Source organism: Amblyomma americanum, chromosome 3, assembly GCF_052857255.1.
Source record: "Amblyomma americanum isolate KBUSLIRL-KWMA chromosome 3, ASM5285725v1, whole genome shotgun sequence".
Taxonomy (NCBI): Eukaryota; Metazoa; Arthropoda; class Arachnida; order Ixodida; family Ixodidae; genus Amblyomma; species Amblyomma americanum.
This window is the reverse complement of record NC_135499.1, coordinates 71354028-71423441: the sequence shown is the minus strand read 5'-3', so window position 1 is coordinate 71423441 and position 69414 is coordinate 71354028. Positions and strand designations below refer to the sequence as shown.

At 47.8% G+C, this 69414-nt stretch overlaps 1 protein-coding gene across 1 annotated transcript; it reads left to right on the top strand.

The window, feature by feature from the left end:
* Positions 1–12719: 12719 nt before the first annotated feature.
* LOC144123818 (neprilysin-3-like) lies at positions 12720–55020 on the top strand. The gene is made up of 6 exons (XM_077656559.1): positions 12720–12727; positions 13659–13788; positions 30110–30296; positions 46310–46595; positions 51464–51863; positions 53761–55020. The coding sequence occupies exons 1-6, from the start codon at positions 12720–12722 to the stop codon at positions 54820–54822; spliced, it is 2073 nt and encodes a 690-aa protein (XP_077512685.1). The 3' UTR covers positions 54823–55020.
* The last annotated feature ends 14394 nt before the right edge of the window (positions 55021–69414 follow it).

Below are 69414 nucleotides of genomic sequence, written 5' to 3'. Positions count from 1 at the left end.
ACCGCTGAAACCTGGAAATCGCCAGCACGCTGAAATTCGGGACGGGATGTGTCACTGACCCGTCAAGAGCCGACCTTGCTAAGTAATCAGCCACCTCATTTGAATGAATACCTGCATGGCCAGAGACCCGACAAAACGGACCACCTTCAAAGTGCATGGGACAAAAAATCGCAGGATACGGCTCAAAAAATCTTCTTGTGAAGTGTCAAGGGAGACTAACACTGACGAGGAAGCACGGCGCTTCTGCGTAGGGCACGAAATTTCGACATCTGTTTTGCAGATGTCACTGCGACACTCACTGCTAGGAACAGAGATGTTAGGTGGGACCTGGGGAGCATCAGAAGGTGATGTAGAGCGGCTAGCACTAGCTGCAGAAGCTGAAACAGATGCAGACGTTGCTGCCAGGACGGGTGTTGATGGTGACGCAGACTGAACTGCAACAAACTGAGCCAACGCCTCAGAGAAAGTGTTTAGCATTCGCTCAACCACATTATTAAGAGCTTTTCCGACTGTTGTCACAATTGAGGCAGTCAAGTTGGACTCAATGTCCACAACAGGAGCGCGCACACGACTAGCATATGAATCTTTTTTCCTGTTAAGAACCGCGTAAGCATCGGCTCTTGAGCACCGCTTCTCTTTCATAATGTCCATCAAGCTACGCTCTTCACTACGTTTTGCGCAGTTGGCATCATCAGCTGAGTGACTGTTGCTGCAGAGGCAACAATGAGGCTGCTTTGAGGTGCAGTAATCAGCAGAATGACCTTTTCCACATAAACGGCAGCGGGTCTCCGACTTGCATGCTTTGCCACTATTCCCGAACCGCCAACTGTTGGTGCATTGAAGAGGGCGGGGTTCTAGAGGGTCCACACGGTATACAATAGGCCAGATGTTTAGTTCAGCAGGGCAGGAAGAGCCAGCAAAAGTTGTTATTACAGACTCAGTAGCAACACGCGAGCCGTTGACCTCTCTACTGCAGCGGTAGACTGAAAGGACCTTAACGCCTGCATCCTGAAATTCCTGTAGAATTTCTTGCGGGGATGATGCTGGGTCGACACCTCTTACGATACCCTTGACACATGCAAGCTGTTCGGGAATGAATGCTTTCACCGGCAGCGAGCTGAAATTTTTGCACTTAAGCAAGTCTGCAACACAAGCGATGTCCGAGGACTTGCACACAATTCCTCGACGGCCAAATGGACGCACCTCAGAGACCTGCAGGTATTGGGCAGTCAATGATCTTAGCTCCTGTTGAATTAGTTTGGGGGTTTTCATTTTGATCACACCCTCACCGATTGGGACGATAGCCACGGGAACCGCATCAATGCCATTTTTGTGAAAGGACTCAAGTGGCAGGCTTTGGGCTGGCAAGCTGGCAAACCAAGCTGCCGACCCTCCACCTGGGGAGGTCAACGACATCTCTCAGCAAAACGCACTCTCAGGCTCACATGAACTACGTCTTAAACTACGCCTTGGCCAAAACCCCCCAAAGTAGAACGGGCTTACCAAGGATGAACAAGCCGGTACCACGAGAAGATGCAGAAAACAGCAGCGGCCAGCAAGAACACGTCAGCACGTCCGTCTTCTTCTCGGTCCGTCCACCGCGTTCTCAGCCTTCCTCCTTGCCGCGTGCTTGGACCCAGATGTCGCAGATTCTTCTTCTTCTTCTTCTTCTCCTCAAGTAATATGGCACATACCCACGTGGGGGGGATTGGCCAAGGTATAGAGTAGAATGCCAAGGAAGCATTTGCGCGGGGAAGGAAACGTCAGAAGACTGAATCAAGATAAAAAAAATGGAAAAATAAAATGAATTCAAGAGGTATGAGTCATCCGGAATAGAATCAATGTAGCCTTTTTTGGACATGCGAAAGAATTTTGTATATAGCTAACAAGATAATCGATTAGTTGCACTTATGTAATCGTGAAGGTAGCCGCATACACTGCTTAACGGGAATCCCTAGGCACTCGCACCGAACGATAGAAGAACTGTAAGAGACAGAGGCAGTCCTAGTCTCGAAAGAGGAACCTCCAGATATTGCTTTCTCTGAACCGCGAACCGCCGGCAAGAGAGGAGAAAATGATCGATTGATTCAACTTGTCCACATGATACACAAAGGCTTGTCGCAGCGAACCCGCACCTGCATAAGTACAAGTTTAAGTGAGGGATTCTACATCGCAGGAGCGTCAGGGACACTTCACAAAGCCTTGACTTACACCACCGGATATTCCATGGGTACTTTAGGTGTTGAAAGTCCACGGTATTGAGCAACGGATCACTCAAAGTGGCTGAAATATGTTCGAACCGCTGGAAACGTGAAGCTGCTAACAGAATGAGGTGAGGGACGGGATATATTACAGGTGCGCTGAGAGCTGACCTTGCCAGAAAATCAGCCACCTCGTTAAAATAGACGCCTGAATGCCCAGGTACCCAGACCAAACGGATCTCGCGCACTGTGCTCGGAACAAAAAACCTAAGTGAACGAGTGAAGAAAGATTTTTTCGAATTTTGGAGAGAGACAATAACTGAAAGGCAGTCTGCATGTGACATGTCTGGGAATTTTGAGAAGAGCCAAACCAATGGCCAAAAACTCTGCGAAGAATATAGGAGTATAATCAGGGATACGAACGGAGTAGCTCCAAGCTAGATCCTGCGAATATATGCCAATCGCCGCCTTCTCACAGCCGCCGGAGGCATCAGTGGAGAGAACAGTATGATGTAGAAAATTCTGTAGGTGTTCAGAAAGAAGACCATTTAGGGTATGTGCGGGCATATGCTTCGCATGGGACGGGAAAATAAAGTCATAATAGAAGACGGGATCAGCCTGCGTGTCAGCAACTCGTTGCAAGGAGATCAGATCAACCTGAAGCGGAGCTAACAGATTCTGCGTGAACCTAACTTGCGGAAGCTGATAACGTGGCCAGTGATTAGTCAAAAAAAAGGTGTGGTTGGGATACAAAAATTGGAATACTAACGCCTGGGGCCGGGTCAAAAGACTTGAGGAAAGTACGCACTGTTAGAAGTTGGAAGCGGGAATAGAGGTTGGGGATACGGGCTTCCAGATAAAGGACAGCGTTGGAAGCTGATTTTGGGAGCCCGAGGCATAGCCGTAGGGCACGCCTTTCCAGTAAGGCTAATGGCTGCAGCTTGTAGTTCGCGCTACCAGAGAACAAGGGGCAACCAAATTCCAGAATCGGTCTCATATAAGCCTTATAGAGCAACAGTAGCGTGTCACGACGCATGCCAAACTTTTTATTGCCAACTGGAGTCAAACGGCCCAGTGCACGTTCCCCTTTAATAACATTATTCTTAATATGGTGTCGCCAGTCCAAATTTTGGTCATAAGTAACACCTAGGTATTTAACCGACTCCACCTGCGGAATTAGAGTGGAGCGGTAGGCTAGCGAGATGTACATAGGAGCGTCGGGTGGAAATACCAGCACGTCACATTTGCTCACAATAAGTGATAAATTGAGTTGGTCCAACCAGACTTCAAGAGCATTCAGATATGCCTGCAAATACCCGTAGAGCACATGAATATCCTTTGCTGATGCGAAAAAAGCTATATCATCTGCGTATACATAAACTGTAACGTTAGGATGAATGGGGATGTCCCGAACTAATATGTTGAAAAGCAGCGGAGAAAGAACAGAGCCTTGCGGCACACCTCTTGATTGACCATAGGTATTAGAACAAAAAGATCCGTCTGTACAGAAGAAAAATCTTTTTTAGAAATTCACAAATCCAGGCGTAGAGGTAATGCGGTGGTTGTTGTTGAACAAGATTGTTAATGAGGACTGTGTGCTCCACGCTGTCATAGGCCTTCGCAACGTCAAGCGTCACCAAGGCCGAAACTTCTCTCTGGCGCATTGAGAGTCGTATTCGGCTCTCGAGATCCACATGCGCGGACCATATGGAACAACCGCGACGAAAGCCAATCTGTGCGGGGCTGAGGCCGTTAATATGATGAACATGCTTTGTGAGGCGACTGTGTACTACTCTTTCTATTAGCTTAACTAAATTTGAGGTTAAAGCAATCGGCCGAATATTGTTTAATTGAAATCCATTGTCTGGATTTTTTAAAAGTGAAATTATTTTCGCAATTTTCCAACTGTGAGGAATCCAAGAGGTTTCCAATGACGCATTTACAATATCTAGAAGGTGAGTTGGAAAGTCGTGCGCTAAAATCTTTAACATGCCCACAGTAATCCCGTCAGATCCCGGAGCAGCAGAGTGCATCCAGGAAACTATTTGCAGGAGCTCCGACACGTCGACCTCAGGATAGTGCGAGCTGGGGGTGAGAGTGTGCAAAGGTTCTGCTTTCTGTACCTGGAAACGTAAGGCCAGCCCCTGCGCGATGCGTTCAAGGTTTTGCTTAGCCTCCTGCGGAGACATTAACATTGACCTTATGCGATTGGAGGCCGGAGAGCTGTTATTCTGCGCCATGAATCTATAGAGAGCCTTCTTATTCTGGGGTTTTGAGAGATACGTGTTTAAATTTTGATTATAATCCTCCTTTGCCTTTTTAACAGTTCTTTTGAAACATGCAGAGAACTTAAAATTTGTCCAATTAGTTGGGCTCTTATTATAGGAAAGGCTTTTCCAGGCTGCTTTTCTACGACAATAAGCTTTCTCACACTCCTCCGTCCACCAAGGAGACGGCTGTCTGGCAGGAGCAGTAGTGCACACCGAGAATACAGAGCTCTCAGCAGCATCTTGCAGAAAGGTAATTGTCCGCTGAGCTCTTTGTGCTCGACCTGAGCTAACTATGGAGGGGAGTGAGGCAGATATCAATTTTTGTACATAATGTGGTTTACAAATTTCATGGTTGCACCACCTTTTCTGATAGGCGAGGATATAATATAAATGGTTATTGGAAAGTGGTCACTAGTAGTACCTGAGTCTTCAGTTGATGTCGCAGGTTCTTCTTCTTCCTCTAAAAAAATGGCACATACTCACGTAGGGTGATTAGCCCAGGTGTTGTGGCATAAACAAGGCAATTTCTGTAGGAGGTTATGGCCAAATAATAGATTTGAAGAAAATAGCGCCAGAGCACGCAAACCACGAAAAGACAAGGACGAGACACAAAGCGCTAACTCACAACGCTATTTTCTTCAAATCAAGTATGCACCAACTCGCCCAAACAGAAGTGTTAATGCAGACCAAATAATAGCCCTAAGCATGAATTTTGAAAAATGTGTAAGTGGTAAACGACAGAATAATAATTGATGTAAAATAACACAGAATATTTTGGTGAAAAAAGAAGAGCTGGAAGAATTTTGAAAGGGTTAGCAAATCAATCTGCCAGTTGCAATTATGTGTTCATGAAGAATCCCACAAATTGAAGCCACTGCAAATCGTGTGGTGCTCGCACCGAACGATAATAACAGTGGCAGAGATAACGAGAGGCCTAATCTGGAGAGACCAGATAAATCGTTCTCTGAAGTACGAACTTTGGACAGTAGAGGAGAAATTGGTCTACAGATTAAACTTTCCCGCATGTGTCACATAGGTTTGTCGGTGTCGACCAACTTCTTAATAGATATAAATTTAAACTGGGACTCTTGCACCGCAGCTACGTCACTGATACCTCACACAGCCTGGTTTTACACGAACGGAAGTTCTAATTACATGCTAAGTGCTTATAATCAATTGTATTTGGTAAGGAATCACGCAACCTGCCTGATATGTGTTGGAACCGGGGAAACATGGAAATCGCCAGCAGACAGAAATTCGGGACGGGATGTGTCACTGACCCGTCAAGGGCCGACCTTGCTAAGTAATAAGCCAGCTCGTTTGAATGAATACCTGCATGGCCAGTGACCAGACAAAACGCACCTCCTTCATATTGCATGGAAGAAAACTCTCATAATACGGTTCAAAAATTGTTTTGTGAAGTTTGAAGGGAGGCTTAAAACTGACAAACAATAAGCGAGGATGATAACATATAACACTTGATTTGAAATTATGTGCAGGGCCAATCTAAGAACCGAAACACTGCAAAGAATAGAGGAATATAATGAGCGATGCGGAAAGAATACCTCCAGGCCAAATCCTGCGAAAAGATGCGAACTGCACCTTTTTGGCAGCTGATAAAAGACGTCGGCAGAAAGCAGTACTGTATGAGGGGGGTATTCCTCTATGTGATCAGAAAGACGACCGTTCAAAATGTTTGTGGGCATGTGTATCGCATGAGAGGGAAAGATGTGGTCAAAATTGAATTCCACAGCTGACGGCGTGCCATCAACCCGCTGCAAAGAACTGAGATCAACACCAATTTGTGTTAAAAGGTTTGTGATTTGTGGCATTTGATACCTCGGCCAATGATGAGAAAAGAATAAGGCCAGATGAGACACAAAAATAGGACTACTGACATCAGTCACCGGGTCCACCAACATGAGGAAAGTTCGCACCGTGAGTATTTCAAGGCGGGAATTTAGATCAGAAATGCTAGCTTCCAGATAAAGCAGGGCGTTTGAAGCTGATTTTGGGAGACCAGGGCCGAGACACAGAGCGCGCTTTTCCAGTAGGATTAAGGGTTGAATCTTGCAGTTTGCACTACCAGAGAACAGAATGGAACGAAATTCAAGTATAAGTCTTACATAGGCTTTGTAACAATAATGTGTGACGGCAGATCCGGAACTCTTTATCGGCGATTCGTGTCAGCCGACCTAGAGCGCGTTCTCCTTTAAACACATTTTCTTTATATGAAGACTCCAATCTAATGTCAGATGGTAAGTAACACCTATATATTTAACGAATTGCACTTGTGGAATCTGGTAAGAGCGATGAACTAATTAACTGTGAAAAGGCGTGTCTGGAAGAAATACCAAAACGCCGCATTTGTCAACATTCAGGGTTAAATTAGCACCGTGCACCGATACTCCAAGAGCATCCAAATATCTCTGCAGAATTTGCTAAAGGGAATCGATATCCCTGACCGAGGAGAAAGAAACTGTGCCATCTGCATACACTAAAAGTTTTATATCGGGAGGCATGGGGATGTCACTGAGCAAAATATTAAAATGCAGCTGTGATTGCACCGATCCTTGCTGCACACCTCTTGTCTAATATTTTGTATTAGAACATTGGGTTCTCTCTGCGATGTAAAACTACCTGTCCGTCAGAAATTCAGATATCCACGCATAAATGTAGGATGGAGGATGTAACTGAGCAAGTCTGTTAAGTAAAATAGTATGTTCTGCACTGTCATAGGCCTTTGCTACATCAGGAGACACCAAAGCTGAAACTTCCCTTCTGCGTATTGGGGGCCGGGTTCTACTTTCTCGGTCCACATGCGCGGACAATCCACGACGAAAGCCAGTCTAGGCTGAGCTGACATCATTAATGTCACCAACATGTTTTGCGAAGCAACTATGCATTGTTCTTTCTATTAATTTGATTAAATTTGAAGTTAGCGCTATTGGTCAAATATTATCTAAGGCATACGCTTTCCCTGCATCTTTCATCAATAAAATAGTTTTCGCTATCTTTCAAATGCCTGGAATCCAAGCAATACCAACGAAGCTTTGACAGTATCTAATAGGTGGCTAGTAAAATCCTGGGCTAAAATTTTAATCATACCAACTGTGACACCGTCTTGTCCTGGAGCTGCAGGATGCAACATTGCCAGGAGTGAGAGGAGCTCAGATGCGTCAACCTCGGGATATTCCGCAGAGGCTGTGATTGTGCACAAAAGGACGTTTCTCTGCCTCTGGAAGCGTAACGCCAATCCCTGAGAAATACGCCCCATGGTTTCCTGAGCCTTATGTGGTGGTAACATTGTTGAAGTAGTGAGGGGACGTACTGGAGAATTCTTGTGGCGTCCCATGAATCTATACTGGCTTCTGGATACGATGATTTGGAAGAGATTTGTTTAAATTTTGCCTATACTCCTGCTTGGATTTTTAATTGTTCTTTTTCCTCACTTCGTCCCTTTTCCGCCATCCATCGCAGAACTGCATTATGTGCTTTGTGATCTTGCTGTTGCGCCAGTGGGGAGGCATTTTGAGCAAAACTGGATGCAAAAAATAAAAATATTTCAGCCAATGTGTATATGTACAGAGAGATGCAATGGAAAAAAAAGCCCGCTGCGATCAAAATATCGCACTAGTGCTCATGATCACGTTTACCCAAGAACAATGCTTCCACGCGGAGCATAGTCACGAGGATAGTCGCCTCTGCAACGAGACAGAAGAAGAAGCGACTGTTCTGTGCTGCGCTTGGTTCCATCGACTCCAGTCAAACTACACTGATTTGAACTACTATACGTCAAGGCTTCGGCTCCTACTCATTCCTGCTCAGGTGAGGCACTGGAGCTCTCTCACGGAGCCCACCACGTCTCATTTCGCCATTAGTTTATTCCACACGATTCGTCCGTCGCATATCCTGGCGTGACCCTTCTCCAGCCCCCTTCATATGTACAGGCAATAGACCCTAAATGGAGCTCAAATCTTTCTTTATTCATCGGCAACAGCTATAAAAAATGCCAGCGAGTCAGAACGCCACCGAAAGGTTATTTTCTTTCGCGCCTGCGTACAATCGCCATGGCTTATTACGCGACAGCGTATACAGCTCGTTCGCTCAAAACGCCATCGACGTCGCAGCATAGTTGTAGCTGTCGGCACCACTTGTCAAAAATATTCCTTAGCTTAAGTGCGGTGCAGGTGTCTATCGAGATATGCGATACAGCCGTCATTTCCTTTCCTTAAAACGAATTTTCATTTCATTTTCCTTCTCTCGAACTCGACCGCGGCGGCTGCGTGTTTATGGAGGCAAAACGCTAAGGCGCCCGTGAGCTGTGCGATATCAGTGCACGTTAAAGGTCCCCAGGTGGTCCAAATTATTCCAGTAGCCCTCCAGTACGGCACCTCTCTCTTACCTTCTTCTTTCACTCCCTCCTTTATCCCTTAGTTTACGGTGCGGTTCAGGTATCCAACGATATATGAGGCAGATACTGCGCCATCTCCTTTCCTCAAAAACCTCAAAAATTTCCTCAAAATTATTATTATTATTATCATTCTCTTACGGTGCTCTACGGGTGCCCACCGAGATATATGAGACCGGAGTCATCTCCTTTCCTTAAATTGTCCAACAGGCAAGGCGTCGCGCCGAATAATAATAATTAATAATTGGTTTTCGGGGAAAGGAAATTGCGCAGTATCTGTCTCATATATCGTTGGACACCTGAACTGCGCCGTAAGGGAAGGGATAAAGGAGGGAGTGAAAGAAGAAAGAAAAAAGAGGTGCCGTAGTGGAGGGCTCCGGAATAATTTCGACCACCTGGGGATCTTTAACGTGCACTAACTTCGCACAGCACACGGGCGCCTTAGCGTTTTTCCTCCATAAAAACGCAGCCGCCGCGGTCGGGTTCGAACCCGGGAACACCGGATCAGTAGTCGAGCGCCCTAACCACTGAGCCACCGCGGCGGGTCGCGCCGAACGGGCGATGGCGTTCCGTGGACTTCTTGGCAACGCTGCAACACGTTGTCGCATCCCACTCTTAAAGACGAAGCTTAAGCGTCCTCGAATTTTCTTTAGCGTGTCAAGCTCGAATGCCAATTCAGGCCGGCTTACACGATGACAAGCTCTCTAGCTTACTTTGGTTTCGCCTTGACTGTACGCATCATTGTCACTCGGAATTCCAAAAGAATTTCAGCTCAGAAATACATTTGCCTGCTTCGTAAGTGAAAGAATTGGAGGGGACATTAAAACTCCGCATTAAGGCTATGGCCTGAGAGCGTAATGAGCGTATTTGTAGTGAGTGTATGAGGACACCCTCTACATTCATAGATCCCTGGGAGTCTTCATACCCTCATTGCGCAGTGGTACAGCGGTTAAGCGCTGCGCCACTGCCTTGCGATGGCAGGTGCCCCCAGCGGTAGGCATTCTGCGGCCAAGACTGCCCTTCCCGAGCGATCAATCATCATTTTAACTGCCAATGTTGCCAGTTTTCTCACTATCCGGTGGGCAGCTTGTGATGACGGCGCAAGGTCTCGTGACCTAGGTGGCCCACTTGCTTCCTAGGTTGGTCCCTGGGGACTAACTGCGAGGGACATGTCCGTGATTTTCCACTCACAACACCGACAGCTCCAACACCGGATATTCTGGTGAACGGGGCCTTTAACGGTTTGCGTTAAAATTGTGTAAATATGGAGGGACAAAGCCTTTCACACCGCCCGCACCCCCCTACGCGGATGCAGCGTTCCCGCTCGCTAACCGCGGAAGGGTTCGTGCTGGAGTGAAACAGAGGGAGGGGGCGACAATGCGTGAACACTCATATGCTACGTATTACACTTGCAATTAATACACAGAGCGGGCCAGCTAGCTGCAAAACATCAACGACGCATTGCTCGGAAATTAAAGGCTACGTAAGAGGGACTTCCAGCTTTCCGACTGGGGCAGGAGTGCGACTTCGGAGGTATCGGCGGCGAACGTTTGTATGCGCCGACAATGGCGGCCGGGTTTCCCCGTGCGCGCCGCATTCTTGGGGCAAAGCCATTCCCTAGCATTTGCTTGGGAAGGCGACCAGAGCGCGCGTTTGCTGCGCTCGCTTCGCTGCCTGGAACTAGACATCCAGACGCAAGGTACAACGAATCCCCGTGTGCCCGTCGCGAAAGGAGACGAGAGCGTGCGGTTACAACTTCTCGTGACGCTGGCCGGGTACCGAAGAGACTCTCTCCGGTCCCGCAGAATTCCGCGTAACCTACGAGGTGGCGCTCCCGTCGCCGTTCCTATTCCCCCATGAGGGAGACTTCTCTCCTCGACTCCTCGCCCAGCCGGTGTTGTCTCGACGCACACCAATGGAGATGGCTGGCCGCGTCGAAATCGAGGGGGGAAAAGGTTTCCACAAAATATACTACAAAAGATTGCGTAAGGTGATCACAGGACGCGCACATGAAACCCATACGGCACAAAGGCGACCGTGTTCGCTAACTTGCCACTTCTGTGTTTCACTAGCTTTCTTTAGTGGTTTTTTTTATTAAAATAATAGTAAAAAGGAGAGAAAAGATTTTTGCTAGCCCCGGCATCTGCCATCGATACTGAAGCACCTGAGCTTGGGCAGCGGAAATAAAGGATAGCAGGCAGAATGGCGAAATGAAATGAAAGAGTTGAGGGGACAGGAAGAGAGGATAGTGGGAGAAGTAATATGTGCAAACTATTTACACAATATGAAATCTGTCCAGGTTGTGCGCGTGATTAGTTCATTTTAGAGGAATCAAATCACACACGCGCACAGCACTGCGTTGGCTGCAACTGGAGTGTGGCGTCCAGTTGTTAATTGTTCAAGGTAGAACTCGCGGAGCGTTCGGTCACTGCGTGTAACTGCCTGACGAAGAACAGACGGGATGTCAAGCCCGAGTGTCGAGCCCGCAGCGCCGCGAAGCCTTAGGCCCAGCGTTTGAAGGAGCAGAGAGCTTAAAAACGCGTCCGCTCGCTTCGAGCGCCCGCCGTAGAATCCCACTAGCTTAACGAGAAAATTGAAAATTGGTGTTTAGGGAAAGGAAATGGCGCAGTATCTGTCTCGCATCTCGGCTGACACCTGAACCGCGCCATAAGGAAATGGATAAAGGAGGGAGTGAAAGAAGAAAGAAAGAAAGGTGCCGTACTGTAGGGCTCCCGAATAATTTCGACGAGTTGAGGATCTTTAACATGCTCTGACATCGCACAGCACACGGGCGCTTTAGCGTTTCGCCTCCATCGAAACGCGGCCGCCGCGGTCAGGTTCGATACCGGGAACTCCAGATCAGTAGCCGAGCGTACTTAACCACTGAGCCACCGCGGCGGGATGTTAAAGGCAAGGTGAAATTGTTTTTGACATCTCGAGATTATTCAATAACTTCAGTGTACGAAGCTTCCCGGGAAAGCATGCAAATTAGTTTTTCCTTACGTTATAAAATGGTTACGTAATCACTTGATTAAGACTGCGACGATGTTCAGATTTTTGCTCGGAGCTTTGGACCAGTGCGCGTAAACTATTGGTGACGTCATTCTTACCGAAATTTGAGATGAGCGCTGCCTTCGCATACAAACTGCCGTGCATCATCCGATGCCGCCTATGTTTCTTGAGGTTCTGCTTCGATAGCATTCGTTTGGTTCCTTGAAACCACCGTTTCTCCGCCAGAAATTTAGCGCCGCTGAACGTGACGTCATCACTGTGGCCTCTGCCTGTCGCCCCGCACTGCAGAGAAGCAGAGAACACCCATAATCCTTTATTCGGAGATTACATCACGAGTTCTAATGCTAGCAAAAAAACGATTTCGCACACATTACCAGCAATTTTCACACATTCGGCTCCACCAAAATATTCGAATTTCATAACCTCTTCAGTTCACCTTTCACTTCAAGAAATGCATCTACTTGTATTGAAACAAGCATTAGGCGCCTTTCGTTGCCCTCAGCTACCGTCTCACTGCCTGGCAGGACCGGCGCAGAGTACGTCATGCTAAGCAGTGGTACAGACGACGAGGTCGCCCCATTGGTTGAAGCCCCCGAGCTACCCCAGGCGCCCGGTTTAGTTGCTGCGACCGAGGTCACAGCGGCAGCCCCCTCCCAGCCACAAACTGGACCGACGGCCACCGGCGTTCCGCGAAGGCGGCTCAAGGCGAAGCACAGGCAGAGGAATCCCGTAGCCTTTTTGCGCCAGCCTGTGTGGAGCAAGTACGCCCTCAAGGTGTCCGTCGCTACCGTGTGCACGCTGGCCTGCTGCTGGGCTGCTCCCACTATGATTAGGTACGCCAGCCAATCTTCTCTTTTGGCCCCGAAGATTTTGTATGTGGTATGCGTCAAATTAAACGCCGAGCAAAAAGTGGGAAATAATGTTGAACGGCTTACTTTTGTAGTAAGTAAAATTATATATTGTGTCCCAGGCAGACTTGCAAGTCAAACAATTGAGTTAAATTTGCCTTATGCGATGTCGTTTACTCTTGAATAAAACTATCATACATAAGATGCGCGATAATTGTGCTGATCTTGCTGATTCCGGCTTTAGTAATATTTTGCGTCTTCGATATTTCTTTTACTACACTACATAAGACTCAAAGTAGAGGACTTAGCGTCTGTACATTTAGTTTTATTACTTTAGGCGCAGCAATTCCTTTTCTTGGTATACTAATAATAACAGAAACTACGCCGAACTGCTCGTAAAGAGCTTTCTGAAAAATGTACAACTGCTGAAGCGCCCTGTACTTGTGCGTGTATGCTCTTCGTGTAGACGGGATGATACAAATAGTATGCGAGGTACATAGCATTCCGCCGCAGGTTTCTGAAGGGCACTTCCGAGGCTATGTTGAAAAGCAGCGAAGTATGATTGCTAGTAACGTCGTAAGTCGAGGCAGGCGCACAGTGTCGCGACGCACGTGTCTTTGCTCTGCGGACCCCAAAATCTTGTACACCCTTTTATCCCTGCACTGCGATTCTTTTTCTTCGAGCTTTTACTTTTCGGTGGTTATACCACCGCTAAGTCCTGTCGGCTATACCGCACCTGGGTTTCATGCTTGGTTCTAGTGACACGAGTATTGCTACTGTTCCAGACGTTGTAATTACTTCAGATGTTCGAAATTAAAGTGTAAATATTGATCTGCACATGTGCACGGAAGCGCTAGTTGAAGGGACGATGTCTTGATTCATAAGGTTGCTCTGCTCGGACTCTCCGTTGCTGCAGGACCTTAGTTGGTTGCTGGCAACCTCACTGCATCGACTGGGTAGCCGACATCAGCAGCTCTCTGGACCTGAAAAGGCAGCCATGCGACAACTTCTACATGTTCGTCTGCGGCAAGGAGAAGAGCTGGCCCGTGAGTTTGTGAAAATTGCCGCTCGTGAGAGCTGAGATATTTGTCACCGGGATATTAGAGTTCGCGACCCTATGCCACCGAAAGTCACTGCATAGCTTGTAAGAAATCGCACGACTGTGGTCACAGTGAAATGCTGCGGTTTTCTGAACTTTTCTTGCATTGACATTCAAGACGAGAGATATGAAGGTTTTTGGTAGATGTAAGCGTTGCAAGCTTCAGAAGATGGGAGGGCTATCCGCACTGGGCTTAGCATAGTCGAAAGCTGTTTGTACGTTAACGAATCGCTCTGGAGAAAATAATCTTGCTTCGCATATCTACAACCTTTTGCCTCATAATTCAATGTATTCAGAAACTTGAAGCCGTTGATTGCTCGTCCCATTTAAATCTGTGCCTTGGTTTTGTTCTCACTCTGTGCGTTGCACATTGTGTTTTTGAACATTTGTTAACAAAACGCAACCTGTGGCTTACAAAAGACGCCGCTGTGTTAAGCGCCAAAAATTGTTAGCTGTAGTTTTCGAGAAATTTCTTAAATTTATATTTCGGGAAATTAAAGCTATAAAATGCGTATGCGCAGCGTTCACTTAAGGCAACGTAACAAAAAAAAATAGAACTTGTTAAGCAGTGTTTGCAATCTTGGCTCAAGGACAATTTTTGTGCAGAAAAAAGCTGGCCATTTTGCGGTGATGATGTATTTTGCTTGTGTAAAGGTTACTATTTCTATTTCTTATGACCATCTCTTAAAGGCAGCAGGTAATGAGATTGCGTCTCTTTTGATATAACAGGTAACAATCTTATGTCAAAACCTGTGATGTCAAGAAGAGTTGCTCTTGGAGGATAGAACGCTGCCTGTTTCATATCGGCGCGCCGTGTCAGGAGTGTATAATGCTGTTCTGCATGACAGATTACGAAACACTGCGGTTCCAGCTCACCCCGCTGTCAGCCCTTAGCTGCCAGTGAAAGTGCGCCTTGACAAATGCTACTAAGGGGAATTCTAGAGTAATCCAACGTGCTCTCTATGATGTGACCAACTGTAGAGATGGCACTGCAGTGCTATATTTGTGAGATGAACGGAAATGCCCTATTACCACGTGGCGGCAGCGCTAACCACCGGACAGATTACATGTCTCAGTCTGGCGACACAAAGCTATGTACCTCCCTTTGCGTGGAAACTTACTTTACCAGGTCACTTTCTTTACACTTAATAGATATTTTGTAAACTGGGAGAGGCAAGTAACCAGGGGTCACTGCATGTGGTTTGTTGAGGAAGTCGGACATTATGTGCATTATAGACCTTAATTAAGACATGCTTACTAGAGATAAATTCCTCTAGTGAACATTTATTTTTTTGTTTTGGGGGAGCAGGGTTATATTGGTGAATTGAAGGCAGTCAGCGCTGAAGGCAAGCCTTTTTCCTAAATGAGTGGAATCTCATAGTGGCGAAGGTGAAAAATTTGCTTTCATACCTAGTCAAGTTGGTCTTCCGGCGTTGCACATAGATAAAATAACGCCGCTCACATTTTTAATGCAGAAAATATGGACGCAGTGTCTGTATTTTAAGATGTAGAAGATGTTATTTCGGCGACAATACTACGCGCAGCGAGGACATTTTATAAATGTTCAACTTGCAAAGACAGCTAATGGAATCTTAAAAAGGGCATAGTGAGCGCGTTGCTCGAACTTCTTTCACCTGTATATACTCATCATCGCCATCATTCGCATTTGTTCGAAGGATCGCGCGCTTAGGGTCAGGCTGTCCTAGAATAAAGACCTTCATCGAAGCGTTGGCTCAGAAGTGGCGAGGGTGCCGTTCCTCTTCCCAACCTTTCGCTTTCAACCAGTTTATCGTCCTTCCTGTAGCTCCGTTCTGGCCTTCGTTTGCGTCCACAGCCCTCAAGTGTAAATGGGGGCAACGGAACCCGGCCACCCCCTCCTTCTACGCCCGCTGCAGCGGCTACTCTGGCCTTGAAAGTTACCAGTCGCCAGCGCGATCTCCAGATCTTTTCCGGACTTCGTGGAGACGATGTTGAGCACTGGCTGTATAATTGCGACCACGTCAGTGCTTTTAACTGCTGGCAAGACTAACACAAGTTGCTCAAAGTCGTTTTCTACTTGATGACGTCGCAAAAGCGTGGTTCTTGAATCACGAGGACATCTCCGACTGGCGCACTTTCACAGAGCAGCTGCGTAAGATCTTCGACACGCCTTCTAAGCGGCCTGAGCTTTTTAAAAAGAAGCTCGCTGCTCGTATGCAGCAACCTGGCGAGTCCCATACGTCTCATATCGAGGACGTCCTCGCCCTTTGCCGTCGGGTGAATGATGATAAGCCAGAATCGGAGCACGTTCGCCACATTCTGAAGGGCATAGGCACCATCCCATTTAACACCTTGCTGGCCCCGAACCCCGCTACTGTGTCTACCATTACTTCCACCTGTAAACGCCTGGATGAGCGGCTGTCATGCCGCCTCCAGCAAGACCTCACCGATGGCGGTGCCTTCTTTGATGGGAACCTACGTTCTATTATCCGTGCGCTTATACGGTAGGAGCTGTCTGGCCAGGCCACTCAAGTGCCGCCAAACTCAAATCTCCCACCTGCCACAGCGGATTTACGAAGCATCATCAAAGGTGAACTAGCTGCTTTCACTTGCGCCGTCAACCCCCCCCCCCCCCCCCGCGTGTAACCCCGACGGTCGCACGCCCACCTACGCCAAGATTGCTTCGCACCCAGCTGCCCAATCTCCTCCGCCTTGACCACCACCTATTTGTGGTCATGTGGCTACTGTGGCACCATATTCTTCACAGCCCCGTAATATGCGACCCTGGCACTCCCCTCATCCTGTGTGCTACTACTGCGGGATACGTGTTCACATTTCCCGTGTCTTCTGTCGGCGCCAGCAAGACGAGCAACGAGGTTAGGCGCCCTGCGAGCGTGCCTATATGCGTCCGCCTGATGCTCCTGCCGTCATGTATTCAGCATTTCCCGTCCTTGTGCTTAACCTATGCAAACGCAAGAAGCCTCTCATCCATCTGGTCCTACTAGATGCCGCTCCCCTTCGCCTCTCCGCCTAACCTCACCTCTCCATCCCGCTTCGTCATCTTTCGCTCCATGCCCGGGGGAAAAAAATAAGCAGACTTTAGGGGAAAGCTGCTTTGTGTACGAACTGTGCAATTCCTCCTGGCTGCCCTTCGATAATGTTTCGCGTAATTATCGAAGGTGTGTGCGTTTAGGCCCTCATCGACACTGGCGCCTTACTCCCGCGATGCATATTACCCTGTGTTCCCGCCTGCGCAAAGTACGTGCTCAAACAGCAATCCCCCACCCCGCAGTGCCAATGGAAATCTCGTCAATCCCACGGCGCAACGTACAGCGCCTGTTCTCATCGATAACCAGCGCCACTATATCCAATTTTTCGTGCTATCCTCGTGTATTCATCACCTGATTTTTGACTGGGACTTCTTGTCGTTGGCGTCCGCCCTCTTATCTTGCCTCGAAAGCCTCATCCACAGTGTCGACACCTAGCTAGCCTCTGCTTATGACAGTTCACCCCGGCATGTGCTCGCTGCAGTTCACTTTTTGCTGCACCCTCGACGGGAAGAGTTCGTCATCGTTACCTTGGATTACGCTTTCGATGGTGATGCCTTAGTTATGCCAGCTCCAAGGTGTACCTCCGACGGCATCGTTCTTGCCCCTTGCTTCACCTGTTTCACACGTGGTCGCGCGGTTCTCGCGGTTTAAACACTACAGGCCAGCCCGTATTACTACCAAAACGTGCGAATGTTGGCTTTATTTTTTTATGGGCACATTGTCTCCTTCAAGACCCTCTCCAGTGCGCCACCGCCACCTTATGCGCCCCCTCCGCGCTCGCCGCCGCATCAGCACTGGCCTTACATCTGAGCAGTCGACAGCCTTCCTAGCAGTCCTTTTGAAACACAAAGAATCTTTTGATGTTTGCACCTCAAATTTTAGCCAGACCTCAGTCACGACCTACGGCATCGAAACGAATGATTTTGCTATTTGTCGCAGTCCGTAACGCGTTTCGTCATCAGTACTCAAAATTACATCAGACATACGGCCATCCACGAGCTCCAGGTTCTCTCCTGTTATCATTTGAAAAAAATATGGCTCAGCTCATTTTTGTGTGGATTACCGAGCCCTTAACAAGATAACACTTTAATTTTGAGACACTCAAGTACAAAAAACAAAAAAAATGTGAGAGGAAGCCTGCACCGAAGAAGAGGTTATCGCAGGCAAAATATATTGAAAATAAAAAGGGGCCAATGCCCAAGAGAAAATTTAAGAAAAAACAATTAAAAAGGCACAAATGACGGCCAGGCAAAGGTTAGGTGTTGGGCAGAAGGGCCCGAAAAGAATAATTAATTACGAAGGAGGCATTGTTGGGTTCAGCATGCCCACGAGCTTTAGACGCGATCGCAGGTTGCCAGGAGGAGCGAAGTGGCGGGGATCTGTAGGGAGGAAGAAGAGACGAAACATGGAAAGGAGAAAAAAATGAGATAAATAGGCTTCAGAAAGCACAAGGTGCATATAAAAATGGGGAAAGTGAAGCCAAATAAATGAGAAAAAGGTAGAGACAAAAAATATAACTGCGAGGGGAATTAAAACTAACTAAATAGATAAAAACGGAAAAATATAACCGCAAGAACAAAAAGAAAACGAATGAAAAGAAAAATAAAATAAAAAAGCAAAACGAAAAAAGGAAGAAAAAACAGCTGCGAGTCCCATGCCCGTGATGCAGGGCCAGAGCCAAGGCCCACCAAAATAGGCCATACGGTGCCGCCGATTGCATGAGACGTGGAAAGCTCAATATTGGCTTGTAGGCCTATCAGCCATCGTCGACGCATTGGACTGCCTCCGAGGAGCTGAATAATTCTCCAGGCTTGACCGTGGCTGAGGATACTGGCTAGTTCCCATGTGCGAACCTGACAAGCACAAGACTGCCTTTGCTACCCCCGAAGGTCTCTATGAGTTCAACGCGGTGCCTTTCGGATTGTTCAACGCTCCTGCCACGTTTGACCGCATTATCGACACTGTGCTACGGGGTATCAAATAGAAGACATGCCTTTGCTATCCCCACAATTTAATCGTATTTTAGTCGGAATTCGCTCAGCACTTACACCGTCGCAACGAAGTTCTTATGTCCCTTGCACACGCCAGTTTTAAGCTCAGTACCATGAAGTTTTCCTTTGCCAGCAAAATCATCAAAGTTCTAGGTCATGTTAGCAAGGCAGGAATCCAGCCCGACCCCGATAAAATTGCACTTGTTTTAAATATTCCTCAGGCCGAACGCCAGAAAGATCTCCGCAGATTCCTTGGTTTGGAGTTCCTTGGAGTCCTACTTCCGCCGTTTCATATGGAATTTTTCGGCCCCATTACAAAAATTCTTGACTTCTGAAGCGTTTTATTTATGGTCCCCTGAGTGTGAAGAGGCCTTCCATGCCCTCAAGCAAGCAGTGACGACGCCTACCGCGCTTCGCCAGTTTGGTGAGGAAGCGCCTACAATTCTTCACACTTACGCCAGTGGACAAGGCATCGGCGCCGTCCTTTTGCAGCGCTCCGCTACGTCTGAAGAGGAAATTGTTCCATACGGCAGCCGTTCCCTTACTACAGCCGAGAGTAACTACTCAGTAACAGAGCAAGCACGTCTCGGTGTTATTTGTTCTATAGAAAAATTTCACCCCTACTTGTACGGTCGCCATTTCACCATAGTTACAGATCACCACGCACTGAGTTGGCTGTTCAAGGTTAAAAAACTTACCCGGTCGCTTGGGTCGTTGGGTGCTCTGCCTTCAAGAGTATACGTTTGCTATCACTGGCAAATCTGACAGGGTAGAGGAAGACGAAGTGTCCTTGTTAAGGTGCCTTCACATCGCTCTTGTGGAAATCTCGCCTGCCGCGTAACCACGTTCCCTATAGCAAACGAACTGAATTCACGCCATGCGAGGAGGCTTCGGACGCCCAATTGCCGCCTGGTTGCATCTCACACAGCATATGTCACGCAATTATTCCTGGACCTGAACTGCGCGCCGAGGCTAGGCCTAGCGCCTCCGGTAACGTGCTGGCGGGGGTAGCTCCGCCTGCGCCGCTTGCCTCGGTGGCATTCCCGCCAGTACAACAGACCACTGAGCATGAGCCGGACCTCGAAAATCGTGCCTTTTTTTCATCAGATACGGCGCCTGCCCTGCCTTCTCCAGATGTACAACAGCTCGTGAGTGCTTTACCCTCTGGACGGAACACTGATACGGCTGCTCAGCCACATGGCACGTTGAGCACTCCAATGGACCTGTCATCAGCCTCGCCAATCGGGCCGCCAGCCCTCCGCTCTCCTCAAAAGCGCCCTTCGGGAGACGCTACTACGGGTTCCTCTTTGGCCAGCGGCGGTTCACAGGGCAAACGTTCCTGCCTAACCACAGACCGCCCATTTGTGTATACCCACGGCCCAGTGAGTTACAAAGCCACTATCAAATCTCTGGCAACGAAAAGCCTTACAGATACACCGACCAGAATTCTGCAGGCAAATCTGGATGCATGTCTCGGAACGAAAGGTTTTCGCGGCTTTACGGCCAGAAAGAAGTCCAATACCATTGCTGTGTGGCTCCCGACCTTAGCTGCCGTGGAACGTCTGCAAACGCTACAGTGCATTACAGTTAGCAGCAAGGTCTCGGTACCGATACAGGTGTACCTGGTTGATGGATCCGACTTGCAACGTTGTGTTGTCTACAACGTCGATGTTAGTGAGGACCAGGCCGCCCTTCAGCGTGAGCCTTATTGTCCCACTCACCGAGTTATCCAGGCACGTTACATGGGAAAAGGGCGCTCATGCATCGCCACCCTGCAAGGCCCACCAACACCGCCGGCCTGCTTTTACTATTATGGCTGCATTTTATGAACTCGGCCATACAAACCAACCGCCGTCTACTGCTACAGTTGCTTCAGACCTGGCCGTATGCGTTGATCCTGCCCTTTCACAACTCAAGTGGAACCTGCGTTAGAAGGCGCAGCGGCGTAAAGATGTGGCCTCTGCAAAACTGACGACCACGAGATCACATCACCCACTTGCCCACAAAGCAAAAGGCAACAGAAAGGATTCGTCGTGGGTATCTAAACAAATGACTCAGATTGTGAATACGCCCCTTGTGCAGACTTCCAACCGGTTTGGAACTCTCCAGTCAGATGATGACGAGTGGCCCGAACTTCCCATGTTGCACACGCATGAATCTGCTACCAAGCAGACTAATAGCGATAAAGTGCGTAAAGGCTGCCGACATCAGCAGGCTACAAAACAGCGTAGCATCCCGGAACCTCTCAACGATGACATGGTAGCAGTTGATGACCAAATTGCACGCCTTTTGGCAGAGGTCTCAAGGCTCCGACAACACCGGGAACTGCTTGCCCGCCTTAGACATGCAGCAGGATCTGGCACTGCCACTAGAAATGATGAATCAGCCCCGAGCATGTACTGCCCACCAGCTCCTTTCACCGCTCCTCCCAGAGTACCTGCTACATTGCCAAATAACTCTGCGGTGTCCCTGCTCCGCTTCATAGTTACCCAGTTATCCAACCTGACATCTGTTCTCTTGCAACGCTCGGACTACTAACCGAAGATGGCGCGTTCCGGCTTTCCTGGTGTGCTCCAGTGGAACTGTAGAAGCCTCTCCACTAAAGTGGGAGAGCTCAAAACCCGTCTTCGCTCGCACAAGCTCCAGGTGTGGGCCATGTTACTGCAGGAGACCGATGCATTGCCAGCAATTCCGGGCTTCAGTGGTTACGCGTCACCTTCGATGAACGACCATCGTGTGCACAAAGCTTCCCCTCCGGGAAAGGCGGCCGTGTACGTTAAGAAGAGTTTCCCCCACGTGTGCCTCTCTCTAGAAACTTCGTGCACCTCGTATCAGGAGGTAGTTGCAGTTGCTGTAAAATTACCGAAAGCAATTGCTGTGGTAGTATCCTTCTACGTAAGACCATCGGGTGACGCTCCCTCCCGAATTAATCTGGGATGGTCATCTGGGATGGTAATCTGGGATGGAATTAATCTGGGATGGTAAGGAGATACCCCGGGTGTCCGATATTAGTCGGAGGTGACTTCAACGCCCCACACCCAGACTGGGGGTACCCAACTTCGAGCCCCCGCGGCAGGCGTGTGCGGGATGCCTTCGCCGATTCGTTGTTTATTCTTCTAAATCACCCCAGTTCAGCAACGCGGGCTATGCGTCACAGTCACAGTGCCACCTATGCTCCTGATCTGACGTGGTGGTCTGGCCCCAGCACTCCCTCGTGGCACCTTGAGCCTGACTGTTGGGGTAGTGACCACCACCCTATATTCGTCGGTGTCCATCCATCACGTGCTCGCCGGTTACGCCGCAAGTGCACGGTGGTCAACTGGGATTGTTTCCATGCTATTCTCCAGGATCTCCCTGCAGAGTCGTCACCATCGCTTGTTGACCGCATACAATGCGCGTTAAACAGGGCTACCACCTGCACCTGGGCAGACATTTATCGACCGGTTTCGGATATCGGTCTGCTAATCTTGGGGGCTTCTCGCCGACAGGGTGAGCTGGCAGCGTCACGTGATCCCACATCTGCACAGGCACGCATAAGACTGAATTATATTACTGCCAAGGCTCGCAAGTACGAACGCGACCTATCACGAATGCATTGGCATGCGTGGTGTGAGCAGTTTTCTGCGAAGTCGTCGAATCCATCTCTATGGCGAACTTTCCATCCAATGGAACACGGTCACCGTCGCCCCGACGCAGCTACCACCACATGCTTCGGAGCTAACTTGTCTCCTGATGATTTCGCCAGAGAAGCGGCCCGGAAAATCTTTCCAAAATATGATGTATTGCCCCCTCAGCTAACCAGTCTAACTTGGCAGGGATTCCAGCTCACGTAAATACACTGCCATCAGCACCAGATTCCGAGAGCATTGCGTCTCTTTTTACCATGCCTGAGCTGCTTGCAGCAATAGATGAGACCAAACGAAAGACATCGCCCGGTCCGGATGCCATTCCATATGAGGTGTACAAGAACATGAGTTGTGCTGTCCTCCTTCAACTTCTCGACACCATTAACACAGTAAGGCTAAACGGCTCTGTGCCTGAGACCTGGAAATTAGCCACTGTGATCCCAATTTCGAAAGCCGGGAAGCCACCGACGGATCTTGGCAACTTCAGGCGTATTTCTCTAACATCAACACTGTGCAAGCTGACAGAAAAAATGTTAGCCACACGATTGTCGTGGTGGCTGGAGCACCACGGTTTCTACCACCCCGCCCGAATTGGCTTACGTCCATTCATCGGCACTGAAGATGGTTTGGCTGTCTTGGCGTCGCAAGTTCTGTCATCAACTCGCAGCCACTGTGTACGTACCGTCCTCGCCATGGATATCGAAAAGGCTTACGATAATATAAGTCGTGCTGCTATTTTGATTCTATTGACATGCTGCATTTCCCTCTTCGAGTATGCTATTTTATAAAAACCTTCCTTGAAGGCAGACGATTTGCCATACGCTTCAGTGGTGACTCCATAGGATCATTTCAATCTGTTCGTGGTGTACCCATAGGCTAGGTGCTGTCACCAACACTGTTCAATATTGCCTTCATTCCTCTTGCATGGCGCTTACATTATGTCCCTGACGTTAAGTTCTTACTGTACGCTGATGATATCACGGTATGGAGCACTCACCATGACCTGCTAACTCAAGCGGCGGACCTACAGTCAACCTTAGATATTACCGCCAATTACGCTATGTCTGTCGGCCATCAGCTTTCAGTGAGCAAAACTACGTTCATGTCAGTGGCCAACCGCTGGGGGCGCCGTAAACTTGCTGCCACGCCAATCCATCTCCAACTATCTGGAACCCCAGTTCAAGAATCTTCGACATTGAAAATTCGGGGTTTGTCGATACATCAGTCCGCAACGGGTACTGCCTGGCTTCTTCAGGCTAAAAAGCAGGCGTTGCAGACTTTGGGCCTAATCAGACGTATTGCTCTCAAAACCGGCGGCGCTCGCTCCCTTGTCGCACGAAATTTGGTGAAAGCGGTTTTGCAACCGCGCCTCATTTACCAAGCACAGTTCCAATACTTAACCAGAGCTCAGTGGGATCGTCTGGAAGCTGTCAATCGAGAGGCAATGAGAGTTATTACTTGCCTTCCACACATTACGCCGATCGTGGCACTTCAAGAAAATGCTCAGGTAAATACCCTTGACGAGTTGGTGCAGCAGGGCCGTGATGCTCGTAGCCTTAAGTCTACCCTTTTGCATTCACCGCGAGCACTCCGGACCTTTTCTTCATCACACACAATACTGCCGCCGCCACCGTCAGTTCTTCCTCCATGGTACTTTGTGCAGTTGAGCGACAACAAACCTACCGATCTACGTCGCCCAACCTCACCTTGACAACGTCACAATCTTACAATCACCCCTTTCACCCAGCGTAATAACTGCTTTAAATATTCTTTTTTTCCGCGAACAGCAACGGAGTGGAATCAACTTACTAACGACGATGTCTTACAGCTATCTGTAACATCATTCATCGGCAACCTCAGTGCACAATAATGTCCTCTGTCATGCATTCCCGGTTCCCATTTTTGAACTGAATTTAATATTGTGATCGTTTTGGTGCTCTTTCTTCATTCAATTAATCCCCTGTTGTCCATGTTCACTGATGACTTGATAGTAGTGTATTTATATGCCCCAAACCTTAGTGTACTTTTTTGTTGTGTTACGTCATTGAGCCTTTCATTTTTGCTGTTGTGTTTTGTTGCTTGTTAATAATTTGTGGCCTGTGTACTTTTTTTCTTAATATTTGTACTTACCTATTTTCTGTATGCTCACCCTGCGAAAATCCCTTCCTGGGATTGCAGTATTAATAAATAAATAAATGCGGCATCGTCCCTTCGCGAGCGGATCGCGGAACAAGACAACCACCTACCCCACGGCTCAATTATTATATATGTTGATGCCAATATCCAGGGCTGTGTAACGACGACTGCACTTTACTGTCCCTGCCAGCCTGCACTTAAGAAGACGGCGCCTGGTTTCGATTTGCGGAACCCCCTACTTCCTTCTGTGCTGACCTGCTTGTCATGCAAGGTGCGCTTCGCTCTGTAGTCGCAGTTACCTTGCGCCCTACAGCCCACATTATCATGCGTACTGACGCCCTTCAAGCAATTCGTCTACTCCGACGCATCAGGCGCAGCCCAGAAATGTGCCAGAATATACATGGCCTGGCGGCTCGCTTCCCGCAAGCCATTCGAATTGAGTGGGTCCCACGTGACCTACTCAATTCACAAAGATCTGCTGATTCTGCAACCCGCTTGCCAACCCTACCCACGTTAATGCCTCAATTCCTCACTATGGATGATGCTACCCTCCTACTCACAAGTAAGGAACACCTCCGGCGCCGCACACGTGCTCCCGTCCCTCCGTGTGCTATAACCCTCCCCCGCGGTCTTACCCGTGCAGGGGAGGTTGTGCTCCGGAGGATCCGGGTAGGAGTTGCCCTCACTCCTGCCGTTACTCGGACGTGGCCTCAATTTCGCCACTTGTATACCCGCCCAGGATGTCCAGTCTGCAACTCACAAGACACTGAGGCTGACATTCACCACTTGTTGTGGGATTGCCCGGCACTGAAGCCAACTAGAATTCGCCACCTGGCAGCAGCGGGTCTCCACCCAGACAACCCGTCCTCATACATTAATTGGACGCAGGGGCCACATCACCGCTCCCCCTTCCCCTTCATTAGATCGGCACATCTTTCCTGCTTTATTTAACACCCACCCACTCTTTTCTTTACTTTCTTTTCCCTTTTCTTCCTAACCCCTCTTATGCCCAGAGGCAATAATCAACGCTATCAAAAAAAATCTGGCAAAAACATCTCGACGCGAACGCCTTATCTCACTGCTCATTGCCTTCTGCTTCCGCAATTCCACCCGTGACCTCCTCTACACTCTGACTCCACGTCCGCCTTCCGCTCATCATCTGGATGCTGCGCCCATCGCTGTGGCTCCGCTGGATATCTACACTTATTTCCCGGCCCTGAAGTTGGCCGACCCCTGCTGCCGAACAGTCATCGCTCGTCTCCTCGGTCAATCAGCGGCGCCCAACAGTAACTTACTATTTCAGCTCCGCCAGCTCGGATTGCAGCATGGAATACTTTACCGCGATAATTACCCCCATACAGGTCACTGGTGGGTTCCCGTTTTTCATCGCACCCTTCGTCATCGAGTTTCAGAGGTTTACCACGACGACGTCACTGCCGGTCCTTTAGGTCACCACAAAGCGTACGGCCCTATCAAGAGCCGCTACTTCTGGCCCGGCCATTCTACAAGCGTCGCCAAGTACACATCATCTTGTCCCTCTTGCCAGCATCGTAAACGGTTAACATCTCTTCCTGCTGGCTCCTGCAACCTCTTCCTTGACCACCTGTGCTTGGTTGTCACTGCCATTCACAATCTGACACGGTACGCTTAAACAGCCGCTCTACGATCCGGTGCCGCTTCTGAAATCACCGACTTCTTCCTAGGAGCAGTAATCTTGAGTCATGGTGCTCCTCGTATCCTGGTCAGCGACCGTGGGAAGACGTTTCTTTCGCAATTACTTGAGGAGGTACTTCGCGAAATCAGCATCATCCACAAGACATCCTCCAGCTATCATCCTAAGACCAATGGCCTCATCGAGCGTTTTCACCGCACGTGATCCATCATGATATCCATGTAGATCAGTCTCGACCATAAGAACTGGTAGAACATTTTGCCCTTCGTCACCTTTGCATATAATTCCACAATTCAGCGTAACACTGGCTACACCATTTCTTCTTGGTTAACGGCCGCTAACCTTACTTTGTAATCGACAACACTTTTTCCTCCGCCCCAGTCTCTCACTCCACGTCACAGGGCGAACTTTGCTTCTCGTACGGCCACTGTCGTCAACTCTCGCGCGTCAACACTGAAGTCGCCCAGCAAGAACGGAAATGTTATTACGACCAGCCCCGTCATACTGTCTCCTTTAAAACTGTGACGTAGTTCTCCTTTGGACACCTATTTGCACCCCTGGCTTGTATGAGAAGCTTCTTCATCACTTCAGTGGGCTTTCCATGGTATCACAACAAACGTCTCCCGTCAACTACCGTGTTGCCCGTTCCCACACCAGTGCCTATCGTGGCCGCCGCTCAGAACAGGTCGTTCTCGCATCAAGCATGAAGCCATACGGCCATCGCTCCTCTACCACCTGAACAGCAGCCAGGGTGGCCTCTTTCTTGCCAGCGGTATTTGTGTGAGCGCGTTGTTCGAACCTATACTTCTTTTACCTGTATATACTTATCAGCGCCATCGCTCCCATTTGTTCGGAGGATTGGCGCGGTAGGGGCCAGGCTGTCCTGGAATAAAGGCGATCATCGAAGCAGTGGCTCACAGTAATTTTTGGCGCTTGGCGTTTGCAGCCACAATGCCAATTCAGAAAATTTAAAAACTGGACTAGCGGTCGACGTTTAAAGACGTCAATGTGGTAATTCTATCTTATGCCTTTATACCTCCGATAAAACGCTGAAAACGCATTTCACTTTATTGTTCATTAGAGAATTATTCGGAGATAGATATTGTCCTCTTTGCTGCGCAGTCCTCATGCATGATCCACACCCAGGTATCTAACTCTCGTTGAAGCATTAAAAAGTTGCCTGGCAAATAAATAATAGCCTAAGTAAAAGGTGCGTTTCGGTGCGTTCGAAAAAGGTTCAAAGCTTTTAGAACAATTTTGTCAGAAATGAAAGGATCGTTCAACAGCACGGTTCCACAAGGCTAGAGTGCATTATATCCAACATTGGAGAATACCACAGCCATGAACTGCGATGTTGTGGTGTTGCACGATTACATCGGTATTTCTACGGCACTGATTTCGGTGCACGTCCGAACAAAGGCATATGCTTTGAAAGCATAAATCACTCGAATACTGAGGGTTTTTGAGTGTGTTAGCTCTTATGCGTTTTTCAAGGACGCGTCTGTCTGCAATGAAGGGAAAATTTACCAAAGCACGTAAACACAAATTTACCACGTAAACACACATCACACAGCAACAGTGACACCTATATTTTTGATCTGTTATATACGTGCCAGTATAGCGGCCATCAAAGCGGGAACCCTCTGGGATTGCCATTTGTATAGAATTTGGTGGCCATCCGTTTGACACAGAATGTTAGAAATGGCGTCAAATTATTTGGCATGTTCGCAAAGACAAAACTACTAATTGAAATGGAGCTCAAAATATGTGTGCGATTCACACCAACGATCACACTATGCATTCTGACGACCTTCAGATGGCCATTTCGGCCGAACAGTTTGTCGCAAGAGCATCCGGATGCTGTCAAGCCGTTCGACGTGTTGTGGTGCACACGTTTATAATATGTTTCAGCTAATATTAGAAAGAAATATACCGGATATAGCGAGGGTGCCTGTGAATCGTATAGTAATGCAAAATCCATGCGGTAGATGGCGCTTCTCGGAATGTTGACACGAAATGGAGGAAGCTAACTAGAGAATTGACAAGCAAATATCAGGACAGCATTCGGGAGGGGGGTCAAATCGGCAATTATTTGTTAACAAAAAAGTTTAAAAAACAGAGAGGGCTCTGCGGAAAAGAGATGCTGACGAAATCGGCACTGGGAACATACAGGATATTTAAGCCCGAAATTGCCGAAGAAAATGTCTATAATATTCCATCCATCCATCCATCCATCGATCCGTCCGTCCGTCCATCCATCCACCCACCCACCCACCCACCCACTCACCCACCCACCCACCCATCCATCCATCCATCCATCCACCCACCCACCCACCCGTCCGTCCGTCCGTCCATCCATCCATCCATCCATCCATCCACCCATCCACCCATCCATCCATCCATCCATCCATCCACCCATCCATCCACCCATCCACCCATCCACCCATCCATCCATCCATCCATCCATCCACCCATCCATCCATCCACCCATCCACCCATCCACCCATCCATCCATCCACCCATCCACCCATCCATCCATCCACCCATCCATCCATCCATCCATCCATCCATCCACCCACCCATCCATCCATCCATCCATCCATCCATCCATCCATCCATCCATCCATCCATCCATCCATCCATCCATCCATCCATCCATCCATCCATCCATCCATCCAATCATCCATGTTTCCGGAACATCCGCGGATGTTTGGATTTGCTATTCTCCATGTTTTCTCCGCACAGCGACCTAAAGACTTGAACCTCCCGCAGTTAACAATCTTAAGTCGAACACTGAAACAATTTGGCGGATAATTGTTTTTAGTAGAGAACTTACTTTCATCATAGAGTAGGGGGCTGGAAGGTTGCTTTGCCTCAGGATAACTGTCCTGGTAAAGGTGTTCGTCTTTCTTCTCTCGCAAAGATCATATGCTGTCGGCATGAGGTAAACTCACCTTCGCACCCGCAAAATGCCACACAAAAATAATAATGCTAAAAAAGCCTACAGCACAGAATTCCACAGCGTAGTCTCGAAATTTCCAGCCCACTCCTTGATTTTTTGGAAGCCTGCAAGGTCCCTGGAGCCAATACCTCAAATTAAAGGCTAAACAAATTTGGTAGGGGTATCACGTTGCTAGAGCAGACGTCCGAAAGCAGGTGTTAATTCTTCAATTGGAGGAGACAATTGAGCTCCACTTTTCACGGTATTAAGCGATATCTTAGTGAGTTAGTTCTCATATACGCAAAATTGATCATTCGGTACTTATTTATAGATGGCGGCGAGCCCTCATGCCATTATCAGCGGAGTGACAAAGTGGATAAGCTATGCGCCACAGCACTGGCAGGTGGCTGTTTTTATCACAGCCACCGGTAGCGATTGTGCCACCTATATTGCTCTCCGCGAGCAGCCCTCGCGCAGCTGGGGTGAGGCTTCCCCGAATTTACCCGAGCTTGCCCGCGTTACTAACCGAGCTTAGCCGAGTAACTCGGACAGTAACTGGGGTTGCTAGGCAATGGCACAAGATCGTATGTACTTACGTAAGTACGGTGAACGGTGAACGTACGCACGATGACAAAATTCCTGGTCAGTGTTTGTGATCGTGTCAGTGTTTTCACACTATGAAAACAAAATTAATTTTGTACTCATGACTGATGAACGTTGCTCACAGTGAGTATCCTCATTTGGCTCAACTTTTCACCTACTTTTGTGCGCTCGAGGCAATCGCCAGTTCAGGTGACCTCAGCTTGGGTGGAGCATCAAATCTTCTCAGCCCTTGCTGAATTCCGTTTCTCTGTTGCTTTCCTCTTTTTACAGATGCTTTCACCCAAAAGTGGCTTCGTCCACCTGATGATCAGCGTATACCTGTCATTCTTCAAAAAGCTGCTGCTGACAGATATTGGCGACGAGAGTGAAGAGCTGGGCGTATCGCATAGGCGCTACCTGCACCTTTCTCAGCGATGTTTCCAGCAGGCCTTCAGTGGACGAGACCACATAGGCAAGTGTGGTGGTTGTGTATGCTTCGGTGAACCCTTCTATCGTTCCTGTGTGCCCGAACAAGCAAGCCACGGTTTTAGGCGAGACGTGAGGAGGTGTAGTGGACCCGGCCTGAAGTTTGTCATAAACTTACCGCGAGTTCACGGACGTAAATTAAGTTCGAGCTTAGAGGGCATCCAGGCTGAATTTGAAGGCCAATGAAATATCTGAAATCGCAATCAAGTTCTACCATTGCCTTTATTTAACACCTTAATTCATTATTTCTTGACCGATTGATTTTCTATTTGCCTTCTTCTGAAGTTAAATTGGTGCCTGCCAGCGCTCGCCATGCGCACGCATGACGCTTTATTTGCTGCAGCAAGGCACCTCTCAGCTACCAGACTATTCTGGATTCTTGACCTGGGTACCGCTTGCAAACAAGGGTATTTTCTGGTACCTGCATTCAAAAATGCGAAAGCAGCCTGAAGGGCAACCTGCACTCACAAAACTGTGGTCCATTTCCCGGCCGCTGTAACACGTGGCGAAGGACCAGCACGTTGCGTCCTGACAAAAGCTAAAAAACATGAACGGAGACTTCATTAAAGCACCAAAAGACGCCCACCTGATTGAGAGCAGTTTACATTAAGCACATGCGCGGTGGAATCGCGTCCGCTTGAGCTGGCATTCCGCAGAATAAAAATATTCTTGCAGTAGATACTGCGTAGCGCAAAAACGAGACGTCCTGCTGCTGCTTTATCTCAGGCTAGGTTGCATGTATTTAAAAAACATATAGCTTCACGGCGCGATGAAAAATCAGCTACAAGTAGCCGTCAGCATGTGGTCAGAAGCCCGCGAGTAACATGTGTCATTTAGTTGAAAAAAAACGGCAGGTACAATATTTGTAGCTGCGTTTGTTGTTTTTTATTGAATCAGCAGCTGTAGTGGTTCTAGGATACCATCGTTTACCACTGCAAATAAACTGTCACATGAGGTTTATTTTCTGTCCGAGCGAAGTCGACATCTTGGTGCCCATCATTTTACTAACTAATGGCAAAACCTCACAGGACGGCAACGAGCGTGAAGCGCGAATGTCTGTCGATTAACTATGGTGTGAGAGCAATTATCTGTCGATAAACACGTCGTACGGCTACTGGCCCCAATACGTCTTGGCGCGCCTCCAAATTTGCCGTCCGCGCCATCGACACCTGCGCTCTCGCCAAAGTATAAAATCATTGCACGTTTATGACTTCGTAACCCGCAAGGTTCAGCTTCAGCATGATCACTGCTTGCTTGTGTGAAGAAATAGAGACGTATCCGAGTTGCCACAGAAGCCGCTAGGCCAGCGGAGCGGTAACCTATTAATTAGAGCACCGTACAAAAAAAACTTAGACAAAATACGAAGTAGACAACAGACACCGCAAGCATCCGTTACTTCAATCTTCCTGTTTTGCGTTGTGCGTTTTCTACCATGCATTACTGACTAGCTCAGTTGCCTATGATTAGAGCTTCCAGGTCGTTTTCCAAAACCGTTGTGAGGGGCGGGAGACGCTGGGTTCCCATGTAGGAGGTCTAGTTCCACTGTTTTGTCCTCAAATGTGCATTTTTACCCGCAATTCCCCGAAGATGGGCTTATGTACGCCTACGCAAACGGCGAAAAGCTGAGCATATATATCTAAAGTACAGGTGCGGTAGCTAGACCGTGTAGGTGTGACAAACGGTGACTGGAGCGCCCACCTTTTTTAAATGACGCGGCGTTGGCGCTACCGGCGAAAACAAGGTTCGCGCTTGCTTTCACGGGCCTTTGTTGCCTGTGCATCAAGTCGGCTCACTTCATTTATTTCCGACTGCACCCGAATTTATTTCGGGTAACCTGGTTTGGCTATTGGGTTCGAATCCAATCGGCGGGATGTGGGTTTTGCTTTTGCTTTCTAAACAATCGTTCAGCCATAAAATATACTATTTTTTGCCATTTTTTGACACCACAAATAAAATAATACATTCCCATATGCTTTCCTTGGTTTCAATGAATGCCGGTAAAGAGAATAGCGACATAAATATATTACAGCGGTAGGGACGCTGAATTTCGAATATCTGTCTCTCGCGGCTCGGTCACGATAAGTGTAGCCTTTTGGAGTGTGCAAAACTGAACTGAATGCAAATGAATTCGCTTTGCTACCGAATCGAATACGAATGTAGTAGTTAAAAACCGAAGAAAATCGACTCAAATATTGAAAGAACATAACTTAATAAGAATAGAGTACTTTTTGTAGTGCCGTAGCCAGAAATATTTTTTCGGGGGGTTGTATACTTCTGCCCCTGTACACTAGGATACAACTTACGTTTGTACTGAAGATCCGCCCTTACCCTTATTACCGCAAGGCGCTGTTCCTTTGTGAGACCGCAAAATAGTCTGCTGTTCAAGCCTCCCCTCTAACCTAAAGAAAGAGATAACCATAAAAGAAGATTATACAGGCATATATTTTAACGTTTTGGCCGGCTTATTAGAAGGAAATGTTGAAAGATTGTTTCTTTATTGAGCTCGCATAAAACTTTTGCGACGCAAAAACCCGGCGCGCGCCACATAACTTCACAAGAGGCAAAATCATTATTTGCCACATTTTGTGCGACAATGCATATACTGTAATTTTCTGCAATGAAAGTTAATTTATAATTGTCATTATCATTTACTGCGTTTTAAATAGCTGCGCTCAAAGATTACAGGCTTAGATATATTTCTGTTTCCAACATGGACGTCATTCCTGAGGAAGAGTTTCTCGCTCAGCATGGCTATGCATCTGCTTTTCCACCGGTTGCTTCATTGAGCTCGCCTTCATCGACTGCGTAGTCATCAGGTGTGCCTCAGGCGCTCCAGGGCAGCGCAACGATAGCGAGGGGGTTGTTGAAAAAGAACAGCAGTGGAAATGCTCTCTCCAGTGGCGCTCAGAAAATCGTGCTGAATGTTCACAGGAAACTCAGAAAAGAGCAACCGAAAGCTGCGATCATGGTGATCTGCGAAAGGGATCAGCGCAAATTTTTTGACGGCAGAAGCGCTACGAAAAACATAGACGGAGAGCTATGGACACAACCTGTGAAGCGGCCTAGACGTCAAGGCTTCAAGAGGCGCATACATATGGCAACTCCGTACTGACCTCATTATGAAACTGTGTGCACGACTTTTTCCAGCGCAACGAGGTCCCAACAGTGCAGAAGACTGCTGCCGAATTGGCTTCCGCGGACAACTCACAAGAGCTGCCGACACTTCAGCCATGGACCATGCGTTGCCTCCTCCTGGATATCGGCTTCAAGAACGAGAAACGTGGACGGAACTCCTTGCTCATCGAGAGCGAGGACTTGTTGCGGTTGGAGCATAAGTACCACAGATTACATTGAATGGAGAAGTAAACAAGAGGTCCTCTTACTGTCCATGTCTCAAAGACTAGATAGCGCGCGCTTATAAGAGGAGTCAAGGTGCGTGTTTGGAATCGCCTCCAAAGTGTCTGGTGACCAACCCCTCCTGTACCCTCTGCCACCACCCCAAAGCCACTTTGGATCATATCCTTTTCTTCTGCCCGGCGGATCCTCTCCCGCGGGGCGTGGAGCACCTTACCATTTGGGAGGCTTATTGGGAGGCCCTACTGCGCTCCGAGGATCCGGCCAAGCAAGCCATCGCCACAGGCCAGGCTGCCAGCGTCATGAGCCTCTGGGACATGAAAGTTTGAGTGCAGTGGGGCCGTTCGGGGGCCCAAAGACCTGCGTGTCCTAAACTCCCCTTTGTCCATTGAAGTTTTCACCACCACCACCATGTCTCACAGATGTTTTACCGCAACTCGCGATATTGAGTGAACGAAAACCGTAGTCAAACTTTGACCCAGCAATTTTGTCTCGTGGACTCCTATATAATGATGCTCATTATAAATCCGTTCATTTCCAGTAGCTTAATAAACATTACATGTTCATACCACTCCGGTGATCGATGCACCTAACAAAGCAAATATTGTGGGCACAAGAACTTCCTAAATTCCTAATCATATGCAGCTTGATTTTTGAAAGTGCAATAGTATACACTTTACAAACATTTTTCCCCAGTACTTCGTTCATGGTCTTTGCTACTCAAGCATACTGTGTCTTTGACATTGGGTGTGTCTATGAAAGTCTCTACATGCTGTTACGCACTGTATGGTATAAAATCCCGAAGCTGCATATGTCCTAAGAGACAGATATGTCATGTGGCTCTTTAATATACGGAAATGTTTGACTTATGAATGAAGCACCTGTGTACCCAGGTAATTTGAAACAAATGCACCCTTTAATGTTCATGGTAAGAGAAAGTATTGGCACATTCCCTCTGTACTGCAAGAGGGCATCACTCATTTAACCTTGCGCAGTTAAGATGGTTCCGCTTAAAGCTCCACAGAGACAATTTATTTTAAGGATACAAGGATTGCACGGCACCTGCATATCGTCAAACACAGCTCATGACTCTGACGTCGCACAGCACACGCCTGTCTCGTGTTTCGCCTTCATCGAAGGGCGGCCGCCGTGGCTAGGATTTAACCAGTCATCTGGCTCAGCAAACGAGTCAACAGAACGCCCGCAACAACAGCCACCACCTTTGCAAAGCGATCAGTTCGGACGGCACGCCAGCGAACCGACAGCGGCCTTTCAGTGGTAGTGTTTGACCACGAAAAAATTTGCAATGAAACGTATTTTACAGGCCGACCTTAGCGCTATAAATTAACGGCATGAATTTTAGGATGCGATGAACACATGAACACATTTGGAACCTCAGTGCACAGCTGAATTTAGGTTGAGTGCTGTATTAATAGCAACATCTAACTAAAACGAAATCTGAACAGCTGATACAACAGGCATGAAGCTTCAGACTTAACAACGAAACAAGGAGCAGTGCTGCATTTCATGCCTGTGCGTTATATGAAAAGACTTCATAACTAGCTTTTCCCGCAGCTGTGCCGTGCTTATGATGTACAGTCTATGTGGAGAGATCAAGATATAGAGTGGGAAGAAAGGAACTGGAACGATGTTGAAAATAATGGCTTTCTTCGCTGCAGCTATTAATTTTCAAGTTTCACTTGCGATCGAGACTACGACCAGTAAAAAATGACCCTCTCTGAACTCGACGTAAAACAGGGCAGCGACTGCAAAGCGCACGCGATAAAATGAGCCGCACCACGGCCTTTTAAGCAGTGAAATGCTCAGACTGTTTGCACGTTTTTCATGTCAGCCATATACGTCACCGATTCCACGGATGAAAACACTCCACAACAGCAGGCGGTGCGGAGTACAGTAAACGATAAATGTGGTATCAAGTACGACGACATTTTCAAAAAGGTCGTGTGGCGTCGATTTCTTTTTTTTTGCTTATTTGATTGGCGGGCGGAGCAACACAGCGTGCACGGACCCCGTTCCCAGTGCTAACAACTGCTGTAATTGTATCCTACAATAAAGCAGGAACTAGTGTGTCAAGAAACTTATACTTTTCCTATTTTCGTTTTTACAATTTAATATATAAATGCCGTATTATAGCACGCACGAAAATAAGGTCGAAAAAAAGAGGGAATGCAGCGCTCAGAATTTTTTTTGTTTGTGGGGAAGGGGGTGGCGGGTTCTCACTCCGAAATACACCTCAGGGCCCTGGCTATGCCCCTGGCCTGTGCCAACATTCGTGCAAAATAAACCAGCGCCTAATCACATCTCATTATACGGGAAGAGCTTGAGTCATGACGTACGATACCAGGCATAAAGACACGGTTTTCTAATCCTGGTTAAACCCTGTCGCGTCACCCAATCTTAGAGGCCATGTGTGTGGGCATCATGCTGTCGCCACAAATGCATCGCGGAACTGAACCATTCTCTGTGCTTATTAATAGCATTTCAATTTGCTGTGGGGCGTCAAACTGGGTCCTGGTTGTTGAAATAGTCGAAAAAAACTACGGCGTCCTTTAGTCGCACTTCGCGCCAATTATTCAAAAAGTTCACGAAGGGTTCATTCGTTGAGAAAAATATTCAACATGCACTATCTGATTCATTCAGCGAAGAAAAGCGAACAATATTCGATTCGCTATTATAAATTTTATAATATTCGCTCACCGCTAGAAGTATTTTATTTCACCAGAGAGAAACTTAAACATCATTAGGGCAATTGTGTCTAGTTTCATTCACCGTTCACGAAATAAATCTTAGCATCAGGTAAGCTTGTGCTATATAAATGAGTATACACACCTAATTTTTGGGTGAGCCTTTTCTTTTTTGTAATGATACGTAAAACACTGCTATATATAGATTACCTCGTGCTATTCTCCTACGACCGTGAAATAATTTATGATCGAATTTATTTCTCGTGGTGTTTCGGTGTCGGTTTCAACAGCCGAACGAGGCCTGTGACATCAAAGTGTAGTCTTAGGTCACGTGAGGCATGAAAAAACTGCAATTATATTCGCTGCTTCTGCATTTGTCGTCATTCAGGCTCTTCCGGGAGGCTGGCTTCAGCACTAGTCTATAACGGATTCGCAAGAAGTAGCCAACGCACAAGCGGTGGCAGAAGACTTTCGAAAAACACGGTCGTTAAAAATTCTAACCGAATCTCAAATGGCTTGCCGGAATTTTAGGGGCGGCAGGGTGGACAACGTCGCCATGCCCGTATTCCTTGAGCCGACTTGCGATGGGATGTAAAACACGGAGGGAGAAATCAGGCAAACCGCCGCGGTGGCTCAGTAGTTAGTACGCTCGGCTACTGATCCGGAGTACCCGTGTTTGAACCCGACCGCGGCGGCCGCGTTTCGACGGAGCCGAAACGCTAAGGCGCCCGTGTGCTGTGCGATGTCAGCGCACGTTAAAAATCCCCAGGTGGTCGAAATTATTCCGGAGCCCTCCATTACAGCACCTCTTTCTTCCTTTCTTCTTTCACTCCCTCCTTTATTCCTTCCCTTGCGGCGCGGTACAGGTGTCAGCCGAATGTGAGACAGATACTGCGCCATTTCCTTTACACAAAAACCAATTTCAAATTTTTCTACTCAGGTTTATGAAGCACAGGATTACATAGGTGTCAGAACACGTGGGGACGGTCGGTAACCAAGAGGCGGATCGGGTAGCTCGCTGATACGTACGGTACCGAGCGCCCGGGACATCCCACCACGAGCAACCTACGCCGGTGCCTTGCGAGTACTTCGTGATCCTCGAGCGTTATAGAGGGGCGAGTCAGAGATACGCACCGCCACATAAGAAACAAAGCAAAGAGGCGGTGGGTACATCGCGAAAACTACAAACTGGGACGTACCCGAATCTTTAAATTAGGAACGTCATTAATCCCACGGTATATCCTGGTGTATATGCCCGTGGTGCGGGGGAAGACCCAAGACGAATCATATAGCATGGACATGCGAAAAGATTGACGCGGTAGAAGTGATAAAAATCTTAGTGCAGCCCGCCGCGGTGGCTGAGTGTTTATGGCGCTCGGCTGCCGGCCCGAAAGATGCGGGTTCGATCACGGCCGCGGCGGTCGAATTTCGATGGAGGCGAAGTTCTAGAGGCCCGTGTGCTGTGTGATGTCAGTACACGTAAAAGAACCCCAGGTGGTCGAAATTTCCGGAGCCTTTCACTACGGGTTCCCTCAAAACCTGAGTCACTTTGGGACGTTAAACCCCCATAAACCATAAACCATAAAAATCTCAGTGCGAAGCAATGGGATGTAATGCTGTCCAGCGACCGCTGCTAATACCAACGAGGCCTGCTATAGTGTGCTCTACGGGCGAAGGAAGCAACTAGAGCCCTAGAATAGGGGCACAAACCCTCGCTGAAGGCTCCTTGAGAAGGAGCAACCGCTAAAATGGTACTTTCTTTAAGAATGAAGTTCCTCACTCACTCTCTTTTTTGCTGACACTTTGCTCCGCCATTTTTTCTGGGAAAAATGGGGAGGGAGGTCGGGGTTAAGTAGGCGTTGACCATGAATGCAGGGGAGCTTGTAGATCCAGTCTGGTTGTTGGATTTGTATGCTTTTCACATCCATTGAAGTGAAGACGGAAGTTTGAGGTGCTGGCAACACATGGGCAAAGGTGAAGTCGCCTTTCTTCTTTCGCGCTGCAGTGGGTGTAAACGTGCCATAAGCGACATATCGCCAACTTATCGAAAGCATAAGCTGGGATTAAAGTCGGCCGCACGAGAACGAGGGCCATGGGTGGCGACACAAAAATGCTGACCACAGAAGCCTTAGAGTCTCACTGACGAAAAGTTGCGCTGCGTTGCCGGCTAAAGAAAACGATTTTCATGGTCGAAAAGGTCGCCTAGAATCCATAGAAAATGTGCGGGACTCCTCGATGCATTACTCCACTACGTGAAATTCACAGACAACTGAGTATAGTTAACTGACATTTTCCAAACAAGTAGCGAGCCTGCGGCACAAGAGGAATGCAAATTTAGGTCCCTTCCTGGCCAATTTGAAGACGGCTCTACAGACTGTCCTCTTTTATTTCATAAATCCTAGGGCTTGTTACCTTGCGCAGTACAAGAGCTGAAGAAAACAGGATACATTAAAGTAACGCTTGTACGCTTTTTGTTTCATTGTTAAGCGCTCAAACTGTACCTCTTTCTGGGCTAGCTGGTGTAATATTCTGTAACAAAACTATAAACAGCGCTAATTTTTACACAAACCACACAGAAAGACCAGACAGGACGGGTGCTGACTCCAACGATGTTTATTGAAAGCCACATGTTTCGTATATATAGCCCGAAGAAGGTGAACGCATGCGCCTTCCTTAGATGATAAAAAAGAAAAAAGGTAAAAAAGAGAGAAAAAATAACAAAAAACACACTCAGACCAAACGTACTCATTATTGCGTATTCTTTAACAATCTATGCTCACTTTCTCGTATGGAGATAGAAGTGGTGCTGACGCACATGCCACCTCTCTCTCTGATAAAAAAGGCTTCTGCCAGTTCTCCAGCTAATCTATCTTTGCTTATAGCTAGAATTTTAATCTCGCCAAGTCGTGGTTCACAGTTTTTTTTTCGTTTTTATCAATGCAGAAGCGGCAATGGGCGGGCAGGTTTTAGGACGAATTTGATGCGTTCCCTAACGACCTTTCATGTTCCCCTGCACGCTCGTTTACTCAGCGTCCAGTCTGCCCGACGTATGGCTTCTCCGCCCCCTGAAAATTGGCCAGGATGTGTCCCAAGGTTAGCAGCGGTGCCAAGACCACATCTGGGTGTGGAAAGAAGCACTCGAAGCCCTATGTAAGTTGTGCCACGGGAGGGGTCTACGAGATCCCCCTTGCATGTGGCAAGGTGTACGTCGGCCAGACTGGACGCTGCGTAAACGAGCGTGCAGGGGAACATAAAAGGTCGTTAGGGAAAGCATCAAATTCGTCCTAAAACCTGTCCACCCATTGCCGCTCCTGCATTGATAAAAAGGAAAAAAAGCCATTAAAAACGACTTGGCGAGAATAAAATTCTAGCTAGAAACAAAGATAGATTAGCTCGAGAAAAGGTGGCGTGTGCGTCAGCACCACTTCAATCTGCATACGAGAAAGTGAGCACCGATTGCTACAGAGCATGGGATAAAGAGAAGATCTGGTATGAGTGTGTGTTTTTTCTTGTTAGTTTTTCTGGCTTTTTTACCTTTTTTTTCTTTTTTACCATCTAAGAAAAGCGCATGCGTTCACTTTCATCGGGATATATAAATGCAACATGTGGCTTTCAATAAACATAGTTGGAATCAGCGCCCGTCCTGTCTGGTCTTTCTGTGTGGTTGTCACATAAATTATGGCGCCTAAATTAAATTTTAAAGGAAAGAAGTGTGAAGAACACGACGTGGATTAACCGAAGAATGAAGAAGATAAAGAAGCATTCGGTGAGGTGGAGAGAGATGATTAGTGGAGAAGAGAAGACGACGACGACAAGGCTTACGTGCCCTAACGCCACGGCTATAAAAGGGCGAGGGAGAGCGAGGCACGGGGGGGGGACAGCAGAGAAGCGGAGGCTCCGGCGGGTCAGGGACGCATCGGCTGGAAGAGAGCGACGCCGGCTACTGCTCCGGTGAGCTCGCGTTCTACGGCTTCGCATCGTGGACCGCCTGCCGTGCCTGAGCCCGCTCCGGGGAGTCAACGGAGGATGCTACGGCCAAGGGTGCCTCCAGCGCTGTTGCCACCCATCCGCCTGGTGGTCCCAACGCCAACAACACCGGCATCACCACTACGGGCGCTTGGATCGGGAGATTGTACGACGCCGCCAGTCACGCCAGCCAAGCACGTTGAACGCCGCCTCGACGCCGCCTACTGGATCCACACAACGCCGCAGCCGCGCCGAACCAACCATGAGCACGAACGCCGACCACGAATAGTAGAACGCTAGTAGGAGACACTGGTAGCAGTGTGCCTGGGTCGGGTGTACTTATAGTGTTTCGTTTGTGTTAGTTTTGTTACTTTTGTGTTCTAGTGTGTGTGTCACGTAGGGTGTATTAAATGTGCGTTTGTGTGGTACACCCTTCGCCTAGTCCATTCTTTCAGTCCGAGTGTTCTCCGGAGAGATCCGTGACAAAGAAAAGTAGCGAGCATGTGGCAGATTTCATTTCCTTTTCTTTCTTTTTGCTTTGTCTCGGATTTTTCCGATCTCTCCACGGCAGAAAGTATGGATTTGGCAAAAACGTTAGAACTGGCGCTCAAGCTTGGGTTAAGCAAAGAAGAGGCGATGCGTCTCTGCGACCAGAAGAAAGAGGAGGCAGATAGGCAGAGAGAGGAAAGGACGTAAGCACGCGCAGACGCTCACGAAGCAGAAGAGCGAGAAGATAAAAGAGCTCGCGAGCGGAGAGAAGAGCAGAAGAACAGGAGAAAAGAGGGATAGAACTGGAGGAGTTTCTTTTGTGGACACAGGCGCATGTCGCGGGAGGATATGAGGAGATCACGGACAGTGATCAGCGTTCCTTAGCGGGTAAAGAATCTCCTAGACCGGCCAGAGTTTGTCCAAGGAAGCTGAGGGCTCCTTTTGATGACAAAAGAGATTATCTGGACGCATATCTGCAACGATTCGAGCGGATTGCTTTGGGGCAAGGCTGCAAGCGCTCTGAATGGCAACGGCATCAAGCATGTGTTTAGTCGGAGAGGCGCAGAATGTGTTTGGAAGGATGCCTGCTGCTGACTCCATGGACTACGAGAAAGTCAAAAAGGCACTCCTCCAAAGATATAGGCTTACGGCAGATGGTTTTCGTGAGAGATGTCGCACGGCGAAACCTGAGGATTCGGAAACCGCTAAGCTGTTTGCCTTCAGGCTAACCAACTATTTTGATAGGTGGCTTGATATGTCAAGCACAGAAAATAGTTTTGAAGGGGTGCGTGACAAGCTGGTCACAGAGCAATTTTTAGCGTGCTGCAGCTCAAAGCTAGCGCTATTCATGAAAGAAAGTTGTGTTCATTGGAAGAATGCGGCGACACTGCAGACCAATTCCTCGAGGCTCAAGGGCTAAGAAATTTGAGCAAGGCAAAGGAAAAAACCCAAAAGATCATAGAACAGATGCGGCAAATCCAAGAGAATATGGCGGTGCATCTAAGGCGCCAGTAGGCTGTTCTCTCTGCGGCAAGGTGGGACACAGTGCAATTGACTGTCGGACTAGTTGCGCTGCCCAAAAAACACAGGTTGTGTGTCAAAGTTTTAAGAGGAGGGGTCATACTCGGGATGAGTGCCGATACAGAACACAGGACCGAGCTGCATGCGTTGTCGACTCTAGGGTAGAACTTGCCACGCCACCCGAAGTTTCACATATGAAAGAAGAGCAAACGCCGCTGGAAAATGAGGCAGTGAGTGCAACACCCAAGTCGAAAGCAGCAATACCGGTGGTCGTTGGGCAAATAGGGGACCGTCCTATATTGGTGCTTAGAGACAGCGGAGCTAGCACAGTCTTGGTTCGTAGAAGCCTGGTGAAGGGCGAGGGTCTTACAGGGGAAGCGTCGGCCTTCACTATTTTAGATAGCACAGTAAGGTACCTACCTGAAGCAAGGTATCTAGTGTCCACGCCATATTATACTGGGCAGGTAGTGGCAAAATGCGTAGACCGTCCCATCTACGATCTCATCTCGGGAAACATTACGGGTGCAAGAAGTGTCGAAGACCCCCATCCCGAGTGGAGGATGCTCGAAGTTGAAGAACATCCAAAGGAGGAAAGGCCCGCGAAAGCTCAGACGAGTGCAGTCAGTTTCTCGTCGGCAGTGGAGACAAGAGCTCAAGCGACAGCCCTAGCAACGCAGCTTCCACTCTCTACTCCTGTTACGATGTGCCTGAGCTTAACACCGGGCGAAATTGCAATTAGGCAAAAAGAAGACCCGAACTTGAAGGCCTGCTCCGAAAGAGTCGGGGAAAAAGTGAAAGGAAAGAAGAGTCGTAGGTCATTCGAATATAAATTGGTAAATGGTCTTCTGCACAGGGAATGCATATTTAGTTCAGGAAGGCGGGTCCAACAGCTGGTGTTACCGAGAGATATGCGAGAGACCGTGCAATGCAAAGGACATGACGCCATTAGGGCCGGACACCAGGGTGTTCAAAAAACGGTGTCTAGAGTCACCGAGGAGTTCTTTTGGCCGGGTGTTCAGAGTGACGTTATGAGCTTTGTTCCCTCATGTGACGTGTGCCAGCGCACAGTTCCGAAGGGAAGAGTTTGTCCCGTACCTATGGAAAAGATGCCAGGCATCGACCTACCGTTTCAGCGAGAGTCTATTGACATTGTGGGACCAATCTTCCCAGTATCCGCTAAAGGCAATAGATATCTGCTTACTCTGGTTGACGTGGGCACTCGTTATCCCGACACTATTCCACTGAGAACTATTGACAGTGTCCAAGTGGCGGAGGGCCTTGTGGAAATGTTTTCGCGTTATGGATTCCCGAGGGAAATTTTGAGCGACCGGGGCTCGAACTTCACACCGGAACTAATGAAGGAGGTTAACCGCCTTTTGTCAGTAAGGCAGTTACTGACGACGCCTTACCATCCCACGTGTAATGGGCTTGTAGAGCGGTTCAACGGAACCGTCTGAAATATGATCAAGGAAATGTGCCAGGAGATGCCTACTGATCGGGACAGATATCTCCCAGCTCTTTTGTTCGCTTACCGTGAAGTACCACAAACGTGCCTTGGTTTCTCGACCTTCGAGATGTTGTATGGGAGAACCGTTAGAAGTCCACTTGCAATAATCAACGAGCTGTGGGCTAATAAAGAGATTGAAGCAAATCATAAGACAACATACACGTACGTTATTGAGTTGCGGGACAGGTTGAAGCAAACATGCAGGATTACACATCAGGGCCTGGAAATGGCGCGCGAACGCTATAAAGGATGTTATGACAAGAAAGCCATTCACAGAAATCTGAATCCGGGCGACAGGGTTCTTGTACAGCTACCCACGGATCATAATCAGTTGGTGATGCAATGGAAGGGCCCGTACCTTGTGACGCGGAAGAAAAAGGACATGGATTATGAGTTATTGATCGGTGACACTAAGAACGTTTCCCATGTAAATATGTTGAAGAAATACGACGAAAGGGGTCCCGTGCGGTACGCCCCCAAAGTAGCATGGTCGGTAGTGGCCAAGGAGACAGCTGATATTTCCGAAGTGCCCACGTGCAGTGGGAAGAAAAATCCAGGAGAGCATGAGGTACTAATGAAGCCCTATGTAAATGAAGACAGGCGATCACAGCTATACTCCAAATCAAGGGGTAGATGTTTTCGGATGGGCCATATCTTTCGGATGGACCATATGTTACAAATTAAAGCTGTCTACAGATAGAGCCAACTGAGCAGCTCTAGGTATCTCTGGGATGTATCTTGTTGTTGGTGCTGTGTTAATGTATGTCTGGGATTTATCTTCTTGTTGTTGTTGCTGTTGTTGTTGGCGTTATGTGATTATACAAGAGAGTGTGTTGTGAACAACAACATGTTTATTAAGGACTCTGTAGGGACCACGGCAGTGGTGTGTTAGTGTTCTGAAAACGCAGTTTGGTGTGCTATTTTAGTGGCGTGCTCATGGTGTGGGCTGGACATCTGCGGTGGGGTGTGTGCTGGGTCCAGAATCGCCACAGAAGATAGTCGGTTGGCTGGATGGCTTGAAGATGAGGATGACGTGAGCAGTTTTTTATAGAAAAACTCTTGAGAGAGGGGCCCTTGTCACATATATTAAGGAGCCTAAATTAAATTTTAAAGGAAAGAGGTGTGAAGAAGACGACGTGGAATAACCGAAGAATAAAGAAGATGAAGAAGAAGCATTCAGTGAGGTGGAGAGAGATGATTGGTGAAGAAACATTCGGCGAGGTGAAGAGAGATGATTGGTGGAGAAGAGAAGAAGGAGACGACGACGACAAGGCTTACGTGGTCTAACGCCAAGGCTATAAGATGGCGAGGGAGAGCGAGGAACGGGGGGAACAGCAGATGAGCAGAGGCTCCGCCGGGTCAAGGACGCATCGGCTGGGAGAGAGCGACGCCGGTTACTGCTCCGGTGTGCTCGCGTTCTACGGCTTCGCATCGTGGACTTCCTGCCGTGCCTGAGCCTGTTCTGGGGAGTCAGCGGAGGACGCTACCACCTGCTACGGCCAGGGGTGCCTCTAGCGCTGTTGCCACCCATCCGGGTGGTGTCCCAAACGCCAACAACACCGGCATCACCACCACCGGCGCTTGGACCTGGTGCTTGTACGACGCAGCCAGCGACGCCGCCAGCCACGCCAGCGCAAGCGCGTCGAACGCCGCCTCGACGCCGCCTACTGGATCCACACAACGCCGCAGCCGCGCCGAACCAACCGTGAGCACGAACGCCGACCACGAATAGTAGAACGCTAGTAGTAGACGCTGGTAGCAGTGTGCTCGGGTCGTGTGTATTTATAGTCTTTGTGTTTTGTGTTAGTTTTGGTAGTTTTGTGTTCTAGTGTGTGTGTCACGTAGGATGTATTAAATGTGCGGTTGTGTGGGTACACCTGTCGCCTAGTCCATTCTTTCGGTCCGAGTGTTATTCGAGGAGATCCGTGACACTGGTTTGTGTAAAAATTAGCGCTGTTTTTGCTTTTGTTACACTCAAACTGCTTCAGCCATTGTGTGTAGTGATATTCAACACATCATGCAATTATTTTAGCCAAAATAAGGAAACTTGACAACTGCTACGAGTAGCAGACCAATCGCGCGCGATCACCCTACGGAGAAAAGCTGCACCATTTTTGACGTCATAAAGTGGAGACATGCCGAACTGCGCTTTTTGACTTGCCGGTCGCATGCCTTATCTAGACACTATAGAACATGTCATGTCGTAGCCAGTAAGCTACCACAGAGGTTGGAAGCAGGCCTAGGTGTCGGCGCATCCGTCCCGTGCACGGGAGCTACTGGAGTCGTAGGTCAGATGCATTTTTCCGGCTCTGGAGAGGCGCCATGCGGGCCCGGAGTGCTGTGAGGAGGGAGCCGACGGCAGTGCTTTAAAACCGAGGAAGCCGAGAACAGCTACTAAATTGAAAGAAACGTACAAGAGTTCGTTCTGGTTTGTTGTGCTGTAGGCTAATCGCTTGAGGTGGCCGATTGAGTTGCAAGCTGTGGTTTAGCGGATGAATTCCTGCCAAAACTCAGCTAACGTTTTGGAGTAACAAGCACCGTGGAACTGCCAGCACATCCGCAGTAAAGTCAATGTTCGCAATGTGTGATTAATATTTTTGTTTTCTAGTCATTAACAAGGAATTACTCTCAGCTTCGAGCACCCACTGTATTTATTTAAAAATTGCAGTATAAAACAAGACGATCGATGCGATTGATCCTGAGAGTATGCGTTATCATTAGTGTTCGCCGCGGAAAGAGGAGCCGCTGCCGCTAATGCGTTCAGCATTAGCGGCAGCACTGTAATCAAACAGTGCTGCATTGTAATGGGCAGCTCTGTATTCAAACGTTATACTACTTACTAGGACTCTTCAGCTCGAATCCAGGCATCCGTTTTCTACTTCTCGTTCGCATCCAAATGTCGGATGAGCGACATCAGGAAGGTAATCCGTGCCGTCCTCCTCACTCTCCGTACTTTTGACGCAGACGTCGTCAGGGAGGTGATGGCCCAGCATGAGCTTTCATGGCCGCCCGAGGAGAATCCCAAGGGATCACTGTTGCAGCGGCTGGTCGAGCTGAGCCTGGTGCGGGGCATCCACGTGCTGTTTGCCCTGGAGCCGGGCGTATACCTCAAGAGGCCAGGATTCTACACGCTCCACCTGGGGATCGACCTGCAGATGCTCGCCCAGTGGGCACTTGTCCGAAAATTACTCATCCAAGCGGGAACCCTTGGCGCCTTCTTCGTGCAGACTGCCAGCGTACTTTCCAAAAGGTGAGAATACTTGCACACCAAGCAAGGTGGTATCTAAGTCCGTGACGCTGCCATGGGCGCTAAGAATCTCTAGTTCCGTGCATACCGGCTTTGGAAACTGAGCCTCGTAGCCTTTATGCAAGCACTTTACCAGCTATCATTCCAGAAGGCGATATCAAGGTGCTTAGTGAGGTTTGGAGCAGCGACGAGCGAATCCGGTCTTAATTAAACAGCCGTCATATGTTCTGCATTCTTAAGTTCATCGGACATTCAACATCTTTAGAACATAGAACCGTCGACGGTTTCTCCAGCAGTAATGAGAAAGTGGCAGTTACCGTACTGTAGCTTAATATAGGGTTCAACTTTCAGGTTGTGTGGATATATAGCATCGGCATCGCTCATGATTGTTGATGATAGATGCGTTATATCTAAACAACTGAATCAACTAAAATACAAGTATCACTACCCTGGGACATTTTCAAATGGAAACCATAGAGCGTTGAGGCGTATTTTTGGCGTGGACATTGTGAGCCATGTAATATCGCCACACACTCCCAAACATTGATCATGGATTCCTGTTCGTTGTGTGTGCGCACTAGAGTCAACGAAGCACTCTGCTGCTTTATGACATTTTTCACGAATTTCATCATTGAAACTGCCAGTCATGGTGCATGCATGCTGGTGCCTAACGCGAGTGCGCTTTCTCATGGAGCTATCAGCCGCATGGGCGAGGAGCTTATTCTGAAAGACCTCCTGCCATCTGGTGAGAGGCGTCTTGCGCGTCAAGGGTGATGCGGGCGTGGCCGCCTACATGAGACACTGACTGAGGCTGCGAACACAGGTCCGTGTGTTGTGCATCACGGCAAGTACAGAGGTGTATTGCCCGCCCAAGGTAAAGTAAGGACGGGGCAAGGAGGGGTTGGGAGGTAAACGTGCTCATTTCGCCTGGCGAAGCAGCCACGGCGTACGCCACCGCATTGCTCTTCGACTCTTCCGTGTGACCCGGGGTCCACTGAATGACGATGGTTTTGCTCTCGCTTTCACAGGGTTGAAGGATGCGCTGGATGACGTGGCAGTTTCGTCTGCCGAATCCGGAGTAGCAATCTCGGTGCACGCTTCTTAGGAATTAATGAGGATACGAATCGAGTCATTATCATCATCATCATCATCAGTCCAACTACGCCTACTGCAGGACAAAGGCCCCTCAAATATCTTTCCATTTAACCCTGTCCTGTAGCAGCTGCCGCCAGCCTAACCCTGTCCTGTAGCAGCTGCCGCCAGACTATCTCTGCAAACTTCTTTATCTCATACGTACACCTAAATTTCTGCTGCCCTCTGCTACGCTTCCCTTCCCTTGTAATCCAGTCTGTTACACTTCTTACCATCGGTTAACTTGCCTTCGCATAACATGCCCTTTTCAAGTCATTTTCTTCCTCTTGCGATAAGAATGTCATTAACCCGTGTTTGATCCCTGACCAACTCTGTCCTCTTCCTGACTCTTAACGTTGCACCTATCATTTTCTCTCCATACCGCGCTGCGCTGTCCTTAACTATTCATTAACAAATCAACTCATTACCTGTGCAAGGTACCCGCTACAGGGCTTTCCACATCGCGAGGAGTTCCGCATGAAGAGCGGTACCCTGAGGTAGGTGGCATGCATAAGTGCCTGAGAGAGAAGGGTTGTCTTGATATACTCAGGCATAGAGGAAAAGTCGTTTGCGGTTTTCGCGTCAGTCTATGTCGGCTGAATCCTGAAATCGCTGTCGTCGGTGATGGGCAGCGAGGAGTTCCCAGGAAGTTTAAACTCAAGGTATATAGGTCGGCTTACACCCTGGTCCTATACGCCTGCTTTCTCATGGAAAAACAATTTTTAATTTTTGATATGGAAGGCGTAAATGCACTTCGAACGGAATTGAGTACATGGTTTTCTGACACCCGCATTCATACGAGACCAGCTAAAATGATATGTCTAGGAATTTTTAAAAATCAAAATTTTTGGCAATAAAAGCGCCTTTTGCTGCCAGACAAACGTTAGCATAGCCAGAAAATCCTACAGCATCAAAAGAAAGTTCTATGCGCTTGTGCTCGTGTCCCCTCAAAACCTTCTTTCGCGGTAGATATGTCCCTACTCTTTAAAGCGACAGACTAGGTGTGTGCGAGTATTGGAAAATTTTGAATTGGGAATCGAATATCTTTCTATTAGATTATTCGAACAAAAAAATAGCATATTTTAAAATTATTCAAAACGGATCAAATTTCTTCTCAACTTTCAAGTAGTTTTTCAGTAAAATCATGTTAAGGCCAGACTCATTTTTTTCTGGACGAATGTTCCACAAACGGCCCACACCGACGCCGCGCACCATCTTTCCGCGAAAAGTATGATCGTGAAGGGTTCAGCGCTTCGACGCGGTTCAATTGTGTTGTCACGTTCATAATGCTTGTACATGACCTCTAAGTCTTGACAACGCGGTAGGAATTCAGATATATTGAGGAAGACGCTGCCTTGATGCTCGATATCTGAGGCCATGGCTCATACATAGGTGTCACCACTGATTTCCAGGAATGTGGTTCTAGTGGCGACGGGTACACACCGATTTTCTGATAGGTACAAGGCTTCCTCCGGCCTGGTGCTCGAATTTTCTGAGATGAAATGCTTGGCAAAAGGGTTTTTGACTAAACTATTCAAACGGTTATTTTCCTATGCCTGTAACATAATGGTCTTAGAGTTAATGTAAGACTTAATAAGAGTTAATTAGAATTAATGACAAAAGTCAGAGAGAGCGACTTTGTGTTGGGACCCGTTACTGGGGATGAATGTTGCCACTTTTAGCAGCGATATCCTTACCGTCATAAGTTTTAAACGTTTAGCACCATACAGCTCTACGTCAATGTTTAGAGTAAGTGCTCGTTTGTTACGAATTTTTTCGCAAGTAGAAAATATAGATACTGCTATTCGATTCGGAATTTAGCTGCACCATTTATATATTCGATTCGGAGCCGAAGCTACTATATTCATATTTGATTCAATTTGGAAAAAGTACTATATGCACACCCATACTGCAGACCCCTTAGCAGGCGTGCGCACAGCGCCTCACGGGGGTTTCGAAGAAGTGTTTGGCGGTGTTCGGAAGCATTTGGCGTTAGGAAGAAACGTTTGGCAGTGTTAGAGTCCGGGTTTGCGATGCGCGATGGCGGGTGTACGGCGCTGGTTTCTACGGAGGCCAGCGGAATGCGTCCTCGGGCATAACAGTGGCTTCTTACGACCTACGTTCATGGCTATGTGCCGTTGCGCTGGAATATTATGAACGTGAATCGATTACCAACTAGTTCAAGACCTGACTCAACTCTCTTACGACCTAGTTTCCCATCCAATGTCGAAAAAGATTGCAGAAGGCGTGATGCCCGGTGAGTGCGGGGTTTACTTCAGAAAGGGGTGGGAGCCACGGTCCCGTCTCTTCTCGGCACGGAGTCTTCTATTTTGAAGCGATAGCATAGCAGTTGTCGTTCCACCAAAACGCCGCCGATTTCCGAGATGAAATTCGCTCATGGGTCCAGAGAGACCACGTGGCCTTGTGACGCCATGATCTCCTGTTCTGATGGGGCTACTTTGATTGGTCGAGAGATGTCACGCGACGTTATGACATCATGGTAACCTGCTCACCGGATTGTGAGCAGCCTAGTTTCTAGACAGCGACCTAGATAAAGAATCGCAAAAAAATGTCTAAAGATGAAGGATTACAGCCTCGTTACTGCAAATGTGAATTAGGCGCGATAGCACTTCTGTCGCGGTTTCACTGGACGGGAGCTCCGCCTTAAAGGCATGACGCGATGACGATAATTGGTTAATGACCACATATGCGAATAGGTTATTCTCTACTTTAATAGATCCGTAGAGGAGCCCATTCCAATCCTCCTGGTGCAGTGGTTAAGCCACTGGTAGGACTTGTGAGGTCCAGTTTTCTCGTCCCGAGCAACCTCTCGCGACCAATCATTAATTGAACTTTCACATGCCGCAGTGGATTGTCTGCTCACAATATGGTCAGGTTATGTTCACCTCCCAACTTCCCGAGATTTAGGTGGCTCATGAGCCACCTAGGGCACGTTTCCCATAACCCGATGGGCACGCCGAAGGACCTCATAGACAAAGGCTAAGCGGATGAGTGGAAGCTCTAGTGCTCACGCACAAAAATGTAATGTTGGAAAATGTCGGCACCGTCACAGCATTGCGGATAGCTGCTACTGCAGACAGCAGTCCGAATATGGCGGAGCGGCGAAAAATTGTGTGCGACTGTTTTAGGGCGTAATTTAAGCAGAAATTGCGAATTTGATCGCCAGTCAGGAATACGTCTACCGCAGCACAAAGTATTAATACGCCTGAACATTGTGCGCACTGCCTACAATTATTTATCAAACACAGACGCAAAGGAATGCTAGCAGGCAGCATGAAGGCGGCATCAGGGTGAGTTGTAGCGCCAGTCGCCGTTATGGCATTTGGGCTAATTATAAATGAACTAAAAAAAACGAGGTATTGGTATGTAGAGTTTATGTTCCTGAAGTGACACATGCGTCACATGGGACGCCGATGTAGAGAGGTCTGGTCTTTTTTTGTCCACCTGGGATCTTATATGCGCAGATATTTCGCAGCACACCTGCGTTTTTGTATTCTCCCTTCATTTAAATCAGACTTCCGCGGTCGAGATCGAACCAGCAACCTAGGTACCCGCAGCTCAACACCATAACCTATCAGGCTCCGCGACTGGCTAGAAAGCAAATGTGACGCTATGGCTTAGCTGATGATGATGAGGACGCTCACTCTAAAGCGAGCATTGATTTGACGTTCATATTCGTTCCTGATTAGCACAAACAGTGTTTTACATTGCTCGCATAGGCCCATGGATCCACGCTTGGTCGAGCGCCTAGTAGTGCTGGACAACATGGTGATGACGGTGGCCATGGGCACTTCGTTCACCGACCGCGTCAACTACACCGAGAACTTCGTGCGCTTCGCCGACCTCGACAACCACACCGGCGAGTTCTTCCCGGGCCATGTCCTCGCGGAGGCCGTGAACCGCGTGCTGGAGCCCCGCTTTCAGCCCGTGTCTCCCGATGACGAGATCGTGGTGACGCAGGGCCCCCACCTACGGCTCCTGGGACGCCTCTTGTGGGCGGAGCGTGAATCGGTGACGCTGCGCGCGTACGCGGCGCTCATGCTTGCCCGAGCCCTGGGTCCCGCAGCTTCGCCATCGCTCAGCGAAGCACACGCACCGGAAAAAGGTGGCTCCGGTCTGGTAGGCATTTAATGGCAGTCAGTTTGCTTCATATCCTTGAAACGAGGTAGCGTGCTTTCCATGCTACGCCAGCGATTGTGTTTGCCCGGTGAAAGAAGGTGATGAATACTTTGCAAAAGTGTTCTTGTGTGCCCAAAATAACCTGTTATTTTTAATGCGACAATGATTATTAAAAATGTAATATAGGCTCATTTTGGTTATGTTGCTGTTTGTTCGGAATAGAAGACTAGTTTCTTTGCTGAGAAAATTAAATCATAGTTTCCAGCGATTCAGTTAGAAGTTAGTTCAACGTGAAGGGCGCTCGAGCATAGCATCATAAGATTTGCATTACCTGTAATTCGGGATACCTACTAGCCAGTACCGAGCCGCCGCGATGGCTGAGTGGTTATGGCGCTCGGCTGCTGGGCCGAAAGATGCAGTTTCGGTACCGGCCGCGGCGGTCGAATTTCGATGGAGGCCAAAATCTAGAGGCCCGTGTACTGTGCGATGTCAGTGCACGTTAAAAAAACTCAGGTGGTCGAAATTTCCGGAGCCCTTCACTACAGCGTCTCTCATAGCCTGAGTCGCTTTGGGACGTTAAACCCCCAAAAACCAAACCAAACGAGCCAGTGCCACCAAGCGTATCGGCTTATCACGTTGTGTTCTGCAGCAACTCTGTCGTTCGCTTTCTTATTTACGCCCTTAATGATGGCAACGCGCTATACTTGAATGTGGGAAGTCAAGCTCCGCGTAGTGGCAGCCAAGGCACCCAGAAGGGCTTTTCCGCAATTCCTGGTAATGAACCGGTCATCACGCACTGTACTTTTCTAGTGAACATGGCTTGGCCTGGTCACACTGCTCAGTAGCGGTGACTAATTTTCTAGTGCATCCGCAGTTTTCTGCAAATGAACTCCGCTAACTAAAAACTGCCATGGCTTTTGCTCATCGCACATCAGCGGTTCGCAGTGGCTGACTCTCCGTACCAGTTGCTTCCAGATGAGAACTTACACGATTCTGTCGTAGGCCGCGGTGACTGCATGTCCATGAATGCTTTGAATCATATTACCGGTGCGCTGTGAGCTCAGCCCAGGTGAAGAAATCAAAACGGTTCAGTTTATTTGTTTTCACTTTCATTACACGACTCCTCACAGCCCATCGTATTACATAGGCACCTAAAATGTTATCATGCCATAACTGTGCCGTATACCGCTTTGAGCATCGGCCTCGCAAGCAGGAGGTGCAGGTTTCGATCCCCTGCACCACTGGGTACTCACCGGCGCGGATAGCGGCGAGGTTGCGCTTTGACTAGTGCACGGCGTATCTGGGGTAACATGCTTGGAAGATGGGTCAGTGAACACGGCTTCCGTAGAGTACAAATACCTTGTGCCATGATGCTCTTTTCCGCGTCTTCCCTTGCGCCAGTTAAACTCAAAATGAAAACCACTTCATTGATCGCTGCTTTCGGCTCTCCTGATATCTCTGAAAGTTACAATATATGGTGAACGTGGTAGATACTCGCAAGTTTCATAAATTCAGGCAATGCATGAAAGTTTGGTATGCCGTTAGCTGAGCACGGCGTTTCACGACTGGATAATTTAATGTCTGAATCTTGCTTTTGTGTTTCTGTCCGTATGACAGCCCACGGTAGATACGTTTTTTTTTTTCTGCAGGTGCGGCGAAATGTGAACCGAGCAAGTCATTGCTTTGTAACGCTATTTAAGCGTTGGCTAGGTGAACTTGGGAGCTATTTCAAGTTCATGCTTGTAGTGGTCGCTGTTGCTGCACACGGACGTACATTGTTTCTTCATTTCAGCTGGAGGCATCTTGATTTTACTGAAACAGTATAGCGTGCTCCGCTTAACAATGTTCCGACCTGTATATGCAGCATGACCCACGATTGGACTTCTGACTTTTGCAGGCGCTTATGCTGTCGTTGCAACACTGCTTCACCGTAGCAGTCCTGGAGATGCCATTCCTGTCAGGAGACCTATTCATGCGGTGGTTCTTTCCTGGTGGACACGTGGACGCTGCGCAGGACATGTTGGCGCGCATCACGAACGCAACAGGGCAGGCATTCCTCTCCCTGCACTGGATCGACGAGCGGACGCGTGAGATGGCCCTTCGCCGGCTTTCCGACCTGGAGAAGATTGTGGGGCGCCCGGAGAACCTGTCGGTGACCACGCAGCTGGACGAGTACCATGCTTATTTGCCCGCTGCACAAGAGCACCAAAGCTACGCGGAGATGCTGCTGGCGATGAAGCGTGCCAGAGCCGCAGTGCAGCTGCAACTTCTCAACACGTCGCAGCCTGTCAGGAGCCCCGTTAAGAGGGACGTTCCCATGGTCATCGTGAATGCCTTCTACGTCCCCATATACCATTTCATAGTCATTCCTCCAGGCATCATATTCGCACCTTTCTTCCAGGCTCAGGGCGTGCCGGTAGCTCTGAATTACGGTAGCCTCGGCCATGTGATCGGTCACGAGATCACGCACAGCTTCGACGAGGATTTCGGCCTCTACAACGAGTTTGGCGAGCGTGAAGACTGGTGGTCGACGCAGTCCCGTGAGAACTTCAGCGATCGACTCCGCTGCCTCCGCCGGCTGTACAACGAGGCCTCTGTAGACACAGGGATTCCGTTCGGAAATACAGCCCTTGCGGAGAACTTCGCGGACTGCGGCGGCATGGCGAAAGCACTGCAGGCCTTTCAGAACTTCGAACCGCAGCCTGGGGCCAGCATCGGCGGCCGGCACTTCAGCGCAGACCAGCTCTTTTTCGTTGCGAGTTGCTACAAATGGTGCTGGCCGCTCTCAGAACTTAGGCAGCTCCGAAGAAGCGGCGACAAGGACGACGTCGTCAAGTTTTACTCCCCAATGGACTTGCGTTGTAACGTGCCCCTCATGAACACGCCGGAGTTTGCGAAGGCATTCAGTTGCGCGAACGGCTCCTACATGAACTCGTTTAGGCGTTGCGAAGTGCTTTGACATTTGCACTCAGCTGTGTTGTCAGCGTTGTGCTACCATTTCAAGCGTACGGTTTTTATAGTTAAATTTACTGAGCGAGGCATCAGAATAGGCACGTGTGCCATTGTTTTACATGATTAGTTTCTGGAGCCGTAATTCTCATCACCACTAGGGTTCTGTAATTAATTTGCCGATCATGCACTGCTATTTTCTAAAACGTCGCTACATTTCGCTTTTACTGTGCGTGCGTGCGCGAGATGATTAAATCAGGCACGAATTTTTATTACGGGGTTTTGCCTTGAACACGAAATACTGTGCCGTCTTTGATTAGCAGCTCAATTCGCGGAACACAATCGTGGCGGGTTGAGAAAAATTAGTCTAGTTTACGCGTCATACTACTGCGCGATTTTTTCATCCACACCTACTGCATCACTGTCGTCGAGATGTAACACATTACCGGCTCAAAGAAAACGGTATGGCATCCGGCACATTACAACGCGATGCGAGTACACTAAAAAGCGTCAATCTGAATGGTTGCTTCTGCTGGTGATAATAGCCAGTGAACTAAAGTGGCTTCCGCGTTCCGCTGAGTATAGCTGCCACCGCTAGCTCTCCAGGCTGCATATTGGCTTACAGTCCACCAGGTGCCGTAGGTTCTCTCGAGCAGTTGACAGTTGACAGCCGTGCGGTGCGGACGCTTGTTTCGGTGCTCTTCGGATTACGCGTGGTGAGCGGAACCTGACGGACGGACGACTGCGAGAGCGCCGTGACTGCGACAAATCAATGAGTTCTTTCCTTTAATATTTTGAGAGCTTAGATTTAGGCTAGTTTAGGTCTATGCTAGTTAGGTGAAGGGCTCGCGAAAGAACACGTCAATGACCTAACGACCGAGCCTTTTCCGGCCGGCAGCTATAGATTTTCAGGGCTAATTTGTGGATTAACTGGTTTAGACAGGTATTTAGTACTCCTTTCTAGTTGATTGGCTTTTGCGGTAGGCAGATTTTTATTTGAGCACTTGGTTGCAAGTGGTTTTTTTCTTTTCTAGCATTTTGTGGTAGTAATAATAGAGTGCTGCTAAGATGGTCAAGCAACTGAAGGTTAAATGCAAGGAGTGTGAGGTATCGGCGAATTTGAAGGAAACGCGGTCCGAATCTGTATAGGAGGCCGAAGGCGCGCATTTATGTGAAAATGCTGTGTATTAAGTGCAAGCCTGGACAGGGCTGACGAAGCAAACACCAGCCTAGCGCTACGTATGGATGCCCTAGTAAAAGAGCTGCAGGTAGAGAGGGCAGAGAATCGGAAACTTCAAGAACAGCTGAGTCAAGTGTTGGAGGCAAAAATGGCTGACACCGCCAAGCGAAGCTGCATTGGCGGACATTCCAGCGCCAGCCACGGGGATGGTGCCTGCGCTGGCATGGACAGCAATAAGGAATCACGTCAGGCAGGTTCAGACAGGAACAGCTACGCACATGTGGCAGCTAGGAAGTCTGGAGGAGATGGAGCGAAGGGGAACAAGCTAACTTCCAGGGATGAGATCGCAGTCACAGATAAGAGGCGGCATAATAATCCGGAAGTTAGGATGGAGGAAGGGAATAGCCAAGTGCTTATCGGTGGTGACTCAAATATGAGTAGGTACAAAAGAACTATAATGAAGCGTGTTAAGGGTGATAAGCGGGTAGCAGTCGGGGCATTCCCAGGCAGGAAAATGGACGCAGTACTGAGAGAGACAAAAAACACTAAGAATGTTGCAGAGTGCAATTTGGTAGTGATAGCGGCGGGGCTAAATGATGGCTTGAATGGTGAAGCCGCAACAGTAGTGGAAAGATTAGCGGAGGGTGTTGACGATTTAAGGGCGATAGCACAGCAAGTCCAGATCGTGGTGTGCACAGTGCCGGAAGTGCAAGGACGGATCGGAGAAATTGACGAGGACGTTGTGGCTGTTAATCGGGAGATAAGGAAGGTAAGCCAGAAGAAAGGCTTGAAGTGGCAGACATAAACAGGGAAGTGCAGAGCAGGCTTTGGTGGAGGCTTTACACGAGATGGCATCCACTTTAATAGAAGGCTAGGAGCCGAGATCGTGTGGCGCCTGGCAGGCCGGGCAGTAGCTCTTTAAGGGGGTCCACTGCGGCTCAGGGCATAAAGGTATGTAAAGCAAAGTTTGAAAGTGTAGCAATGAAGTCTGACGCCAATAGAATTGCCACTAGGAGGTCCAGGAAGAAAACTACAAAAAAGAAATTTAACACCATGATCAGGTACATAAACATGCAAGGTTGTAGAAAGAGAGCGAAGTGGTTAGAGATAGAACAGCAGTTGAAGGACGAAGAAGTATGTGTATACGCGCGCGACACATCTCAGCGATCTAGAAGACCCACCATTTATTGATGGCTACGTCTGGGAAGGGAGCAACAGAACAACAACGGAGAGAAAGGGAGGAGGAGTAGGTATGCTGATACATCAAGGAACAAATTGGCAAAGAATAAAGTCAACTTGCAAAGAACATGTCTGGGTATTAGGTACAATTGCCGGTAAAAGGACATGGCTAGGAGTAGTTTATTTAGGGACAGGGGACAAATGCAGGCAAGAGAACACGGATCTAGTTAAGTGTTTCAATGACGATATAAAGCACTTTGGAGAAGGCGTGGATAGTATTCTTTTGGGGGACATGAATGGCCACATCGAGGATCTTGATTGATACAAAGATTGTAACGGGAAGTCGATGCTCGACTTCTGTGAGCGACACAACCTAGTTATTGTAATTAGAGAAACTAAGTGTGAGGGACAAATCACATGGGAATCCCGTAACAGGCAAACGGCCATTGACTACTGCTTAATCTTGCAGGGGATGTATAGCAAGCTCGTCATAATGGAAATAGACGAAGAGGGGAAGTACAGCCTCGGTAGTGATCATAAGCGTATTAGAATACAGCTTGGAGCCCTGCTCAAAAGAGAAATGAAGGGGAGTCAAAAAGGGTACGCAAAATTAAGTGACGAACAAATAGCGTAAATAGCAGCCTGCATAGAGGAAGCAATAGATACACATCCCATGAAAAAGTGGGATTATAATGAGTTAGAACTACTGTTGGCATCACTGGAACACAGAGAAGCAAAGAGGGCGCAGTTATCTGAAGAGGAAATAGGCCGAGAAGGGGTATCTTATCTGCAAAAGAAACAGCAAGTGCAGGTCCTCGTCCAAGTTAAAATAAAGCAGTTTATCAGATCGCTGGCTGGCTGAAGTTCGCGATGCAACTAAAGGGGGGCCAAGAAAAATCTGCAACCATATAAGCTGGCTGGGCAAATTGAATCACAGAAAGCAGAAACAGATTCATGGTGCCGAGGGAAAATGTTTAGAGGGAGATGACGTTGTGAACTACATTTCATCAGTTATAGCTGAGTTATTTAGGAAAGACGCTAGAGTAATCACCCCAAATGAGGGAGCAACACAGGACAGCACAATAGAAAACAGCATGAAACTGACGAATCTTAACTGGAAAGAGGCGGAAGCAAATATTCCAAGATGTACGTCCGCAGGGATCGACGAAATTCCAGTTAAGCTAATTAATGAACTTGGCCCAAGACGCAAGGAAACGCTGATAAAAGTATTGGAGGCAGTCATAACAAATCAGCAAATTCCTCACAGCTGGAAACAGAGTAAAATGAATTTGATTTATAAAGGGAAAGGCGGTAAGATGAACATAAAATCCTTTCGACCGATTACGATAACATCAGTTACATACAGGCTGGCGATGCAGGCGGTGAAAATAAACATGCAGTCATGGGTAGAAAGTAATAGAATACTCGGAGAGCTTCAGAACGGAATCAGAAGGGGTAGGCGCTTTGATGATTGCCTGTTCGTGATTACCCAGTGCATAGAAATAGCTAAGGCGGAAAACAGACCTCTGTATTTAGCCTTCCTGGACTTAAGCGGTTCATACGACAACGTGAACAGGAAAGTCTGGTGGAACGTATTAAAAGGTGGAGGTGTCGGTGATGAGGTAATTAATTTTCTACAGGAAATATATCGAGAAAATGAAGTTGATATAACATGGGAAGGAATTAAGAGTACAACAACTGTCCAGGTACACAAAACATTAAGGCTAGGTTGTCCTCTATCACCGCTGCTGTTCGTGTTTTATATAAGTAAGGAAAGAAGGCTACAAGGAATCAATCTAGGCTATGATCTGTCGTACACATTAGGCGGAAAAGTTGTTGAGCAACGACTACCGGGTTTAATGTATGCGGACGATATTGTACTATTAGCAGATAGCCAAGAAGATTTGCAAACTTTGGTGAATTGCTGTGGAGACGAAGGAGACAGTCTAGGATTCAGTTTTAGCGCAACTAAGTCCGGCGTGATGGTTTTCAACGGTACAACTGATCAGGAGCTTACACTACAAGGCCATGAAATACCCCGAGTGTCTGAGTACAAATATCTCGGGCTATGGGTAAACAAAAGGCATATGTACACAGAAAAGCACGAACAGTCTCTCATATCAAAAGGGCGAACAGATGCCGGGATAATGAAACATAGAGCATTGTGGGGGTACAGCAGGTAGGAAGTCCTCAGAGGTATTTGGAAAGGAATAATGGTGCCGGGGCTTACTTTCGCGAATGCGGTTCTATGCTTAAGGGCTGCAGTTCAGTCGCGATTAGAAATAAATCAGAGAACTGTTGGAAGATTAGCACTAGGTGCCCACGGGAAAACCACAAACGAGGCAGTACAGGGGGATATGGGCTGGGCAACGTTCGAAGCGCGGGAAGCTCAGAGTAAAGTACTATACGAAGAACGTCTGGGGAAATTGGACGATAACAGGTGGGCAGCTAAGGTATTTAAATACATGTACAGAAAGAGCGTTGACACATAGTGGCGGAAACGAACTAGAAAGCTGGCCAGTAAGTTTGCCAGAGACGAGGAAGGAGCAAGAAATAGCGCTAAACGACAGGTAAAAAACGTCGAAGGTAAAAATAGATAGATTCAATGAAAAAGAAGCATAGTGTAGAACTATATCGATGCTGGAAAAGGCAGATCAAGAAGAAAACGTTTTATGATAACTCAAGAGGCAGTGCCCTCCTCTTTGAAGCTAGATCAGGGTGCCTTAGAACGCGCAGCTACAAAAAGAAATTTAACAAAGAAGATGTCGCATGTGCTGTGCGTGGTAGATCTGTAGAAACAATAGAACACCTCATCCTGAAATGTAATGGTATCCATACCGATGGCAATGCAGGCACAGTCACTCTTCCTGAGGCCTTAGGGTTTAGAGATAGCAATAGTCATTGAAATAAATCTGCGGTGGAAATTAGCAAAAAGCGATTTGAAGATTGGTGGCTCAAAAGCAGAGAGGTGACAAATATTTTAAAGTGTAGGAAGACGTATTTTAAAGGAAATGGCGAATTTTGTTAACAACTTACAGCCGAGTTAAACAACATAAAGGAAAAAAACTGAGCATGGTGGCAACTACCACTGCTCTGTTTCAAAGGGGACGCTTCTACCTTCCATCCATCCATCCATCCAGTGAGCTGTTAAAAGCAGGGATGGGGTGCGAAAATTTCTAGGACGCCAAAATACGGGCCCAGTAAAGTGCCAAGCAAACCTTCGCAATTTTTTGCATTTTTAAAATGTTGCGTCATTTTAAAACGCGACATCGTTAAGGCTTCCGTTCTGCAGTGACTCCCGCGTCGTCGGATCGGTGGTTACATTCGGGATTTTGCCACCTACCACGGTGTGCAGATGGCAACCTGTTCACCAGGTTTTAAGCGGACTGTCCGCCGTGGCAGGTGACAGTTGATGATTGGCGGCGAGAGGTTGCTTGAGGAGAGCACCGAGTGTCTCGCAAGCACTATCGGCGGCTGTGTGTGAAACAGCTGCCTACCCAGGCGTGCATGCGCGAACTGCAGACTCTGCAGCCATGAGCCCTACAACCCTAATTATGAAAAAGGGCGACTCGAGTTTCACTGGGCCCTGCCTTTAAAAGATAACAGTACCAGAGGGTAAGTGAAGCCGGAAATTTTTACCTTGCCACCCAAAAATTATTTACCGACCGTGGGACCAATTTGCACGGAAAGACTGGAGAAAACTTTCAACTCAAGAGTGTTGTAAACGCCGTTGTAAGTAACTAACGATTGTGATTTGAGACCTAAAATGTTAAACACGCCCACGCGTAGTAATCACGGTAAAAAATATTCACGAAAGAGCGCATACTCGAACTTCCGTCGACCACACCCGAAACGCGGTTCTAATCATTTATTCCGTAGCTCCAAACGCAAGCCGCCATTTTGAGTATGCTGGCCTATTACAGCCGCAGTCCTTATACGACGGCCGTCCGCCGCTGGGCGTCGCTTTCACCACTGACCTCAGTTGTTGCATTTGAAAAGGAGCAGTGGCGCACCGCCTAAGCTCTGCAACACTGCGCCAGGAGTGGTATGAGCACTCCCTGCGATCTATGAATGTAAAAAAATAGTGACCGTTTCTGCACATTGGCATATCGGCAGAACCTAAGCGACAGAGTAGTTACGCGTGTGAGATCTCTAATGCCATTGCAATGCCATTGCTAAGTGATGCGCAAGAAAGACCCCACGCCACAGAAATGACCCATTAACGCTATCGCGTCATGCCTTTAAGGCGGAGCTTAAGTGTTATTTAAAGGTTTTTGTTTCAGAGGTCGAAGAAGCCAACGTAAAAGCAGCATCGACAATAGCGACGGTATTTGATTCGAGGAGTATTGTTTAATATAACTTCTGTATAAAATGAACGCAGTGCGATAAGCTATGTACAGGTGCGGACAAAAGTAATCGTAGGGCATTCTACCGTTCTAATTCCAGTCACGCCTTCACTATCAAACATGGAGAAACATTATTTGTCCACGAGAAAGCGCACTTGCGTTCGCTACCGGCTTGCAGATACCACGGCTCGCAGTTTCAATTATGCAGCATGTGAAAGGTCTTAGAAGGCAGTAGCCTGCTCCGTATAATTTTTCCGCGTCTGTACACATAAATACGCACGCACACATTAACGGCGTTAAGATTTCGTTGTAGCATGCAGGCCCTAAGGACAATAAAAATATGGCGCGCCTCAGGAGTGCACTGCAGCAACATGACAGCTTGACATTGTCATGAATTGCTAAGAATGAACTCGTGACTGACTGATTTTAGGCACAAACTCTGTAGCCGGCTGCCTGCGAACACTTTCACGGAGGTTTCTGCCTGCTCATATCCTTCGCTGCTGAATGAGTGCTGCTTTGGTGTGCGCTAGGTTCATTGCGCTTTCCGCAGACTTGAAGCCCCGCCCCAGTTTAAACAGTGAAATACGCAAAAAAAGTCCAGTTATCGTCGCAGCAATGCTTTGCTTTTAGCCAGTGACCTTCGAATCGAGTCGTGTGTGTGGTCCATGTAGCTGTATCAAGGTGTACTGTTGGGCAAGATGGTGAGACATTCTGTAGGAAAACAACGCAAAAATCACAGGACTAAAAAAAACGGACCGACTCTAGCGCTGACTAACAGCAGAGTGTATTTAGTGCGAAAGCGAAATAAGTATACGGAAAAAATTACTGCTGAGCAGATGCGGAAAAGGAAGAAACAACAACGTCAAGGCAAGGACACCAAGCACGTCAGTCTGAGATAAGATAGTACAGCTCATGGCGTCATAATGAAACAGAAGGTTTGCTGGCACATGAAGATTCCTTGCGCACGATGACAAGGGCTTCATAGATTTCCCTCGTGCGTTGCTCGGTGTAGCGTCTGAGAATTTTGCACTGTTCAAAAAGAGGGACGCCGTTCTCGCAAGATTTATAGTGTACAACCAGGTTGCTTTTGGGAACAATGTCCTCCAAGGATGAGGTGTGCTCCCTGAGGCGATAATTTATACAGAACCGCGTCTTACCAAAATACGAGGCTCCGCAAGGAAACGGCACCTTATAAACCACCTGGGTACAGCAAGCAACAAAATGCTTCTTATGCCTTTGCAGCATGCAACCTTTCGAAGGCCAGAAGAGTTTACCTTTTCGCACAGACGCTGCAGTTTTCATGGGGCACTAAACATCACATGTACTCCCACTCTGCACGCAACGCCCTTAAGTTTGTGTGAGAACTGCTAAACATACGGGATGACTGCGGCTTTCTGTCCACTCCTTTGCTCAATTTTTTTGCGGTTCCCAGGATTTCGGCAGCCTTTCAATAACCCTTCAGCAACAGTGTACAAGACAGATTTTGGCAATCCAGCTGTCTCCAGCCGTTCGATCTGCGCAAGGAAACTCTCCTGCACTTGGTGTTTGCACGACCTGGTGATGGCATTCTTGGTGCCTCCTGAGGCGACCTGCCGTTTGACGATCTTGGAGTGCGCGGAGGTGTACGGCAGAAAACATTCGCGAGCACGAGACTCATAGCGCCAGCAGAGGCGCTCGCCACGAGTGATGAGTGTCATATCCAAGAAACGTAACCGCCCTTCATTCGTAGTTCCTTGGTCCGCCAAAAAAGGGGAAAGGTGGGTTGCGCAAACTGTTAAAAGATTGTCCACACGTGTGGTCACGTCAGTAGGTTCATTCCTAACAATTGAGAAAAGCGTCCACGTAGCGATACACCTTAATCAGGTTCGAGTCGGTCAGCGCGTCGTGTAAACGTCTCTCGCAGTCAGCCAGCAGAATATCACTGAGCAGGTGGGTGAGACAGGCACCAATGCATATTCCCTCTTTCTGTACGTAGTAGAATTCGTTAAACTTGACAAGGGTCGACTGCAGGTAAAATGAAAGCGCTTCAAGAAAGCTGGACGAGCACATGCCAGAAGAATTCTGAAAGCACGTGGCCCCGAACAGATCAATACTTTCTTTCACTAAGTACTTGGCAAACTTTTCCTTGGGGCATTGATAATACAGATCTCTGACATCGATAGATAAAACACCAGCGTCAGTGAAGTCGTCCTGCGCGAGGAACTGTGAAACTTCCACGGCGCTTCTGACAAGGAAAGGGTCCTGCCCATACAGAACCCTTTCCTTGAGCGTTTTTCCGCCACTTGCTTTTTTCCGCCATTTGCGTACTTTTACTCCTTCTGCGGACCCCTACCTCCGCCTTATGTTTAATTTCTTTTTTCTGTGGACTTTGAGGTCTGAAAAGGAGTTCATTTACAGGGCCTGATGGTAGGGCATCGAAGATATGGTCACTGAGCCGAGGTACAAAAATCCGAGCACGCACTCTCGGCCTCTGCCTCGGACGACCGATGAAGCCCAACTGCTGTTGGACGGCCTAAGGTGCTGCGCGAAAGCGCATTGTCGGAGACGCCGTATGGGCTTTTCCACAGCTTAGCGTGGGCACCGGTGTACATCTCAGCGATGTAAGTCCCGGCGCTGCCTAAGAAGGGAGGAAAGTGGTTCATGAGCACAAGAAGCTTCTCGTGTTGAGCATGATTGAGGCTGACATTTATAGCAGTCGCAAAAGTCGATGAATGGACCGAACGTGGTGCAGGTTGAAAAGGACTGCAGGAATTCACGGTCAGGCGATTTGACGGAGACAGGAAAGGAGTTAGGAGCAGGATGATCGGCTCAGCGCGTTGAAGGCAAAATCAGCAATGTAATATAGGAAATCAATTACAAAGAGTCATGTGGATGACACACATGGCTATAGCGAGCACAAGAAAGCCCAAGGGAAGAAAAATTAGTTTTGTGGGTGACACACACGGCCATACTGAGCACAATAAAGCCGAGGGCAAGTAAATGCGCAACAAGGATGTCGCAAAGGTAAAACGGGACGGTAAAATTGGGAGGAAAGTCACAAGGCAGGGTGGACGACGGAATACTGCTGAGACACGTGGTATTAGCAGTAACTGCTAAGAACAGTGCTTGCAGAAACGGACCAGACCAAAGATGACGCACAACTGCGCGGAGTAACAACTTTATTTCGGAAGGCAGCCAATGCGCACCTTCCATACAGATAGAAAACTGGAGGGAGTGATACGCAACGATGAGCAGAGTGCAAGCACGGAAAGAACCAGCAGATCCACCACATATTCATATCGTCACTTGCAACCAGTAATGCAGCCCTATTAAGTGAATAAAAGGGGGTGACGTGAAGCAAAACAAGTTCGGGGAAATGCAAAGGCAGAGAGCGCAATCAAACAGTTCTAAAAAAATGTCGATGAAGCCAATAACTTCTACGTCTAAACGAGTGACACTGAAACAGGATTAAAAACAACAAAATAGCAAAAGCCTTACGATACAGGTGACAGAAATAAAAGCGCTAAAACCTGAACTAGAAAAGAAAGGTACAGCAGAAGCCTGTGCAATCAGTAAAAACACACACAAAAAACAACGCGGCTAAAAGATGATGGGATTAAGAGAGCTGAAACTGATTAAGACAAAAAAAAATCTCCAATAAACCGGTGAGAATGATAAGAGGCGGAGGTGGTGAGGTAAGTGAAATTGAACAGACAATAGAACCTAAAGAAAACAATGAAGCATAAAAGCATGAAGGCGATAAAAACTGCGAGGATATAACAGATATATTTGCAGAACATTAAGAGAGAAAGATCGTGAATATTGGGAGCGAAGAAAAAATCACAAGGTAAAACCAAAAATATCCACTGATTCATGTCGAGACAGAAAAGAATGAACACTGATTCGCTAACAGGGCAACTGATGGCGTACTAACACACTCACCTTTTAGCTTGTTAACAGTGGCGCTTCTATGATTTCTCGGGCGAGTTGGTTCTTGCTCTTTTACCAAAATTTGTTGTCTTCAAGTTCGGGGAGACGCGTCGGCAGGGACTGCACTCTCGGCAGTGGACGAATAAATTACCGGACCTTTTATCCACAGCATTAGCTTTATCCTCGGTAACCTTCTGATTATACATGGGCCTGGCGGATGTGCTTCCTGCCGCGAGGGTAAGGGATGGAATAAAGGACGTTTGATGAGGATGCTGCGATCGGATCCCGATTCTTAGTTGTGCTTTCTGGAATTTTTTCACCGGATTAATTGAACCTCCTGCAGAGTCTAGAAAGACGGTGAGAAGGAGAGAAAATAACTTCTACGCCCTGCCATTTTTCCTATTTTTTTAAAGATTATGTGGCACTTGGCGGGCGTAGTGCATTACAGCTCTCTTTTTATTGGGAACGTGCCCATCCTTTGAAGTTTGGTTCTTTACCTGCCTAATTTTTAACATTTTGTTAGCCACTGAGGGCAGGAATAAGGGCGGTTTTTATTTCGCAAGCTTCTCCTGTACATTTTTTTTTTTGCGGCGTTCAGTATTTAGCTCTTTTATCTGTCACCTGATTCGCACAGTTTTCGATAGTTTGTTGTTTTCTCATCCTCTTTCATTGTGGCTTGTTTAGCCGTGTTGCTTGTTGGCTTCATCGACGTCTTTTTAGAATTGTTTGATTACGCTCTCTGTCTTTGTATTTACCGGCATTTCATTTTGTTTCTCGTCACCCCCTTTCATACCCTTGTTTGGGCTGCGTTATTGGCTGTGGGTGAAGATACGAATATGGGGCCTATGTGTTTGTACTTTCCATGCTTGCACTCTGCTGATCTTTGTGCGTGCGCACCACTCCCTCCGGTTTTCTATCTCTGCGAAAGTTGCGGATCGGCTGCCTTCCGAAATAAAGTTATTAGTCAGCACAGTTTGGTGTCCTTCTCGTTCTTAAGATCCCTTGTCTGCGAGCGCTGATTTTGTCAGAACGTGAAACGAGGAACTGGTCAATTATTGAGAAAAAATAAAAATTTTTAGAGAACACTCCACGCATTTTTAACGATATTTACACAGATTCTTAATTTCGATATGATACAGATCATGTATATTTGGACCATGCAAATATAGTTTTTAAATTTAAATAAAACGTAAAACGTACAATATTTACAATTTTTATAAATTAAATTTTCTCTCAGCAGTTAAGGTATGACCATCTTACTTCCGTAGATATCTATTACGTATAAGAAATGTTACAGCTGACGAAATTCAATACGTCGAAGTTAAACAAAATACTGAAGTTGCAGAGAAGTGCGTTTTCTACCATAAACATCTGCTTATTTCACCCTAAAGTGGTCCAAATATACATACAAAACGACGGCAGGTTTGGTAGAACAGTTTATTGCTTTTCATTCATGAAGCTTTAATCGATGCGAATTTTGTTGGAAGTGAGAAAAAAAAATTGCATTTTAGTTCTTGTGTCGTAAACTGTGTCGTCTCTTTGCGCTGTTCACCGCAGAGCACAGCACCGTCAACACTGGCCACGCAAAGTGTAAAGTTGCGTTCATAATTGAAGTATCCACTGAAGGCTTGCATTAGAAGGTTGTGTAGTCGAACAGATATCCATGGGAAAAGATTTCCTAAGCGCTGCCGTGGCGGCACATGGACCAATGACATTGTTATTCGGGGTGTTCATGCCGCACACAGTCACTATAGTCAGAACCATGGCGGTTGTGCAGAGGAGGCAAGGAGGAGACCACACTGCCAGCCGTTGCCGCGGTATGTTCGGCCACTCGAGAGCAAGGCGCCTCCTCGCCGCGCTCACCGCCAGCGTGGCTCGCGTTACCCGAAGCCGTGGTGAGGACTTCGCTCCGTCACGTGGGCACTGAGGAGCGCGATCGCCGCGATCTCATTGGGACATAAATAAAGGACTGGTGTGACGGCTGCAGGGGCCGGCTGGCTGTGTTCCTTCCTCGCTGTTCAATGCTAGACTGCGCATTGAGTACTCTTGTTTCTCTGCTCTTGGCTGCCTGGTGCCATATCGGGTACGTACGTTCGAACTTCGAAAGCCAAAACCATCTCCCTTATCGCGTACCACCCGCCGAATGTCACGCGGTATATGCTTTAGGCCCAGCCCTACAGATGCACGACTGCGAGTGAGGATAAACTGTAATGGTTATCTGGCCACAAATGTGACATGCCAGGTGCAGGCGTCTGCCGTGAAGATGTGTTAAGAGACAGTGCGACTTGTGGAGCGAGCCCCAACTTTCAAAACTGTTTTCTGGCTTTTGTTTTAAACAAAAGTCACCTCGATTAAAAGTTCATAAATGGAAGGCGATAAATTGTGCCATTAAAGCTGCCATCGTTTGTATTTATTTTTACTTGGAACACCTCAAGGTGAAATTAACGGATGTTTAGGGATCGAGGCGCACTTTTCTGCAGCTTCAGTATTTGACTGCACTTTCAGTTTCTGCAGCTGTAGCATGTTTATATATGATAGACATACAGGGAATCTAGACGCACATATTAATTACCGATAGGAATTTAATACGTTATTTAAAAATGTCCGTACAGTAAAATTTTAAAGTTAAAATATAATTATATTGTTCAAAAATCCATAATTTTAATCATATCCAAAACGAAAACCTGCGCAAATGTCATCAAAAAATTTGTGGAGGTTTCGCAAAAAATTTGGATTTTTATCGAATCGTGACCGGTGCCACTGCCACGCGTTTTTGAAGCGCCTTTTTTATACCTTGAGCTTGGCCCATGATAGCCTTAGTTGCAAATGCGCCATTAAACCCAACACAACACAACACAACTTTTTGAAACGTTCAAACGAGCTCAACTCACACCAAAAAATACTTTGGACTTTTTTTACACACGTTGTGATACGTTTGCATTATTTGTTTTTAAACGAATCGGAGATGGTCGAGCGCAACGTCTAGGACGTTTGGCGTGGAATGACCCAAGTGCTCCACAGAGCCGTTTTGAAAAATATGAGAGCTGCTAAGAATATCACTTTTGGTAGGCTACACGCACCTCAATAGATAAGAAGAATAAGAGTAATAGTTAAAATGTTAGTTGTTTCATATTAGTTACCCAACCAACTAGTGGGCCCGACTGAGCAGTATATTGATGCGCAACACCGGTGAAAGTGCTATGCCGAAAAAATTCATCTTCTAACTTATAAATCTTCTATTTTTTAGCCGCCGCGGTGGATCAGCGGATATGGCGCTCGGCTCCATACCTGAAGCTCGCGAGTTCAATCCTGGCTGTGGTGGTCGGATTTCGATGGAGGCGAAATGCTAGAGGCCCGTGTACAGTGGGATGCCAGTACTCTTTAAAGAACCCCAAGTGGTCGAAATTTCCAGAGCCCTTAGCTACGACGTCCCTAATAGCCTGAGCTGCTTTAGGACGTTAAACCCTCATAAACCATGAAAGACCTATTTTTAAATGTGCAAATTATCTTACATGAAACACCCGGTAGACCATGAACCCTCAAAACTTATTTTTATTTGATTATTCACGGTAACATGCAACGTTCTTAAGCGATCTGAGCTAGGCAACTAATCCGAAACTAATCCTTTCTTTGGTCCCTGTTCGTAATAAATAACACTCTCGCTGTCCATCACGATATATTTTTTCTCAGCTTTATTTCGTTTTTGGAGCCGAAGAGATCTCTGGGAGCATATCGCAAGTGTGCATTGCGTAGACCGGAAGAACTGCCACAAGACGAGCAGAGTGCAGCTGTGGGCCTCTGCTTTCTGTATGTCATCAGGCATCTGAAAATATACAGTATAAGAGCCCTCCCGCGAGAAAGAGTTATTGTGACCAGACTTTTTAAAACGAGTACGGAAATTTCTATCCGTTGATAGGCTGAATGTTCTTCCTTATCCATGGATGTTCTAATGTCTTTGAGTTTCTGCAGACGTGCTTAAATTTACGTG

What these genes read in the sequence shown, in the direction of transcription:
- LOC144123818 (XM_077656559.1), top strand. An exon ending in GCAAGGAGAAGAGCTGGCCC is followed by an intron (nt 13,789 to 30,109) that starts GTGAGTTTGTGA and finishes CTCTTTTTACAG; the next exon opens with ATGCTTTCACCCAAAAGTGG. An exon ending in GCCAGCGTACTTTCCAAAAG is followed by an intron (nt 46,596 to 51,463) that starts GTGAGAATACTT and finishes TTGCTCGCATAG; the next exon opens with GCCCATGGATCCACGCTTGG.